Below are 72089 nucleotides of genomic sequence, written 5' to 3'. Positions count from 1 at the left end.
ATCCCAAGAGCAATATTGCCTAGACATAGGGATAGGAGGATTGGTTGCCTTTAAGCTTCTGTGCGAATGTAATGCATGAATAATTGCTAAGGAGACAAAACATTGTAAACTAGTGATTAGGATTAGGCTTTCTTCACCGAGACATCGGGTTTAAGGTAAATTAGAAAGTGGCATTAACATTAATGAAGAAGATGAATTCATATATGCATGAGAGTAAATTAGGTAAAATCTAAACCCAAAAACAATTTCATCAACTTCATCCATTCATTCTTGTGTTTATCCTCAATGGATCAAATTGCATTCATGTTTATTTTATTGCATTTGCATTTAAAAAACCCCATAATTTGTTCTTTAGAATCTTAATTAGTTGAGTGATCACATAACTGCTTAGTGTCGTGAGTCTTTTTGGAAACGATACTTAGTCTTACCATTTATTATTACTTGATATGATTTGGTACACTTGCCGAGGTCTGAACAAATTTTTAATCCCCGAAAACGGAGTCAAAAACTTGTTAAGACCTCAACAAGTATACCGAATCGTATCAAGTAATAATAAATGGTAAGACCAAGTATCGTTTCCCAAGAGACTCACGACACTAAACAGTTATGTGATTACTCAACTAATTAAGACTCTAAAGAACAAATTTTGGGGTTTTTGAATGCAAATGCAATAAAATAAACATGAATGCAATTTGATCAATTGAGGCTAAACACAAGAATAAATGGATGAAGTTGATGATATTTTTGTTGGGTTTAGATTTCACCTAATTTACTCTCACGCATTTATGAATTCATCTTCTTCATTAATGTTAATGCCACTTTCTAATTTACCTTAAACTCAATGTCTCGGTGAAGAAAGCCCAATCCTAATCACTAGTTCACAATGTCTTGTCTCCCTAGCAACTAATCATGCATTATATTTGCACAGAAGCTTAAAGGCAATTGATCCTCCTATTCCTATGTCTAGGTAATATTGCTTCCGGGAGAATTTCCCCAGTTCTAGATTTCACCGTATGTATCCATATCGACAAAATCAATGATCATGCAATTGAATGAGTTAAAAAAAGCATGCATAAAGTAAAGAGGAAAAAACTAACAATTAATGAATAAAACATATATAATCAAGAATCAATTAAATACATGAGAGTTTAAGAGGTTACATCTTTCATAACAATAAATAAGGTTTAGCTCTCCATTATCATGGAGAAACTAGATAAACAATGTAATGAAATAATGAAAGAGATAGAAAAACCCTAGAAAGAGAATAGGACACTCCCACATCCCTAAATCTACCCCCAAGGGGTGAAAAGTGTGTTTCTATGCTCAAGCCATCAAAAGATACAATCTCTAGGACGTGCAAGTCCTTAAATAGAATATAAAAATAACAGAAAATAGGTCCAAGCCCATAAAAATAACAGCAAAACAGGTCCAAGCCCACGTCGTCGGCGCTCAGCGATAGCTGTGGCACTGGCGCTTAGCGCAACTTTTTCTGCACTCTGGTTAACTGGTTGACTTTTTTGCATTCTGGTTGACTTTTCTACACTCTAGTTGACTTTTCTGCATTCTGGTTGACTTTTTTGCATTCCAACCATTTGGTACTTTAACTCTTCTTTAAAATCATTCTAATAGCCTACTAAATCAAGGGAATCTAGCACAAAACCATTAAATTCACCTTCAACTCTCTTATTCACAAAACTAAAGCAAAAACATGAGTTCACACAAGCTTCTAAGTCAATAAGGATGTTTTTAATATCAAAATTAAGTATAAAAATAACGGTTTTTCAACCGTTATCACCTGGGTGCCCTTCCAGAGGTGCTGAGCGCCAGTCGGCTACACCGTAGGATGCCTGGTTGCCCTTAACCAGGGCGTTGAGCGCCACTCTTTGCACAGTTTCGTCTGCTTGCCCCTAGTTCGGGCGCTGAGCGCTAGCGATGTTGGCCCATTATCCATGTTTGATCTATTTAAAGGCTTTGACACATTAGGGTTCGTATCTTTTGGGAGCTGAAGCACAAAAACACTATTTTTCGACCCTTTGGAGGAAGATTGGGCATGCGAGAGCTTTCTTTTTCTCTTTCTAGGGTTTCCATCTCAATTTCATTCTTCTATTGTAAGCCAAGATTCTCCATGACAATGGAGAACTAAATTCATCTATTGTTGGGGATGATGTAACTTCTAAACTTTCATGTATTTGAACATGTTTTAAATAATTTATGCTTCTTTCATTGAATGTTAGTGATTTTCTCCTATTCGTAATGCTTGTCTTGTTTTGGCCATTCATGACTTGATGTCTGATTTGTTTGAGTATTGAGAAATATCTTATGAATCATGACCTAGAGGATTTCATCCAAAGGGAATATTGCTTAGGGATAGAGATAGGACGTTTGGTTATTAGGGATTCAAGGGATTGAGGTCTAATAATTAAGGCTAGGCTTTTTACGCCGATGGATCGAGTTCTAAGTAATTTCGTAAGTCACATTATTCCAATGAAGAAGATGAGTTCTTATATGCATGAACATGATGTAGGTGAAATCTAACCCCAACAACATCATCATCTCAATATCATTCATTCATTCTTGTTTTAGCCTCAATAGATCAAGATTTTACATTCAAGTTTATGTTTACTTTTATTGCATTTTACTTTTAATCATTGAAATTGTTCATTAGTCTTAATTAGTTAAGGTATTACACGATTTTTTAGTAACACGAGTCTCTTGGGAATTGCTACTTGGTCTTACCATTTTATATTACTTGATACGATTTGGTACACTTGCCAATGACTTAAGAGTATGTCATTTTACTTTTTTGTGTCGAACACTGTAATGTTAGGCTTCTTTTGTACTCAGACACTAAAATGTCATGCTTCTCTTGTATTAGGTACATGCCAAATTTGTTTTTTTGTTAACATGCTTAACTTCTTTCGTACTTCATGCTCTTCTTGTACTCAGTTACACACTAAATTGATGCTCGAGAATTGGAATGCCAAGTTTATTTTTGCTCGGTCTAGTGCTTTGAGTTGTCTATTTTAGCTCGGTATCTCCTCCATTTTGTTAATGTCTTGTCTCATATGGAGGTCTTTTTGTTTTTTCACTTGGAGGGTTTTTCTTACTGTCTAAGTAACTCAGGTGCCACCTCCATTGTCTTTTATTGAATGTTGAGAAACATGAATATTATTAAAAAAAGAAGATTTTTATTAGGAATTCAGGTGTGCCTCATTAAAACCTTGCCCGACAAAACCCAACTTAGGGAAAAAGTATGTTTGAAGGAAAAAGAATACATATTAAAGTAGAGCAGAAAAAGAAAAAAATTGTTCATATAAACCGTGAAACATTTTAACTTTAATATGCCTTTAAGTGTGTGACATTTCATGTTCTTAGGACAAGATTCCCTCCGGGCTATTCTCAATTCGAGTAAGCTTGCCTCGAGGTCCTCGGGTGTCATTGTCTAGAACATCTTCGATGACCCGAAAGTATTGATTAAGTTGATTACATTGTTCTCCCAAGTTTGACTCTATTTGTAGCGGTTCAAGTTACTTGACAACTATTTGCTGGGATAGGTCACTAGTGCTGGCCAGGCTGGTCGGAGGTGCATATGATGACACCCTCAGGCTGAGGGCATAATAGGGCCTTGCCTCCTTTGGGTTTGTCTTGAGAGTGATAATGAGCGAATGGTCCTTGGCTGGCAATTTCTTTGCCATGTATGAGGTAGACACAACGACTCTGAGCTTGTTGAGCGTTTTGTGTCCGACCAGGACACTGTAAAACAAACTTACGTCGACTATGAGGTACGTATCGAGTTGTAGCTCTATTAGTGAAATTGTTCTTCTTATTCTCTCCTCATGTTGGGACACCAAACTTTTTTTGCTTTTTAACCTGTTTTCTTCAATGGTCATGTACTTGATCTCTCGGTCTCTCAGATTATTCATGTTGTCCGATTTCTTTATAAAGAAGAAGTTTGAGAAAGGTCTGGAACCATATATTAGTGACCGCATGATCATCAATGGAGTAAGGTCCGAGATTGTTGCCATTGTCACGGTGAACCTCTCCCTGAAATGTCTGAGGCTTTCGTTTTCCTTCTACTCTATGTATTTTATGGGTGGACATCGCCTTGTGATACGCAAACTAGACTCTTAAACATGGTGTTCAAGGTCTTAAAGGAATTCATCGAGTATAGAGGCACCAAGATCAATCCATCCAAAGTAGTTGGAAACAACCTACAAAAGGCTCCAACTTCTTCTGTTGTGAAAAAATCAAAGTTATTGACGTGGTCAATCCTAACTTAAAGGTTTCGATCGTACTTTTGGAGACCTGACATTCCTCTCAATCTATTGCCGGCTAAGTTGTGAAATATTAGAATTATTCTTCCATAAACATAAAATTGAAAAAAAATTAAAGAAAGAATGTTCACTTTTCTGTGATAAAATAAAAATTTATCATATAATTTTAAAGTTAATCATGTTAAAAAAATGTTTTATAATTATGTTGTTAAATATAAAAAAAAATATTTAGTGACTAACTGTTGTGTCATGTACCAACACGAACCATTGAACAAACCATAAAACTAAAATATCAAACTAATCCGATAAACAAATTTCATCATTGTTTATCATTCCTCTAAAACAAAATAAAATGTAAGTATTTATAACCAAAAATAAGATTTGAATTAACTTCCTAATATGAATTTAAAAAAAAAATAAAGGATTTATAACCAAAAAGTAAACTCGGTTTAATTATAAAATGTAAGTAAATCTTAAAATGTCAAGTGGAGGGAAAAAAAATGTGGCGCACTAAAATCTGAAAATCTTCTCAACCCTTCACTATGAGGCTTTAATTGCAAACTCATCAATCTGGAGCCATTCGATTCAGTTTTAATCAATCGTGTCCGTCAATGTTTTTGCTTGATACAGAAGATAGGATGTCCACGTCATCCATCCGTGCCAAACCCGCTTAACCAATAAGAACGCGAGAACCTTTCTATATATTAGTAATCTCTGCATTCTCTTTTTCATTCACAGCTTCAACCATAGTAGCTTTAACTGTTTCAATTCCCAATTTGAAACCCTAGTTTCCTTCGGATTGTCCTATTTTTAGTCGGCCATGGCACCAAAGGCAGACAAGAAGCCAGCGGAGAAGAAGCCTGCAGAGGAGAAGAAGTCCACGGTGGCAGATAAGGCTCCGGCGGAGAAGAAGCCAAAGGCAGGAAAGAAGCTTCCGAAAGAGGGAGGTGCCAGCGGTGACAAGAAGAAGAAGAGAAGCAAGAAGAGTGTGGAGACATACAAGATCTACATCTTTAAGGTTCTGAAGCAGGTTCACCCTGACATTGGTATCTCAAGCAAGGCCATGGGCATCATGAACAGTTTCATCAACGATATCTTCGAGAAACTTGCCCAAGAATCTTCTAGGCTTGCTCGTTACAACAAGAAGCCTACCATCACTTCAAGGGAAATTCAGACTGCGGTCAGGCTTGTGCTGCCCGGAGAATTGGCCAAACATGCCGTCTCAGAAGGAACTAAGGCTGTTACCAAATTCACTAGCTCTTGAACTAAGTAACCCCTTGCTTTCAGGATTTTCTATGTGTCTGTTAGGCCTATTGATAGATTGATTCGGTAGATATATTTTTAATTGAAGAAACAGTGTTGGGTTGATCTTATGTATGGAAGTGTTGTGGTTGAAATTGTAGGGTTTTATTTTGATGGGAAGGCACATGTAATTGGTGTTGTGGGTGATATTATATTTTCAAAATTCTGTAACTCCTGTGCTTATGTGTAAAGTAACCATTGGTAAATTGTTCTCCGGGTTTTCTAGTTGGTACTATGATAAATTTCCTTGTTAAACTTTTGGCGATATTTTATTTGTGATGTTATGTTAGTGGGGTGAAAAATATTGAATGGTATGATGAATGAAAGTGTTTGATATATATGTGTGTCTACATGTAATGCTGTTTAATAGCTTTGGGAAATTGTTGGATCATTTAAACTGTCTTATACCATGTTTATAATATGATTTCAATTAGTTTTTTTTATCATTGGTATAAGTTTGTACCCATTTGTGCAAAGATTGAAAATTGCTTTTATGTCTTCCATTATGGTAAGCTTGTTTTGGCTGAACTCTTGTTGGAATTTGAGATGTGAAACAATTTGTTTGAAACTAGAGAGGATTAGATGTGTTAATTTCAATTTTGTTAAAGATATTGATCTATCTGAATGTATGTTTTTAAGGGCATTTAAAAGATATTTTTCTCAAGCTTTAGGTATTTCATTGAAAGCTAGTTTTGGTCTTTATTTATATGGTTGTCATAACACCAAAGACTAGAAAGGTTAAGAAGAATAAGGAATAATTATTCTGCCTTATTCAATACACTCAGACAAAGGGAGAATGAGAAAAGTCCAATATAGTTATCCCATGCAATAGAACTTATCACATCATGAATATAAATGGGTTTGGTCCAATTTGTTCAAAGATCTTAATGACACACACTACATGATTTTTGTGATCGGAAAAGCCTTAGTTTTTATTTCTGCAAATTATTCCATTTACTAGTTAATTTAATAATTAATTTTGTGAAAGCAAATTTTTTTATTTTTCACTTTTTAATGTAATCATGCTTCATTTATGCCTAGATCATCATTTACTTATTTGCATTAATATTTTTTTGCATAAATAAAGTTAATCTTCCCTAAACAATTCATTTTTCGGTTTAAGAGATGTAACTAAACTTTTCAAAGTTAGGAAAAAAAATCAAAATTAACATTTTGTTAAATGATATCATTTTATGTATAGTATACAACAAAAATGGTGTTACAGAGTCCAATACTTGATCAAATTTTTCTATAAATTGTCCTAGAATAACTAAATTTATGTTACTAATATTCTTATTTTTAACATTAGTCATTACAATTTTTAATTTGTGTAATTTGTATTAATTGCAAAATGTTTATAAAAATTCAATTGATTAGTTGACCAGGATTTGATGGAAAATATTCAAAATTAGCTAGGAATTAGTATGTAATCATAAAAAATATATAAATAATGAAAATTTTACAAGGACTAATTTGTAATTGATGTATAATATTTATGTACTAATTTGTATTGATGTATATTATGGACTAATTTGAAAATTAAGAAATTTTATATGTTTGTATACTATTATAAAAAAGTTATAGAACCAGTAGAAAATACTTAATTTCTCATATTAGCAATTTGTTAGTTTCACAATTTCAAACAATTAACATACTTTTATATTATTACTTAGACATAAAAAGTGTAACATTCCAAACTTCTAGGATAATATTTTCTATACAATATTTTAATTATGTAATATAAATATTTAATTATTTTGACATACGATAAAATTTATTATATAAAATAAAGAATATTAAATAAATTATTTAATTTTATATGAAAAAAGTAAAAAATATAAATAAAGAGAACTAAAATAATTAGTAAAAAAGGAAGAAGAGACAAGCTTCTCAATGCTTATCATTTTCAAAAGTAAAATCCAAAATCAAAATATTATTGAAAACCAAGTTACAAATCAAATTAATAACCAAAGTCAATAAAAAGGCTTCACTTCTCCCTTCAATTCAGCAATACACAAAAGATAAATATTACAAAAAACAAACAATAAAATTTTGAATGACACTATATCAGATTTTTTTAATTTATTATTTTGTCCAAATATTGCATAGACATTTATCATTTTATATTCAATATTTATTTTATAACAATATTTTTTTGTGAGGTATTCCTAATATCATCTTATTTAATTATTTTTATATTTTATGGTTATCTTTGTTTTACTAAATGCCTCTTATCTCATCTCAACTAATTACTTTATGTTATTTCCAACTATGTTTTATTTGATGGGGTGTTGTTAACCTCCTCTAATTTAATTATTCTGTATTATTTATAATTATTTGATGAAGGTTCCCAAACCTCTTCTTATTTGATTATTTTATGTCACTTAATTAATTATGGCAAATTATTTATTTTTCTTAATTTATAATTTAGTATTTTTTAGTTTAATCGAGAATATAAAATTTTGATTGGTAATCTGTGATAATATAATTTATTATGATGGTAACTGTTAGTATGCTAAATAATGATAATGAAAATAATTATAAAGGTCAGCTTGTATGGGCATATAGTGACAACTCGACTCAAGGAGCTTGAAGAACTTGACTAAAAAAATCAGTCTCCATGTATGAGCATATCTTACACTTTCTAACTAAATTACCATAATATGTAAACTATTGTTGAAGTTAAAGAAAAAAAAAATGTTATTTTCATGCTCACCTTTTTTCTTTTTTTCTTTCCTTTGTCTTTGTCAGTATAAATTTAATGCTTAATATAATTTATTGAATGATTTTTTTTTTATATATAGTTAAGGAAACTATAATTTATTATAATAAAGATGAGTATGGGATGAGATAGTTTCGTTATCTTATTTTCATTTATGAAATAAAAATAGCGTGATATTATTAAATGTTTAATATTAATAAAAATTTTAGTGTTATATATTTAGAAAAAATAATAATTATATAAGTTTTAAACACCAAATAATGATAAAATAAAAGTGATATAATTATATAAAATATTATGCAGTTATACATGAGTAAAATTTCATATCAACCAAAACATTTATTAATTTTGAAAACATGAAACAAAGTTTTTAAAATTAAAAAATATTTTACAAAAATATAAAAAAATAAATATCCAAGTTAAAAAATATTTTAAACATTTATTTTTTTTCTAAATTATAATGAAATCTCTTTGTATATATTAATAAAAATTATAACACATTACTTAAATAAAATCACATACATAAAAATTATTTCCTAGTGGTAACCTCCCTATTGGACCTTCTCCCTTCTTTCAATTTTTAAATCGAGACTAGTTACAAGACAATATTGATTGATTTCCTTATCATATTGTCAATAACATAATGATGATTCTTTAATTTCTATCGGGATCATCGTGTCAATTCAATATACCAAATTGAAAGGGGTCTCCTTAGTAGTCGGCTGAGGTGTGCACCCGTATGCTCACAACATTTCTAACAACTCTTCTAACCATCTACCCTTAGAAAAATCCAACCTCTTCTTCAACTTTACAAGAATGACTTTGTTAGCGACCTCGACTTGCTTGTTGCATTAATGGTGCTCTACTAAACTTGTTGCATGCTTAATGTTGATCCCTGAGTAGAACTTCATAGGCCCTTAACGATAAACTACTGCCCATTATCTATAATTATAGTATGAGGAATCCCATAATGACAAATGATGTTCTTCCAGATAAAGCATTGGACTTGTTGTGCTATGATGGTGGCTAAAGGATCGATTCAATCCACTTGCTAAAATAATAGATACCTATCAAGAGAAACTTAACTTGCCCTTTACTCGAAGTGAAAGGATCTAAGATGTCCATTCCCTACTCCGCAAAAGGCCACAGGGAGAAGATGTTATGAAGCTCTTCCTGCCAGTTATGCTCCAATTTTCCATGCTTATAACAAGGTTTGCACCTTCTAACGTACGTCGCACAATCTATTTCCATGGTAAGCCAAAAGTATCCGACTCTAAAACTCTGGTCTGTCATTGTCTGTGCTCTTGAGTGGTAGCCACATATCCCTATGTGTGTCTCCCGGATAACGTAGTCGGCCTATTGTATAGTTACGCATTTCAACAAAACTCGATTATACCCTCTTCGATACAACTCCTCTCTTACCATAGTGTAGCGAGCTACCTTCTTGACCTATCCCTTATCCTCCCCCTTTAGAACGTCTATGATCTTTAGATACCGTATGTTTGGTGTCATCCACTCCGTCTTCCTTGAGTCGACGACCATATAATCATCAATTGCCTCTGTGGATGAGGATGACAACACTTACTACGATAAAGACTTGAATCTTCCTTTCTTCTTAGTGCTTGCCAGCTTGGAGGGCACGTTTGTTCTCATATTATCACCGATGCACGTCTGTTCTCCAACATCGATGGACGACTTGCTGAGATGATAGATAGTCAGGCAGGTGGCCTAGCCCTAAGGTGATTCCCGCTCTGACTTTTATTTTTGATTCGCTTAGTGATAAAATAATTTCTGATTGACTTTCTTTGTTTTCTTTCCGTTCCCTAAACTTAATCGTATCTTTCTGCCCCATAAGAGAAATTAACTTTTTATTGTCAAAACTTAGATGTTGAAGCATGGACAGTCGTTGATCGATGAATTGAGAAAGAGATCGGGGATTCCATTTCAAGAGAGAAAGCTATCGACGGTCGCATTGAGACGAGAACAAGAGCAATTCTTGGTCCCACCGAACCATGCCATGAATAGTCGACCTAAATAGGGGATATTGAAATTAACACTCATTCTGTCCATTGTTCTACCTTCCTTTAACAGATTGAATTGCATCGTTTATTGATTAGGTTAATTTCTTAATTGATTAAAACAAAGAGCGAATGTCTGGTGTGCCTATGACCTATTTTAATCGATTATATTATTACTTTAATCGATAAAAATTTGTTCATAACATTAATCGATTAAGGGATATACTTAATTGATTAAAAGAGTGGCATAACACCAAATTTATGCAATTTTGAACCTAATATTAGATTAACCATTCTATCCAACCAAGAACCTATCCTATATGAATTTTTCCTAGAATCTAACTTAATGTAATAGTCTAATCATTGAAGAAAGAAAATTGATATTTCATCATAAAAAAACACACATTTTACCATACTTTCTTCAAAAGTGAAAGAGCTTGAGAAACTCTCTCTCAACAAAAATAATATATATTATTTTTTAGAAGAAACACACTTTTATGTAAATTATATCAATAATCATTATATAATGGAACTCGAAAATTAATTTTTCGAGGATTTACACTTTTTACATCTTAAGAAGGTTTTAATAGGAGTAATAGTAAAAATTGGTGTCCGAAAAACCAATTCTAACCATTTTCATTTTTGTGGTCGTTATGACAATAATAATCATAATAAGTTGCATTTTTTTATGATTAATTTGATAATAATTATCATAGAAACTGGTGTCCTAAAATAAGTTTTTACATAAAAATTTTCACCTTAAGGACTTGTTTACAATTGAAAAATTAACTTAAAATTACTTTAACAATATTAGACCGATATAAAAAAACTTAAACTTTGTATATTATCTAAGTATATTTCAGTTTTACAATTAACAGTAAAAAAGTACTACAAAATCAACATAAACGGTGTAATGTGTTATTTAGTAAATAAAAATCCTTTCAAGAAAAGTATATATAAAATTTTGGTTATTACATTATTTAGTCCCTAGTTTGGAGCTTTTTGTTCAAAGTTCTTCTACCTTTTAAAAAAGTTCAGTAAGATCCCATATTTTGTTAAAAATGGTTCAAAATGGTACTTTTGGCTTACAGCTTTAAAAATATAACGGTGCAGTTGCCCATCTGGCCAAAACTAAATGATGTGTATAGGTTTTGCAATATATGACATTTATGATATATTTGAAGGTGTAAATTAAAAAAAATAGAATGACGTGAGCAATGTTTAATTGACCGTTAAATCAAATTACCTTTATCTAAGAATCTTATCGCGATTTCTGGGTTGAACAATCTGCTGAAAGTGGTCTTCAATTGAAAGTGGCTTGATAATTCCTTGAAAACGCAACATAGGTTAGGTCAGTGTTGTGAAAATCTCCAACTTGAAGATGTAACATAGGATTTCTCCTCCTTTTTTGTTCCGGTTCGAGAGTGTTTCACAAGAAGGGGATTTCAGATTGCAGCGTTTTGGGGTTTCCTTTTCATGTGTTTCAGATCTTGCAAATATTAAGGGTTTCAGATTAGGGTTTTGAATCAGGGTTGATTTTTACGTTTTGGGGTTCTTTTCTTTGTTTGAGAATTGGGTTTCCTTTTCTTGGGTTGATTTCGCATTTTAGGTTTTCGTGTTCATTATTTTGCAATTTGGGATTTCTCCTTACCTTGCTCCCTGTTTTTAATTGCTTTGTGTTGGGTGGTGGTGGGATGGTGACTCCTCTTTGTTTTTTATATTCTCTATGTGTGAATGGAAAGAGGAGAAAGGGAAAGAGAATGAAGAGTTTGGATGATGACCATGTGGGTTTCGAGAGTGTTATTGTATATGCGTTGAACTTGAAAAATGATCGTGCTGGAATGATGTGTTGATTATGTGTTCGGGATGAAGAAAAGGGTAATGGGTTGTTGTTTTTCTATTTGTACAGGTGAGATGTGATAATGTCTGTGTTAAAAGAATGGAGGTTTATGGTGATGATGAAGGTGAAGGAAAGGTAGATGATAGGCACACATTATTAAGTCATGGCACACAACAACAACACAATTTCATTTAACCCTATATTAAACTTTTTTCACATCATTAATTTTTATTTTTAAAATTTACATCTTAATTGATCTCAGTGTGCCACGTATTGCAAAAACTGTACACATCATTCAGTTTTGGCCAAATGGACAATTGCACCGTTATGTTTTTAACGCGATAAGCCAAAATAACCATTTTGAACCGTTTTTAACGAAATGTGGGGCCTTACTGAACCTTTTTAAAAGGTAGGACGACTTTGAACAAAAAGCCCAAAACTAGGGACCAAATGGTCCATTATGTTTTTAACGCCGTAAGCCAAAAGGACCATTTTGAACCGTTTTTAACGAAATATGGAGCCTTACTTAACTCTTTTAAAAGGTAGGACAACTTTGAACAAAAAGCTCAAAACTAGGGACCAAATGATGTATTAAACTTAATTTTAAGGTGACTTGAAAAGAAGTTACATGCGAATTTTTCATGCTTTAGAATTTTTTTTTATGAACTTTATGTTTTTTTTTGCATTTATTTGAATTAACTTTTCTGATTTCCAAGTCTTCAAGAGGTGGAGGACTTTCAATTTACTTTACTTTTTTCTTTCAATTGATATCCTCCTCCAAGTTAGGTTGTTCATTCTCCCTCCTTCTTGTTGAGGTCGTGCGGGTGTGTACCTGTCAAGGGCACTCTGACGCTCAAGTTAGTATATAATTGATCGGTTTGTTGAGCAAGTGATGCATATAATGTGCACCGTGATCTTAAAGTCATATCTGGGACCTTTATTTATACTAATTGTAATGGTATTTTACCTTTCACTAGCCTAATGACGACCCAATCACACCTTAATCTGCATTAGGGTTTCAATGAGTTATTATTATTTATAATCTAACCATGTGGTCGGCCTGGATAGTCGGCCTGAGTGGTTGGCTTGGTAGTTGGCCTGTGTGGTCAGCCTGGTGGCGCCCAGGAGGTCGTACGGTACACAAGCCCCTCAAGCCTATGCAAAGGGGGTAGATATAGATCCATATGCAAACCTTCATGATCAATAGCCTTTTTTTTTATGAATATGACCTTCATGCTAGAGAGGCGGATCCAAAGGCAGTTGCTTACCTAGGAGCATACTTCGATGTAGCATATATAGAGCCATACGGCTTTGACCTAGGTGGGAAAGAGATTTATTGAAACCTACCACAAGTAGTATCTAGGGAGACAACTGCGGATACTGATTTACCATAAGCAAAAGCAACCACTGAGGCTAAGGCAAATAAGGTTTCTATTCCGAAAAAGAAATGGAAATAAAAAAAAAGGTTTGATCCAATATTTTGCTTTCTTATTATCTAGAACTGTAATAGAGCGACTTTCTATTTATATAAGGTATAATTGGTAGGATGAAGTGGGATGTGAAGCCTTAGTGGATATAGCAAGTGTGCAAGGGATGCAACTCGAACGTAATAGGTCTAGACACCTAACATGATACAACCTTCTCTAGTAGCGACACTATACCTTAATATGGTATCTCTCTAGCTTCCAGTTTATATAAAATAAAAAAATGTAGTTGGTAGAGGTAAGTCTATCTGGCGTTCCCTAGCATAAAGGACAACTTTGGCATCGACTCTCTGGCCTCAAAACCACACCCAAAGGAAGGCCAGTCCAAAGCCCTTTGAGGAAAGTAAACTCTTGATTTGGCTAGCCATCGGGAAGACCTACAAAGGTAAGTTTTAAGTAAGAGGGTACTAGCCTGGTAGCCCGAACTCACTCAGAAATAAACACTTTAAAAAGGCTCTCAATCTAAAGAGTCTCTTTCCCGGAAAACTGTCATCTTGCTCCTTGATGTTGAACTTATATGGTCCATTGTCCTTGAAAATAATTCACAATAAGTGCTAATCAATGGTTAAGGCAATCCACTTCTTACTTTGTGGGACTGAGGTCATTTCCCCTGTTTGCCTTTTCTAAAGCTAAATCGTGGATGAGTCTTTCTACAAAAGGCCCGACAGATGGAATGACCTTCAGAAACTTGTGTTGGAGCCTCACTTTTAAGAAGGTGTTGATCATGTTGGTAACTAGATGATAATATTGGATCAAGAGCAAGTCCTTTATCTGATAATGACCCATTAGGTGGCCCACTATGAGCCAAGAGTTTGTCCTACACACCACACGATTCGCCCCTACCACGTTTTCCAAGTTGAGTCCAACTATAATGGCCTTGTAATTAACCTGATTGTTAGAGGTTTTGAATCCAAAATGCAAGGATTTCTCAATAAGCACATCGTTAGGCCCTTCCAGAACTATGTCGGCCCTGACACCCTTTAGGTTTTAAGATTCGTCCACATGCAAGGTTCACACTTATCCTTAAAAACCCCTTCTCCCTGCAAGTCGCTCGCGAATCCGCCAAAACACTATGCCTTTATTGGTCCCCTTGGTTCATAATTCAGATAACTCTACTGCCCATGATCACATTAGGTCTACAAGATCTGGTTTCTACAAAATCTTCTGGATGGGGTAGTTGGTTCTTACGATAACCTGATTACATTAAAATTCAGGCGTAACCGTCTTGTTGTGATGACAAGAGACAAAACAACCTTATCCATCATCTGGTACCGGATCTTGGCCTTTGCTCACTATCACAGTCTTACGAAACCGAACATACCATGTGAAGTTACCTTCTCTTCACACCTTCTTCATTACCCTGTATCCGTTATCCAAGCCTCATTGTCATATCACTGAATGGGGGGTGATTGCAAAAGATTCTCTAACGCTTAAGTTAGCACTTAGTTAGAGATTCTTGGTTAAATATGAATTAATTGCAAAAAAAGTGAAGTCAAACCTTCATTAAAATACTATTTATAGGTGTACGTTGTTGACCATGAACCCTCTTTCAAATGGGTCACAATTACGGCCCATTGGCCTTGAGACCCAATGGCTAGCTTACTTGTTGAGCTAAGGTCATATTTAGCTAAGTCTTATGATACTGGAATGCCTTCAGCAGGCAGGAGTAGATGTCGGTAGACGGTACCCGATACTCGACATTCAACTTGACGATCCCTCTTGAGGTACTCAGCACTACATATTTATGCCCACATTTATGTTTTAAAATTCAAAATTTTGATGAGACTCTTGTGCTTAAATGATTGATTTAAAATAAAATTTGTGATGATTGGCTTTATCGGGTTTAGAAATTAAAAAGGCCTAAAATGTGGTTTTAGTTGCATAAATTATTTTGAATAGTCTAATGTTTGTTGATGAAGCTCGAATTAAAGTTTGAATTGCAATTCTGAAGATAAAGAAAAAGCTAAAGTGCAATTAGAGGAAAGTTTTGAACTTTTGTGCAATTTTGAATAAAATAAAAAGGGTTGAAATGTAATTTTGGACAAGTTTATATTTTAAAAGATAATTTGGAGAAAATATATCTTAAGATGTTTTATTTGATGTTGTTAAATAATGACCTTATTTAACTATATCAAAAAATATCAAAAGATAATATTTGCCAAATCTTTTTGAATCTAGGAAAGATTTTATTAAATATTCTCAAAAAATGATTAAATCTGTTGAATATTTAAAAGATATTAGATATAAGATAAAAGATCTTATCAACAAAAGATTCAGAGTTCAGGCCCAATCAAGCCTATATAAAGAGACCCAGGGGAGGCATAACTTATTTATTCTCAGACTCCTCCACTGGAAGCCATCATCCACCACTCCTCTAACTTTTATTTCATAATGTATTCTACTCCATTCATGGAGGGCCAAACTCCTAGGGCTATTCCACTATAATTTCATTATGGATTTTGAGGTTAACTTGAATTAATGCAATATTTTCTTTTGATTATTGATTTAAGTTATTCTTCTTCTATGTATTTCATCTCCAAATCATATTAAAAGCAATGATTTGTTCATCATAAGGTGTTTGAATCTACATGCATATTAACCATATGAGTTCAAGGGTTTCTAGGTTTGGTTGAGAATCTACTTTGTTTAGATTTAGGAACTTTCATATGATTAAACGCGTTTTTGCTATCAATTGAGAATTACTTTGATTGGTGGTAATAATTTCAACTATAATTAATTGAGAGTTTACTTTGATTGATTAACTTTTAATTTGGTTAGGAGATTTAAGAATAGACATGATTAAACATAATAGAATTTGATTGATAATGTACTTTGGTTGAATTCATTGTGAATAATCTAGGAAGGTCTTGCATTTGATTGAGAATCTACTTTGGTTAACTGCATGATCGCCCTCAAATTAATTAAGAATGTACTTTAATTAATTTGAAACTTGAACAATAATCAATTGAACAATGATCTGTGGATAATCGATGATGAATCCATCTTGGAAAATCAGTGGAATTAGCCTATTTCATTATAATTATTTTTAAGTTTCCTCTTTGTTCTTCAAACATTCTTCAAACATTAATTCTATTAGCATAGTTTCTCACTTTAATTCTTGAGCATTGCATTGCATTCATAAGATTCAAATATTGAAAAACAATTTTGTATTCTTTGGGAGACGACTCATGGTTACTTTAACCCTATCTACTTTCTTGAATACTACTTGAAAATACTGAAGTTTTCTTAAAAAGTAGTATTAATTTGATAACTTCAACGACAGCGTATCACTCGACATTTAACTTGACGATCCCTCTTGAGGTACCTAAAGGTTGCCACGTTGGTCGCATGTTATCCCATACTAGATGTCCAATAACCAACATTAGTAGGTTATACCTGAGTTTGGAGGCCATAATTAGCAGGATCAAGAGGTCTTCTGCCATATAAAATGTAATGGATAACCTGCTTGAAATCAAATTTAGTGTTCCTTAAAAAAAATTCAAGTGTTTTGATGTTATTTTCAAAAGATTTTTTGACAATAAATAATACAATCAAGAATACAATATTCTTTCAATGTATTATCACCACACTCAAATACAAAAACAAATCAATCTAGAGAGGTTATACTCTCTCTCTCCCTCTCTCTTAGAGTCTTGCCTACCTAGCTAAGAAAACACAAAGATTACACAAGAATTATAAAACTTGGTGCACCAACAAGTGAAGATTTCACAATGACAAACACTACAAATTTCTTGGTTGATCACTCTTTGTTTCTTGAGGCCTTGAAGACCTTAAATTTCTTCAAAACTATGATGCCTCCAAGATTGTTAAGATAGTTCTGAACGTGTTCTTGCTTCAACTTGTTCAAAATCAGAATGTTCGTCTTTCTAAAAGTGAGTTAGAACACATATATATAGCCTAAACACAAAACTAATGCATTTAATGTTATTTTCACAATTGTTTAAACGTTTCAAACTGTTTTAATCGATTAGGTTAATTTCTTAATTGATTAAAACAAATAGCGAATGTCTGGTGTGCCTATGACCTATTTTAATCGATTATGTTATTATCTTAATCGATAAAAGTTTGTTCATAACATTAATCGATTAAGGGATATACTTAAACGATTAAAACAGTGGCACAACACCATATTTATGCAATTTTGAACCTAAGATCAGATTAACCATTCTACCCAACCAAGAATCTATCTTATATGAAATCATAAAAAAGCACACATTTTATTATACTCTCTTCAAGGTGGAAGAGCTTGTGAACCCTCTCTCAACAAAAATAATATATTTTTTAGAAAAAACACACTTTTTTTTATGTAAGTTATATCAATAATCATTATACAATGGACCTCAAAAAATTAATTTATCAAGGATTTACACTTTTTACATCTTAAGAAGGTTTTAATAGGAGTAATAGTAAAAATTGGTGTCCAAAAAATCCATTCTAACCATTTTAATTTTTATGGTAGTTATGACAATAATAATCATAATAAATTGCATTTTTTATGATTAATTTGATAATAATTATCATAGAAACTGGTGTCCTAAAATAAGTTTTTACATAAAAATTTTCACCTTTACAATTGAAAAATTAACTTAAAATTACTTTAACAATATTAAACCGATATAAAAAAAAAACTTAAACTTTGTATATTATCTAAGTATATTTCAGTTTTATAATTAATAAAAAAAAATACTATAAAATCAACATAAAAAGTGTAATGTGTTATTTAGCCAAATAAAAATCTTTTCAAGAAAAGTATACGTAAAATTTTAGAAGTTTACATGCGAATTTTTCATGCTTTAGAATTTTTTTATCAATTTTATGTTTTTTTTTTCATTTACTTCAATTAACTTTTCTAATTTCCAAGTCTTCAAGAGGTGGAGGACTTTCAATTTACTTTATATTTTTCTTTCAATTGATATCAACTCCAAGTTCCATTATTCTTTTCCCTGCCCATATCTTTTATTTAGGAATATTATTTTCTTCTTACTCTTTAACACACTTTAAATGCTTTTTTTATATTCTAGGACTTCTTGTTAGTTTTTTTCCCCTCAGACAAGTATAGTTTCTTCCTATAAAAGGCCTTTTAATGGTAGAAAAGAAAACCAGATAATCATACAATCGGAAGTTGAGAAATATCATGTACTACATTTGATCTCATTGATTTCTCTTATATAAACATATTATATAATTGAAATATCAAGATATTTACTTCTTATTACAAAACTTAGTTTTACTTAAATGTTTTACCATATTGTTTGTCATTACATTACATTTTTATTGTATTCGTAAAATCTTATTGAATACATGTGTTTTTTTTTACAGTTGTGATGGATAAAACTATATTATTTAATGAAAGTAGAACTCTAGTTTTAGTTGGACGTACAGGTAATGGTAAGAGTGCAACAGGAAATAGTATTATTGGAAAAAGAGCTTTCAAATCAAGATTGAGTTCTTCTGGTGTGACACGTGTTTGTGACTTACAAAAAACTAAAGATGAACCAATTATTAATGTTATCGATACTCCAGGTACAATACTATAACTTGTTATACATTACATGATTATGCATTTAATTTGAGTTAAAAAGAGTGTCATTTTTCATCATTGTTATCATTGTCTCTCAAAAGTTTAACATGTATATATTAAGGCTTAAATGTGTTTTAAATCTAGCAATTATGTATTTAATTCCAATTATATTTCATTTTGTTAAATTTTCTTACCCCCTATTAAATTTAGTTTTTACTTTAAATTTGTCATGGTCAAAATTTTGTTTTACATCCCTAGAGCTATAAATTAAATATAATTTAGTGTACTTGAAAATATATTTATTTTTTAAAATATTGAATTCTTAAAAATAATTGTATCTTTGAATATAAAGAAAATTATTTTTCTGTAATTAAAAAATACTATGGTTTTTATTTTTAATCTTGATAAATTTTTAATCTATTATTTGTTGATATAATAATTTTTATTTCGTTGGGAGTAAAGAAAGAAGTAATGACATTATATACGTATCAAAATCTAAAACATTTTAAAAATAAAATAAATTATATTTTCATGAATAGTAAATATAAAACCCAATGTATTTTTGCAGGACTTTTTGATGGAACTCATTCGGTTGGAAGGGAAATAGTTAAATGTATTGATATGGCTAAAGATGGAATTCATGCTATTCTTATGGTATTTTCTGTTAAGACTCGTTTTTCAGAAGAGGAACAAGCTACTTTCCTTGCTTTGCAAGCACTGTTTGGACATAAAATTGTTGATTATATGATTGTTGTTTTTACCGGAGGAGATGAACTAGAAGAAAATGATCTAACATTTGAGGATTACATAGGCAACCAGTGTCCACAACCTCTTAAGGTTTTTTTATTGTTATTATTAATATCTATTATTTTTATTTCACAATTCTCAAAAATGAAAAATAGAAAACATTAAATTTTACGAAAAATGTTTTCAAAATTTCTTATAATTTTGTTTGCTCTCAAAAAATTTCTTTCCCTTTGACTATTATCTATTTTATGATTTTTCCAAATAAATTCTTAAATAAAGTTATAATTATTAAAATTATTTAAAAAATAGTAAAATATTTCTTATCTTATGTCTTAATATTTTAATTGTATTTTCATATTTAACAAAACTTAGGTTGTTTAATCTCATTTTTCATCACTCATATACTACTTGAAGTATTATGAAAGTATTTTATCTTATGTCTTAATATTTTAGAATTTTATTAACTTTGAAAGGATTGTAACTTATGTATAGGATATTTTGGTTCTATGCGGCAATCGAAAAGTGCTTTTTGATAATAAGACTAAAGATAAAGAAAAACAATCTGGACAAGTTCAAGAACTTCTTCATCTTGTGAACATGGTTATATCTCATAATGGTGGACAACCTTTTACAAATGAATTGTTTATGCAATTGAAGGTGAAGTTATAAACTTGAAAATTGTTATTGAATTGATGATGTATACATATAATGAAAATTAACTCATTGTTTCATTCTATAGGAGAAAGCAAAAATAAGAGATGACCAACAAAAAGCTCTTGACTCTCTTAAAGGATATTCAAAAGCAGAAATGATGGATATTAAAATGCAAATGGAACAACAATATGTGGATGTGCTAAAACGAATGACTAATGTGGTATATATTATCTTTATGTTTTATATTTATTTCAGAGCATTTGGTTTTTATATTACTATTTTAAATCTAAACATGTTAACTCTTACATTTCATATATTTAATTCTTATAAGTAGAATTATAAGATAATCAAGGATGCGTAATTTGTGTATATAATAGAATCACAAGCATACATATTAAACAATGGATTTATCTTTTCTTAAGATATAAAAAGTGACATAAGTATTTTTTTTATTTATTCTGGTTTTGGAATAATAAATGAATAATTTGTAGAAAACAGCATTTAAGTTGTTTAACTTGTTATGGTAAGTTGTTCAGATAATCTTAGTCACTTGTTGAAATAATATATTTTACAGGAATTGCCAATTGATTTAAGTTATTTTTGAATGAATTTTTTTGATTAAAAACTTCTAAAAGAAATACGAGAAGCAAAGTTTTTCAATAAAATTAAATTCATTGGTTAAAAATCAAAATTTAAACAAATTAGATGAAAGAGATTATATAATAAGTATATAGAGTAATTAAACTCATAAATAAATTAATTTTATTTTTTTAATTTGATTCATAAGTTTTACAGATAAGTTAGTCTAAATAGGTTTTACAAACTATATTAGAGCACCTAGAATAAATCAAGATCAATTTGATATACTATGACAATTGATGAATCCAATCTGTATTATGTTTAATTGAGAATGTTATTTTATAATTTGAATCTTGTTGATAAAAAATAAATTTCATTAAAATTGGATATTTGTTATTATTTTGTTTATTAAAAGTTCATATGTTAGGTATTATGAATGTTGACATTTTATAGGTAAACATTTCAAAGTTTAACGTTATATGTTATTATTATTATGTGTTTTTTTAAAATAATTTTGTTTTAATATATAGGTGGAATCAAAGCTTAAGGAAGAAATTGCAAATCTTGGGAAGAAATTGGAAGAAGAGAGAGTTGCTAGAGTTAGAGCAGAAGAACATCATAAGTTAATTCAAATTCAATCAAATAATGAAATTGAGAGACTCAAAAGACAATTAATATTGGATAGACCACCACCTCCTGCTCTTCCTTTTCCTTTTAACTTGCTTCCTTTTCCTTTTGTGCGACCAAAGCCTCCACCTCCTTCTCCTTGTGGCATTCTTTGATTCTACCATCTTTTTAAATCTTTCTATTGTGATTAATATTTCTATTCTATAACACTTCTATAAGTGTTACAAACATTACCAAACATTGCTATGTAATTATATTGTATTTGAATTAAATGTAAATATTAAATTATATTTTCTGTACAAATTGATGGACTATTTTATATTATTTGAAAAAAATTTTATTCATTTCTTTTATTTTTCTCTCCTCTTACCCTTATATTGTAAAAAGATGATAATAATTTGTTGGTTTAATACATCATTTGGTCCCTACTTTTGGGGGTTTTGTTCAAAATGGTCCCACCTTTTGAAAAAGTTCAGTAAAGTCCCATATTTTGGTTTAAAATGTTCAATTCGGTCCTTTTCGTGGACGGCGTTAGAAACTTAACAGTGGTGGTGCTACTGTGGCGAAATTTGAGTGAGCTGTTATGTTTTGATGGTTACGTGGCACTGTAAATTGGGGAAATATCCTAAATTGGGGAAAACCCTAAAGTTTTAATAACCCTAAACCCTAAATTAGAATCAGAAACCCTAAATTGGGGAAAAATCCCCAATATCAAAACCCCGACCCTCAACCGGTTAGTCTTTCTCATATTTCCCTCCAACAGCACCGCAGGGGATTGAGGGATAGGAGAATGAGACTTTCCCTTAATGTTGCAAGGAGGTTTTTTGGTTTGCAAGATATGTTGGGCTTTGACAAAGCTAGCAATACCGTGGAGTGGCTGCTGAACCAAGCAAAAGCTGAAATCAATCGTCTAGCGAAGGAGAAAAAGAAGTAGAAGAAGAGTGTTCACCGCAGTTGCTGCAGTGCTGGTTCGGAATGTGAAGAAGGTGTGTCTAGTCTGGATGAGGTTGCAGGGAGTAGAGATGAAGAAGAAGCAGGAGAAGATTGGGGATTCTAATTTCCACTTAAGGTCCCCAATTTAGGATATTTCCTCAATTTACAGTGCCACGTAACCATCAAAACATAACAGGTCACTCAAATTTCGCCACAGTGGCACCACCACCGTTAAGTTTCTAACGTCGTCCACGAAAAGGACCGAATTGAACATTTTAAACCAAAATATGGGACCTTACTGAACTTTTTCAAAAGGTGGGACCATTTTGAACAAAACTCTCAAAAGTAGGGACCAAATGATGTATTAAACCTAATTTGTTTTTATGAATTCGGTTTTTAGTAGGATGCATTTTTCTTCTTATTCCTCTCCTTATATAATGAGTGTTTATAAATATATTGTAAACTAGTTCAATTCAACACTTGAAATTTGGATTTGACTCGTAAAAATTTGAGTTTAGTATATTAAATTACACATCCTCTTACGATAAAGAATCACATTAATAAGTGGCATATCATAAAGAAGTGACGTGAAAAGAAGAATGTATTTCTCACTTCATCAAACGAAATACATTAAGTAGCTTATTTATAAAATTATTATTTCAATATTTTTAATCAAACTGTATTCGCAACAAAATGTTAAAAAGTTTTAAAAACTGTTTTGGTAAAAAGGGGTCGAGTGTATGTTTAATGTGTTTCGTATTTTGATCGTTCAGTTTCTCTATCTCTAATAAAGTAATCCTCATTAATAGATGATTAACCTATAAAAGACACTTTGATACTTAAGTTAGATATATTTCACAAGAAGATCTGGATTAAATTTAGAAAAATATGTTTTTACCTCAACATCTTATATCTATGGGTTAAATATGTTTTTAGTCCCTCAACTATTAAGCGATTTTGTTTTTCGTCCCTATTTCAAACTTTGCACGATTAGATCCCTGTCCTTAAGGAAACCATTATTTTTGGTCCTCACAAACTAATGCCGTTAAATTTAGTCTCACGTGGCTAACGATATGCCACATATGATACCAGCTTTCACATTAATCTCGTGCCACGTGTGGTGTGCCACTATTCACCACCCTCTTCTCCTTCTCTCCTCTTTCACCACCACCTTCCCCTTCAACTTCGTCCTCACACAAGCCCGCCACCACCAACCCCTCGCGCAAGCCGCCGTCGCCAACCGTGAATCACATGCTGCTGCTGGTTGGGGGAAGGCGACACCGGCGGCGCATGGGTGAGACTCGCGAGGTTGAGCGCGTTGGTAGCGTTGGGATTGACGAGAAGTGTCGGGTGGTGCGGTGCGTCAGGTACGTAAGATGGGTCCATAAGGTAAAGCGTTTGTAAGCCATTTCAATTCATCATATCCTGTTCCAGGATCTCTATATATAGACACACATATTCTTTTCACTTCGATCTTGATTAGCCCATTATGCATGTATATTGCAAAGCTATTTTGGATTAACACACAAGCTTCCTCCACCAATGTTGGGGCTTTAATTAATTTAAATTAAATTAAGCTTCTTGCTTGTTTGTTACAGATCCTGAAAAACAAAAGATAAACAGACAGTCTCGGAAGTTGTGCCAGTGAATCCTAGTAACTGAGTACCTTAAATTTCGCAAATCAATCTGGACAAGTAAACAACAATTTAACATACGTGTGATGGAGGAGATGAAAAGGAAGTTGTATCCTTCAATTGAAAGTGAAAAGTGCTGATGAAATGAATAAAAAAGATATACAACTATAGAAATGGAAACAGATCCCGTGGGAGAGGAATCACATGAATATAGGTGAGAAGAAATTAACGAAGGAGTTGGGTGTGTTGTGTTCGTACCATTTGGTGAATTAATAAATGGATTGAGGAAGAAAAGAGAAGAGAAGAAGGTAGAAAGGTGCTATCGAGATAGAGAAAGTGTCCCTCATGGCGGGGTAGAGGATTCAGATAAAAGGGTTGTTCGATGGATCCGTTTTGGTTTCAGTTCTGAGAGCTTCAGCTTCGTTCATGGCTTCTTGCTTGCTCCTGTCATCAGTATTCTTTGCAACTCTCTGTCTCTCTTCTCCAAACGGAAATATTTATATATATATATATATATATATATATATATATATATATATATATATATATATATATATATATATATATAACACCACCAACCCCTCACGGTGGCGTTTCGGGTCTCGAGCGTGGCCGCTCTGAAGCCTCTTCCATGCTCTCGGAAGTACCCGATTACCTCTTCGGATTAGACAACTCCGACGACACACACCAACGCGACCCACGACCCAAGGACCAACCCGTTCTCCAAGACAACGTTTCCGTTTCAGATCTGGGTTCTCCCTCCCCGATTGTTTTCCACCCCGGTTGTTTCCTTATCTGTGAAAAAAAACAAGACAGAAGAACACAAGAACAAAACGGAAACGTGAAAGCTGGTATCATATGTGGCATACCGTTAGCCACGTGAGACTAAATTTAACGGCGTTAGTTTGTGAGGACCAAAAATAATGGTTTCCTTAAGGACAGGGATCTAATCGTGCAAAGTTTGAAATAAGGACGAAAAACAAAATCGCTTGATAGTTGAGGGACTAAAAACATATTTAACCCTATATCTATAGAACCTATAGTAATCAAACCTATTAATTATTCATTAACATTCATTAATATCTGTTACTGTTAACTCTCTATTAATATCAATTACATTATTAATTAATCTTAACCACCTAAAATGACTCCGTGGACCGATCTACTATCATCAGTTGAGCCAACCTATATATTCCGTATAGTAAAAAAAAATTATTCATTTTTTTTTATGTTTTCTCCTATTTTTATAAATAATAATTTTGTAGATAATGAATAATATGGTCTAATTATAAATGAATTGGATTGTCTGGAAAGTGTATAATATTATGTGTAGGTGGATGACATGGGGAACATTAAAATAATATATATATATATATATATATATATATATATATATATATATATATATATATATATATATATATATATATATATATAAAAGTTATGAATAATCATTATATAATGGACCTAATTTTTCCATAAATTTGCACTCTCTAGATCTTATGACGGTTTTAGTAGGAGTTATAATAGAAAGTGGTGTGGAAGAAACCAATTCTAACAAGTTTCATTGTTATGGTAGTTATGACAATAATAATCATAATAAATTGCACATGATTATTTTGAAAACAATTATCATAGAGTAAAATAAGTTTTTATATAAACTTTTTCACATTCTTAAAGACCTGTTTACAATTGAAAAATTAACTTAAAATTACTTTAAAAAACTTAAACTTTGTATATTATCCACTACAAGAAATTGACGTAGGATTTTTATGGATGGCCTCTCGGCCGTTGGTAAAAATGCGTTACCGACGGTCAAAAAGATAATTATCGAAGACCATGGTGAAATAACATTACGGACGATCAAGAAGAGCTTAGCAAGGGGTGTGTGGCCTTCGGTAAGAGGCTCAACCCATTAAACTAAGTGTTGGGGGTATTCGTTGAGGTCGTCCCCAATTTCGTCAAACAGAAAACCCTACCCTACCTCTCTCTCGTCCCATCGAGCTTCCCATTCTCTCCTTCTGCCTTTTGTTTCACTTGCTCTAGTTCGATTGTGCTTCCATTATGTCCCTCTCCTTGTCTGTTCTGTCTGGTGGCATTGGGTTCTTCGTGTCGTTGTCGGTGTTGCGGCTGGGGTGGTGGTTTGTGGCTATACGCGTGAGGCTTGTGCGACGATGGTGATCCGTGGTCATTAGCTTTAGGAGGTCGTTGCGTTGAGACTGTGAGCACAAGGGGAGACCAGACAGGTTAGTACCTTCCATGTTTTATGTTGAATTCCTATATGTCATTCTGTGTATTAGAACTTGTTCTGGTATGGTTGGCCTTTTAGTTTTGATTCCTCTTCATTTTGTTTTGAGCTTGGAATAAGTTTTGGGGGCTGTTTTGGTATTGCTGTAAGCATAAGGGAAATTGGTAAATAAAGAGTATAAGGAAAATATTTCCTGAGTAGGTTAAGGCTTTGTCAGTTTTTTTTTTCAGTTGCTATAAGGTCTATATCATATGTTCCAATTGTTATAAGGTCTATGCCAATTATTTGGTTCATTAAATTTAACCATTGTCTTCATTGGTATCTGCCTCATCTTTCCCCTTAGAATTGTTTCCCATTACATCTCCTTCTTCCCCTTCGACCAACAATAAAACATGAGGTGTTTGTTGGCACACACATGGCCTGAACTGAACTTTTCATCACACCTAAAACACAACCCCTTTTGAGACTTCTCTAAAACTGAATGTAAATTGTCAATGAGATTGTGTTCTGAATGAGGCTGTTGAATGATTTTGATAAGATTAGAAGCTTGTAAGTTGATAACAATTGAAAAATTGTTACTTTCATGCTTAAAATTGACACAAAAAGCAACCTTTACACTTAGAAACTAGCTTGAAATCATGTTTTTATCCATATTTTCAGAAATAAGAGAGCTGGACAGATTTATGCTTGATTTCAGTGTTTTTGTGCAGGTTTTAAGGTGAATTTAGTGAAAGAAGTGAAGAAGGAGAGAGATGGAATCAGAAAAGTCAACCAGAAACCAGAAAAGTCAACCAGTCAACCAGAAAAGTCAACCAGTCAACCAAAAAGTCAACCAGTCAACCAGAATACCGAAAAAGTCAACCATACGAGTTTTGGGCCAGTTTTCTGCGATTTTATGATCTGTTTGGGCTTGGACCCGTTTTCTATTATTTTTATGTCCTATTTAAAGACCTAGATGTCTTAGGGTTTGGTATCTTTGGCAGAAACAAAGCAAACACTCTCTCTTCCACCCCTTTGAAGGAGGATCTTGGATGCTCAGGCTACCTCTTCACCTTTCTAGGGTTTTATCTTTCATTCTTTCATTATTGTTCATCTAGGTTCACCATGAATATGGTGAACTAAACCTTGTATGTTTGTTGGGGAATCAATGTAATCTTTTGAAGCTCTCATATATGGAATTTGTGCTTGCATCTTAATCTAAGATTTATGCTTTCTTTCATCATTAGTTAGGGTTTTTCCTCTTTGCTTAATGCTTGCTTTGTTTAACTCATTCAATGCATGATTATTGATTTTGTCGATAGGGAACGTACGGAGAAGTCTAGATCCGGGGAATCTCTCCCAATAGTATATTGGTTGTCGTTAAGCTCCTGTGCTAAGAGAACTAATTATTAGGAATGCTAGGAATCGTATGAACTCGTAATTAGGGATAGACCTTCTTGACAAGGTAATTTAGAGAGTGACATTAACAATGATGATTTGAATGTTGAATTCCTAAAATATATGAGAGTGGATAAGATGAAATTGACCCCCAACAACATATTCATATATATATTTCATTGAAAGTGCTTGTCTTTTGCTTTTGCCATTGATCAAAACCTCATGCATACATGTTTATTTTCTGCTTTGCATATTAAACTCCAATTATTTCGTCCTTAAGTCTTAGCTAATCAATGAATCACATAACTAAACTAGGTCGTGAGTCCTTTGGGAGAACGATACTTGGTCTTACCGAGTTTATTACTTGAAACGATTCGGTCATACTTGCCGATTGTTCAACAAGTTTGTGACATCATATTTTGGTGATCATAAATTTGTCCATCATAAGTACATTGTCCAAAGTCTGAATTGGTTTTGTTGATGTCCCTCACTTACTTTGTTCTTGTCTGTAGCTGCACAAGTATTTACACAAGTAGTTACACTTTCTTAAGTCAATTTGTTTGTTGTTCCCGCCTTTATTTCTTTGAAACTTGATTTTGGTGGTATGATGGTGTATTTTTACTGCATAATTGGCAATAACAAGGGTTGATTTTCGGTTTATGCTTTTTCTGTGCTATTGGAAAGCTTGAAAAGTTTAAATTGGTGTTTGAAAGTTGCTATTACTGTTCATTTGATAATAGTTTGGCTTATATGAAGATTTTCTTTCTAAACCATCACTTTTTGAGTTAAAATGGAAGGGGAGTAGTGATTTTGAGTTGTAGACTGTTTATAACTCGTTTTAGAGTTTAAACACAATTAAAACCATCAAACAAAGTTGCTTGAACATTTAGTTGTGTGTTTAAATCACTTCCATACGTTTTTTAGTATTAAACCACCCAACTAGGGACTTTCTCTAGTGCATAATTTTTTTCCAGCTACTGTTTGATTCTTTTCTTTGGCCAAAAGTTGTCAAAATTCAAAGAAATTGGTTTGTTGAATTCTGGTGTAGTATGATAAATTTGTTTGGTGATGTTTGAGTTGGTTATTGTTATTCCTTTTTGGATATACTATTAGCTAATGCTTAAACTGTTGCTATGCTTATTAAATTAATGGAACGAAATGTAATGAATAAACCTAAATACACTTCTATTTGATGTCTTAGGGTGAGTTTTTAAAGGAGTTATAATTGTGGCCAGAAGGGGAGGAAGAGAGTCTATAGAGAAGACTTGATCAGGAAAGGAAAACAAAGGCGAAGGTATGGTCATCTAAACTGAAATTGCATGATTGTATGTGCTATGTTCTATTATTTTCATTCTTGTTTCATGAATTTTATCTTGTTCTAAAATGTTGTGAATGTCTAGTTTGAATGTTATGTTGATTGGAGTTTTATGATATTGTATACATTGAGTTCTGTCAAACTTTGTTGTGAATGGTTTGATATTGATTGTCAAATATGTAAGAGGTTTTAGACTTAGAACTTAGTATGCAAACCTCAAAACCTCAAAAGGTCTACTATAAATTCACTAGAATGGTCAAAATTTGCAAACTGCACTAAACTAGCCTAAGAAACAACAAAGAAATTGTCCTAACAAGTTTAGAATGGTAAAACCTAGCTAATTAGAAACTCACACTACAAAAATAACCTAGAACTCAAAAATTGGCTATAGGAGTTGCCAATTTTCACATTTTTGCTTGCTAGACAACCCCTTTGAATTGGCTATAGGACTGCACCACAAAGTCTTCACAACACCACAATTTCACACAAAAATTAGCACCAAACCAGATAAAAAACTACACCAGAAATGGTCACTGGACAACACCAAAATATGACTTGAATTGAACAATTTTAAGATGCCAAAAAACTTAAAAGCAATACAAATAGGTTACAATAGAAGTAGGCACTCAAATGGATTATAGGAAAGGTTGTAGAATAGATGAAGAAAACAAGAAAAACTCAAAATGCAGGTTGAAAAATGTGTGGCACGAAACTGTTTGATAAAATCAGAAAGTGTTTGATGAAATGCCTTAAAGAAACCCAGATTTTGTGTTTTTGGGTTTTGAATGGGCTATACGGTTCAGAATCCCCTTTTAACAATTTCCTTTGCTTCTTTTAACCATTTGATTCTATTTTAAATGACTGAACCAGGTTTTGCTCCAAGCCAAATGGAATTTTATACCCACTTCATCAAAACATCACTTACCTTTTTCAACTCTGCACCAAAAAATTGACCCAAGATTGGTGGTTTTAAAAGTGAATTCGTGCACAAGTGATTCTTACTCTTTCATAATACTTTCAGCAACTTTAATTCACCAAATTAAACTTCTTTGAACACTAATTTGGTTCAAAATCAAATTGTATAACAGATTCACCCTTCTACTTCCCCATTTCACTAAAAAAATAAGGTGTGAACATGTTATTTTGCACACAGATGAATCTATCTTCAATTTGAATGTTCTTACAAGTTTAAATCAACATTTAGGACTTGTTTAAACTGTCAAATATCACAGAAACTGCATAAGTCGAAATCACACCTTCCTATGGCTAATTATGCAGTAAAACACTTCAATTCACCACCAAAATCAGATTTAATAGCATCAAATGTTGGAACAGTGATAAAATTGATTCAAGAAATTGCAATTTCACAAAACTAAGGTAGAACTAAAAGGCTTAGAACGACCAAACTGGAATAAACCAATCAAGGAGTGGTAGCACGGTGAAAAGCTGGAATAACAAATTGTAATTACCGAAGACTTTAGCCCTTGGTAATTACCGAAAGTCTTCGCTTTTCGGTGAAGGACAAAGGTCGTTGGTAACTGTTAGTGACAAGGAATTTACCGACGGTAATCTAGTCGTCCATAAGTCGTCAGTAATAAGTCATTACTGACAGCTTCAGACTATTTCCGAGGGATTGTGGCCTTCGATAATGTCCGTCCTTTTTGTAGTATATTTCAGTTTTACATGTAAAGTATTATAAAATCAACATAAAAATGTGATATTTTAGCGAAATAAAAATCCTTTCAAAAAAAAGTATATATAAAATTTTACAGTGACTTGAAAAGAAGTTACATGTGAATTTTTCATTCTTTAGAATTTTTTTATGAATTTTATGTTTTTTTTTCATTTATTTCAATTAACTTCTCTAGTGTCGAAGTCTTTCAAGAGATGGAGGACTTTCAATTTACTTTTTTTTTTTCTTTCATTCGATCTCAACTCCAAGGTCCATTATTCTTTTCTATGCCCATATCTTTTATTTGGTAATATTATTTTCTTCCAACTCTTTAACACACTTTAAATGCTTTTTTTATATTCTAGGATTTCTTGTTAGTTTTTTTTCCTCAAACAAGTATTTCCTATAAAAGGCCTTTCAATGGTAGAAAAGAAAACCAAATAATCATATAAGTGAAAGTTGAGAAATACATGTACTACATTTAATCTCATTGTTTTTTCTTATGTATGTCGTAAACATATTATATAATTGAAATATTAAGATATTTACTTCTTATCTCAAAACTTAGTTTTACTTAAATGTTTTATAATATCCTTTTTCATTACATTACATTTTTATTATATTCATAAAACTTAAATTTTCTAAAATTTTATTGAATATATCTTTTTCTTACCATTGTGATGGATAAAACTTTATCATTTAGCGAAGGGACACTACAAAAATTTAGATTTTTACTTGAGGTTATTTTTTTTGTTTCTAGCACTTTTAACCCCCAAAAAGTATGTTATCCCTGGTTAGAAAAATCTCTGGAAAAAGCTGCTGGAAAAGCTACGTCACTATTATCGAGAGTTTTGCTAGAACCGCCAAAATTAACAAAAGTTTTGCTAAAACTGCCAGAATTAGCGAGAGTTTTACTGAAACCACTAACGGAATTTTGCTTAAACCACCGAAAATGTGTACAAATTATTTTTTTTTAGTTTTTTATTGTAATAAAATAAGATTATAATAAAATCAGTTTTATTAACCAAATAGACAATAAAATAATATGAAATAAAACTGAATATTATATATAAAATAAAGGGTTAAATATGTTTTTAGTCCCTAAACTATTAGCCGTTTCTGGTTTTCGTCCCTCTTTCAAAGTAGGGTACGATTTGGTCCTCAATCTTTTCGAAACTTTGGTTTTAGTCCTCGAAAACTAACACCGTTAAATATGTACTGACGTGGCTAACGGTAGACTGACACACGATTTTTTTTAAGTGTTTCTCACTCTTTCTCCCCTTCTCTCTCTTCCTTCCATCTTCCACCCAACTTCATCCCTGGTTTCGTTTTTCTGATATTTATTAGCAGTTATGTTAATTTCTTTGGAAAGTTACTGTTTTTAAAAGTATCCTTCTGTTAAAAATCTTTGGATTCCTCTCCCTTCAACTTGAGTGAGTTACATTTCTTCTACCAACCAACATATCCTAACCAATTGTGTTTACAAATTTCCAAATATCTGCAGGTTCCCTTGAGTGTTACATTAACATGGATATATGTGTCGTTTCTAACAGCTGGGGAAGCATATAACTACAAAGGATGCAATGGGGTTTCCCGATTTTCCATTTCAGGACTTGCATAATCATGGTCGTAGTATCTCTGGTTGCTTCTGTGGATTCAGTAAGTAAATTATTCAAATGCTTGTAAATACAAATATTAGCTGAATGGTACTATGAATCCCACGATTATAAAACTAATGTAATATCCTGTATTTTCCATGAGAACATGATCAGAAACTAAAATTGTGAGTAAGTGAATGACAAGTTGGTTTTGCAGGTTGGAACTTATCACTCCAACTCCAGGAGTGGTGAGTCGAGGAATTGCATTGGAGGGTTTGTGTAGTATATTGGCTGGTCTTTGGGGTTCGAGAACTGGCTCGACCACCTTGACAGAAAACATTCACACAATTGACACAACAAAAGTGGCAAGTCGGAGGGTGGTGGAACTTGGAGCAGCTTTCATGATTCTCTTTTCCTTTATGGGTAAAGCAACAAAGCATTGATATGCAGACTCAAAGATGTAACCAGGGATGAAGTTGGGTGGAAGATGGAAGGAAGAGAGAGAAGGGGAGAAAGAGTGAGAAACACTTAAAAAAAATCGTGTGTCAGTCTACCGTTAGCCACGTCAGTACATATTTAACGGTGTTAGTTTTCGAGGACTAAAATCAAAGTTTCGAAAAGATTGAGGACCAAATCGTACCTTACTTTGAAAGAGGGACGAAAACTAGAAACGGCCAATAGTTTAGGGACTAAAAACATATTTAACCCTAAAATAAACTACATTGTTCAACATATTAATAAATTTATACAACTAATTATTCATATATTAAAAAGAAAGATGTTCAATACTAAATTAACATACTAAAAATATATTCGTTACATTACTAAAAAAGAAACTAATAGACAATGTCTAATTTTGTTTGAGCTCCGCTAGCTGCCCATGAAAATCAAATTTTGCAACTTTTCCTTGTACATCTTTTGGTATAGCAAATCTCTGAAATCAAAGACTATATTATAATCAAAACACATTAACCAAAAATAAACCAAAATTTGGAAGTAAATATACCTAACCAAGCATTGCTGCCTCTACTTCAATACCCCCAACACCCCATCCAGCAACTCCAAGTCAATCAATCATTGTTGTATGTGAATCAGTCCCAACAACACTGTCAGGATAAAGCAGGCCTTCATTGTTGAAAACAACACGTCCAAGATATTCAAGATTGATCTACAACAAGACATAAACAAGTCCCCGAAATTAACAATAAATAACCATAAAATTAGTAAACCCATGATTTGTCCTTTGTTCATGCTAAGACGATTGGAAGGATAAATGATCATATTCAATGAAATACACTACATAAGATAAGATGAATTTACTAAACTAATTATAAATGTTTCTTCGGTAGAATGCAATTTAAATGTACTCATCAAAAGAAATTTTTAGATTACTTTATCTTTGAATCTATACTTTCAATTTAATCAACGTGAGATGCACACTATTCTTAAAATTTCAATATAATTACACACACCCTACTATTATACACAATATGCAAAACATAAAAACAAATGAAACTTCTTGATACTAGAAATCTACCTCACCAAATTTAAGTATGAAGACCCATTCAACTAATAAAAGGTGCTATAGGAAGACGTTACCTTTATGGGTATGGAGCACAGAGCATCTGTCAAAAAAGGATAAGAAAAAAAATTGTATAAGATCAAGGTTTTGTTAAACATGATTTAGAATCTGTTATGTATTTTTAGGTCCAAGTTTGTATGCTTGCGATACATGAAACCAGTCACTAGAATATTAACAGTGATAGTTTCAGCATAATGTAACAAGAATGGCCAAACCTTAACTTGTTTATGAAGAAATCCTATGTATTGATTTGACTACTTTAGAAGAACAGAAGATGTATCTATCAGCAGTGAGAAGCAGAGAATCTCTAAGACTTCTCTACATGTAGCATTTATATTGTATTTTGAAACTTCAGTAGTTTTTCTTAAGTGAAGCCCCTTCCCCTTCCTTCCCCATAAGTGACACTTAAATTTATATCGACATAGTGTACATTGTAGAATGACCTTGATTTCCAACTGAAGAATCCACATTGTTGATTTCCACACCAAGTTGAACAAGGGAGAGAGAAGAATTGTTAGCATCAGGTATAAAATATTATAGGTATTAAGTGTGAGCTCATTATACTAACAAGAACAGAGAAAATAAACCAACCTTGTAGGAAAAAGTCTTTAAGGATGATGTGACAAAGACCACAAATATCAACAGTAATTTTTATCTTTTTAATTTCATTGCCAAAGTTTTAGCACAATCCAAAGCTTGCAAGTTCGTGATTAAGCTCTGCTTTTGCAAGTGAGACACATAACTTTCCATAGTATTGCAAGTGAGACACATAACTTATCCCATCCCCACAACCTCTGGCAACTTGCATTGTGTCAGGGAAAACCAGGGGACAAGCTGATGTTCTAGTTGTGGAATTAATCTACTACAACTTTTCTAATACAAGATAAGACTGTCCGCTACAGTGGGTTCACCCCTTTCAAGAACACCATGCACATAAGAAGCTTTATAGAACCCCTTACATATCTTCCTGAGAGTTAAGAAAAACACAAAGTTCTATTTCAAGTCATATAGTTGAAAAATAAAAGTACCTCGTCAAATGGATGAGAACCGGCATTGGCCAGTAAATCCTTTTGCAAATTCTGCAATATTAAGGCGTTGTAAGCAGAAAGTATTGCAACAATTGTCCATAGAAAATTCTGAAGTGATCAATTTTAAGCTATATTCCAGGAAAAGCCATGCTAATAATTTCATGTCAGAGGAGAACTTAGTTTATAAGTTATCAACTTATTTTGTCAAGGCTAAGGTATAAAATGTATCCATCTTGGAATAAACCAAGGCAAAAATACTTTTTCCATTAATGACCTAATTTGAATATGTACAGTCAAATCACAGTACATGAGCAAGTGTGACAACCTCTCCTCTAACGGCGTACTCACATTTCAGAACCTAGACAACAAAAATGCATAGTTTCAAATTACCAAATAAAATATGAAAATTGGTGACATAACCAACTTATCTGAAAGAACAAGAAACAAGTGGGAAAATATTCTACAACACGATCGCACTTTGTAAATAAATAAAACATTTCAAAATCCATTAAAACAGCCTACATCATAAAACAAAGATATATTCTCAATTGGAAGTACGGTGAAAATAAAAAAGAATCTCTTTTTGCTACTACTCTTTTCACCAATTCCAGGGTTGAACACAATTAGAAAGTAATTCAGGAATTATCATCAAGTGATTAAAAGGTACTCAATAGAATCAATTATAACCAACTAGATTCGTCATGCAATTATAATCAAATTCGAAGAATGAATTGAACATATCTGTTTCAGATTTTATATAAATAACAAACATTTTATACATGAATATTAGAAGGAGTTTCTTAAAAGGATTTTTCTTCTAATGTGGGCAGCAGAAGGAGGTGCAGGCTTAATTCTTTTCCAAAATCTTACTGCAATAATGGGTCTAACATCATCCACATCAACCAGTTTCTCCAGAAATGGCAGCAAATTTCTCAGAGCATGATCTCTGCAGTCCCAATACCAACTTTTTGTAGGAATTCCATTGTTTAACATGAAGTCTAAGCACCTATCATAAACACAGGTTTCAAATTTCAGCATCATAAATCATTGAAACAAACCAGTAAGTACACTTGAATTCTAAATAAGATTGCATGTTAGATATTATATTAAAAAGAATGTTACTGACTAAGAAATACAATTTCATGATAGAAAAAATGTAAAGAAAAAAAAAGCTGCATCAGAGACTAAAAGGAAGAAAGAAATAATATATATACCCGTGGAGTGTTGTCAATTATGAAGACTTTGGCCATGTCAATTCCAAGAAGTCTGAGATCCTTGAGACATTGACCATCTTCCCATTTGCATGAATCACTGCATAATCTTCGAGAAAAAAGCTTATTATGAGGATCAAGAATATCAAGCAATTTTGCAGAATATGACCTTCTACTAGCTGTGAAAATTACGACTTCAAACATCTCTGGTACTTTTTTCTAAAAACTCTTCAAGATAAGGTCTCTTTTTAACATATATAGTTCTGGACTTCATTTTGAACGTGAAGTCGGCATAGCATGGAAACTCACTAGAATAAACCAAAGTTTTTGCGTACAACAATACAACTTTTAAGAATTCACAATCAAACACCACTTATCATAAATTGTATAAATGGCAATAATTGTGTGCAGATGAAGAACTGCATAAAACCTATCCAGATTCTTTGCTGAATTTTTTATACTATTTCTAAACTTTCAAAATACATTATTAGTGTGTTAAAAAAATGTAACATATTTTGAAACATCAAAATTACTGTATGTGTATTAAAAAAAGAAACAATATTAAAAGCTCAATAGAATTTTAAAACCTGACAAATTTTCATAAAACCTGAAATTCAGATCTTTTGCTGAATTTTTTATAAAGCATTCAAAGTACGTTATTGATATATTAAAAAGTTTTAATGTATTTTAAACCATTAGTTTATGCTTTCTGCTCAAACAATCAAAAGAAATACATATGAATTTCCTCCAGTACCATTAGAAAAATCCCTAATTCTGTGACTCTGTAGAAAAAATCTCCAGTTAGGGCACAAATTGAGTTATAAGAGTTTCGGTGGCATACCTGAAGCAATGCCTCGATGTCAGCGTCAACGAAGGCATAGAGTCTGGCAAACGCATCGTCACCAAAGACATTATAATCACAGTGCTTCTTGATGTCGTATTTGTCATACTTATTGCAAATGGAATCGACTCAGTGAGAATGTCAATGGCACTCGGCGGTTTCAAAATAAACAACAACGTTCATAGAATTGGGGATTAAAAATAGAATATGAAAACAAAACCTGATTGTTGGTGTACTCTTTGAGATGACTGCAAGGAGAGCCAACGGAGACCATGGCGAGAAAAGCCAACGGAGACAACGGCGAGGAGAGCCAACAGAGACCACGGCTAGGGGAAGCTGATGAAAACCTGAGAAGCGGAAAAGAAAGGATTGTCAAGCTGTGGCAGTGGAAAAAAAATGGAAAACGAGAAATGAAACACGATCATAAAAATTAGGGTTTGTGAAAAAATAGAAAAACTAAAATGGAAAAGATGAGGTGTTACGCGGTATGCTAAAACAAGTGCCAGAAATTAAATTAGAAAAAGAAAACTTTCTGCGGTTTGGTTTATTAACCGCCAAAACATTTATTTAAAAAATTAAATCAAAACTTAACTACGGTTTTTAACGAAAACCGCAAAAAATTAGTGGAGACTTTTAAAACCCAAAAAAAAAACCTCTCCTATATTACATTACTTTTGTAGTGGTAGAACTCTATAGTTGGACGTACAAGTAATAGTAATATACAGAAAATATTATTCTTGGAAATCAAGGATGAGTTCTTCTGAAGTGACACATGTTTGTGAATTGCAAATAACTAAAAATGAATCAATTATTAATGTTATATATAAGTAGCGTAGTTTTTCTTCAATTGCATGTAATATAGTTCTTTTAGTAAGCAATGCAGATTTTCCTTCAATCGCATGTCATCTATTTCTTTTAATTAGCGGTGCAATTTTGTTTCATTGCATGCCATCTACATTTTTTTTTATATATTTTGTGGTGTAGTCTTTTTATGCTACTGCCATGCGATGCAATTTTCCCTTTTCAAATGCCTTGCAATGTAGTTGTCATGAAGCTCCATGTGTTATTTTCTGCTTGTAGTACTAGTTACCATTCCACGTTGCATTGTTGTGATTCTTAGCAGTCCAGGCTTTTGCAGATTATCTTTTCTCTGTTTAAAATAGAATAAGAATATTCTTCGTGTAAAACATGCTTGTGATTTTCTAATGCTCGAATTTTAGTTTGGAATAGAGTAGATATAGTAGTTCTGACTTGTGGGATGACTTGGTTAATCATGGGTGATGATAATGATGATATTGGGGTGATGTTTGGCTTGATTTTTGCTAGATATGATTCTGTTTCTAAACTGATATGTTGTTGGGTGTGTTTTTGGACTATTGTTGTGTTATTTGGACTATTGTTGTGTTATTTGGATGTGTTTTCAAACTGTTGTTATGTTGTTGAATGTGTTTCAGACTATTGTTGTGTTTTTTGAGTGTGTTTTCAAACTATTTCTATGTTGTTGGGTGTGTTGTCATGCTTTTTTTTTTGTGGCTGAGTTGTTTGGTTATCTTACTAACTTGTTTGTTTGATTGTTGGTTGATGTGTTTTATCTCGTTATTCAATTAGTATTAGGAGATGCGTTTGGTTGTTATGTCTTCTTTCCATAACTTGTAAAGTCGTGGTTTGTTGCTTTTTGCTTGAGGTTGTGAGGGTTGGGAAAGAGAGGTTTGAGTGTTGTACCTTCTGTTGAGACTTTGACAAGGGTACCAAATCGTTTCAAGTAATAAATCGGTAAGATCGGATATCGTTTCCCAAGAGACTTGTGTAAAGCCAAACAATCGTATAATTGTCAACTAATATAGATTAAAGAATGATTTCATAAATTGAGTTTTAATGCAATTAAAGTAAATATGAAGCATGAATAATAAAGTGAACTTTGGTAACTCAAACACTTGGAAATGGAAATAGACTAGAAATGATATGAATTGGTATTGTTCGGTTATGATTTTACCTACTTCACTCTTATGCATGTAAATTTACGTCTTCTTCATTAATATGTTAATGTCAATATTCTAATCTAATCAAACTCAATCCCTTGGTCGAGAGAGACTAGACTTTCTTATTAAACTTCAATCTCTTAGGAAAACCTAACAAGTTAATCTGCTTTAAGAATTGAGATCTAAGTTAGCCAAAGGTCGAAGTTCTATTCCTAGATACAATTTTCTTTGGGTAATTTGTTCCAGATCTAGATACACACAATATTTTCCAATATCAAACAAACCAATTATCAAGCTATGAGTAGTTAATTCACACCCAACATTAAGAGAAGAAACAAAATACTAGCGATCAATGAAAGAAGCATATAATCATTCAAAACAATTATAATTACATAAGAGTTTAGTAGCTACATCCACCCCCAACAAGAATAAAACTTATTAAATGTTTTAGTGTTTCTGTTTTATTTCTGGTAGTTTGTTAGGAAAGGAGCCTCTTTGGGCTTACCGGAACCCTATATAAGGGATTCCAGCTTCTGTATTAATAACTGATATCCATTCAAAAGGAATAATACACAATTTCATTTTCTCTTCTCTGTAAACATTGATCAAGAAAGAAGTACTTACCTTTGTCACGCGTGACCCATTCCGATCTCCTCTTTTCGATCCATCATCATCGCCGCTGGTGGCCTTGCCGGAGCTGGTCGAAGATCGCTCTCCCTCTCGCCCTTGCAGCTGAACGTACTCAACAAGCTTCTAAAAACCAGAAGCTTCTTTCGAGACTTTTGTCTCAGGCGCATGTGGGTCAGGGAGCTTTTGGGCCAACTGTTTTTCTTTATGGTATCAGAGCAGGTCTTGTGCCTGTTCTGCCACTCATTCCGCTGCAAACTCTTCCTCTTCTTTACTCTTTTCTTGTTTCTTTAATTTCTTTCTTGCCATTATGGAGAAAGTGGATCAAACCAACAACCCTGCTAGTCCTTACTACTTGCACCCAGGGGAGAATCCTGGTGCCTCCCTTATATCTCAAGTTCTAAATGAGTCAAACTATACTTCATGGAGCAGAAACATGAGGAGAGCCCTTCTCTCCAAAAATAAACTGAAATTCATAGATGGAGGAATCACAAGGCCAAAAAATGACGACAGCCTATTTGATGCTTGGGAAAGAAGCAATATGATGGTACTATCTTGGATTACTAAGACACTCTCACCTCAAATAGTAGAGAGCGTAATATATGTAGAAAATGCACAAGAACTATGGGAAGAATTGAAAGAAAGATTTTCTAAGGGTGATCACTTCAAGTTTTCAGATTTACTCCAAGAAATCCATTCCATTAGACAGGGTGAAAGAAGTGTGAACCAATATTTTACAGATTTGAAAATTTTGTGGGAAGAATTAGAATTTTTAAGACCCATTCCTAGCTGCAGTTGTAAAGTTCCTTGCAGCTGTGATTTATCCAAAGTCTCACACAAGTACAGAGACATGGAGCATGTTATATGTTTCTTGAAGGGCTTGAATGAATGCTACAGCACTGTCAAAACCCAGATATTGCTTATGGAGCCCCTACCCAATATTAATCGTGTTTTCTCACTCATCATACAACAAGAAAGACAAGAGAAACATGATTTCAGTCAAAGCCACAGCAAAATTCTTGCAAACACCACTGAGAGACAAAACCAGTGGAAGAATAATCAGGGATGGAAGGCCTATGGGCACGGAAACCCTCCCAGAAATCAAGGAAGAGGGAGAGGGAGAAACCCCAATTACGGGAAACAGTGTTCCCACTGTCATAAGATGAACCATACCATTGATGAGTGCTATTCCAAGCATGGATACCCACCTTGGTACAAAAGAAATGACAGCAATAGTGAGAACAGCACCGGACAGAATGAATTGGGATCAGCCAATACTTGTTCGACCTCTACAGGAACACAGAACAATCCACAAAGTGCCATTCAAAGTTCTTTCACCCATGAGCAGATGCAGAGGATACTACAGATGCTGGAAAAGGCTGACAGCCCATCCCACAGTATCAGTCAAATTCAAAAGGACAGTCCAGAGGACACACAAGGTATGTTCTCATGGATCATAGATACAGGGGCAACAGACCACGTGACTCATGATAAAAACCAGTTTACAACTTTCTATAAAATAAAACCCATATCTGTCAAACTACCCAATAGCTCTGTTGTTACTGCTCAGTATGCTAGAACCATACATTTTTCCAAAGAATTTGTGATTTTCAATGTTTTATATATACCTGAATTCACCTTTAACCTCATATCTGTTCAGAGTCTTACTAGGGATATTAATTGTACACTAACTTTTTCTTCTAAGATGTGTGAAATTCAGGACAACTCCACATTGAAGATGATTGGATATGCTAGTGTGTGCAAGGGCCTATATCATGTGCAAGGGCCTATATCATTTTTTTTCATGGTGATATTACCAGCAGTTCCGAAGAGGACTCTGCCGGGAATGAAAGGGAAACCTTGGATCTTCCTCATGACAATCATGTTGGTGAAGGACCTGTTGAGGGAAACACTACCACTGGAAACATTAATCCTAATGAACAGGGACCAGGTAATGCACATAGGAGATCCAGTAGAATTAGAAAAACCCCTGAATACTTGAAAAATTACATACAACAGGGTGATGAATCTCCATCCACCCAGTTGTGTGCCAAGAATAATTTGATTACACCTTATCCGATTGAAAGTGTCTTATCTTACAAGTCTCTTTCTGAGAAACACTTGAAATATACTCTTGCTATAACTGTCAATAAGGAACCCAAGTCCTATGAAGAAGCTAAGACCAGCCCCGAATGGATTGATGCAATGAAGAGGGAAATACAAGCCCTCCAAATGAACAAGACCTGGTATTTGACTCAACTTCCTCCAGGAAAGAGGTCCATTGGATGCAGATGGGTCTATAAGATAAAGCATAAGGCTGATGGCACTATTGAGAGACACAAAGCTAGGCTTGTTGCCAAGGGATATACCCAACAAGAAGAGATAGATTTTCTAGACACTTTCTCCCCCGTTGCTAAACTCACCTCTGTTAGATTATTGCTTGCTCTTGCAGCCTCTAAAAACTGGTTTTTACATCAGCTGGATGTGGACAATGCTTTTCTTCATGGGGATTTAAATGAGGATGTTTATATGGATCTCCCTCCAGGACTAAATGTTGACAATAAGGGGCTGGTTTGTAAGCTGACTAAGTCTCTGTATGGACTGAAACAAGCCAGCAGGCAGTGGTTTGAAAAACTCTCCACGTTTCTTATCTCTTCAGGATATACCCAATCTAAATCAGATCATTCCCTATTTGTTAAAAGAACCTCTTATAATTTTACAGCTATGCTTGTATATGTTGATGATGTCATTCTAACAGGAGACTCTATGAAGGAAATCAATCTCATTAAGACATTGTTGGATAATCAGTTTCGGATTAAAGACTTAGGAGAACTCAAGTACTTTCTTGGTTTTGAGGTAGCTAGATCTAAGAGAGGAATACATTTGTGCCAAAGAAAATATGCTCTAGATATTTTGGAAGAAACAGGAATGTTAGGAAGCAAACCTAGCTCTACACCCTACTTAAGCAACACAAGCTGTCTATACAAGACAGAGGATTATATGAACAATCCCAGTGATTATAGGAGATTAATAGGCAAACTATTCTATCTTACTAACACCAGACCTGATCTGTGTTTTACAGTCAACCTTTTAAGTCAGTTCATGCAGGAACCAACTAAGTACCACTATCAAGCACTACAACATATTCTCCGATATGTCAAGTTAAGTCCTGCTGAGGGACTCTTTTTTGCTGCTGACTCTAACACTCAAATAAAGGGTTTCAGTGATTCAGACTGGGCCACATGCCCAAATACCAGGAGATCAACTACTGGCTATTGTATCTTCTTAGGTAGCTCTCTTATCTCTTGGAGGTCAAAGAAGCAGAGTACGGTTTCAAGGTCTTCTACAGAAGCAGAATACAGAGCTCTTGCAGCTACTGTATGTGAAATGCAGTGGTTGCACTATCTACTCCAAGATTTGCATGTTGAACCAATAACAACTGCTGTCCTCTACTGTGACAACAACTCTGCAAGGCACATTGCCCATAATCAGAGTTATCATGAACGCACCAAACACATTGAGCTGGATTGTCACGTCGTTCGTGAGAAAATCCAAGCTAAGTTTCTACACTTACTCCCCATCCGGTCAGAAGAGCAACTCGCAGATATTTTTACTAAGTTTCCTCCTCGGAATCGATTCAAGACTATCATTCCCAAGCTTGGCATGGTGAGTATCCACCATCCAGCTTGAGGGGAGGATATTAAATGTTTTAGTGTTTCTGTTTTATTTCTGGTAGTTTGTTAGGAAAGGAGCCTCTTTGGGCTTACCGGAACCCTATATAAGGGATTCCAGCTTCTGTATTAATAACTGATATCCATTCAAAAGGAATAATACACAATTTCATTTTCTCTTCTCTGTAAACATTGATCAAGAAAGAAGTACTTACCTTTGTCACGCGTGACCCATTCCGATCTCCTCTTTTCGATCCATCATCATCGCCGCTGGTGGCCTTGCCGGAGCTGGTCGAAGATCGCTCTCCCTCTCGCCCTTGCAGCTGAACGTACTCAACAAGCTTCTAAAAACCAGAAGCTTCTTTCGAGACTTTTGTCTCAGGCGCATGTGGGCCAGGGAGCTTTTGGGCCAGCTGTTTTTCTTTAAAACTAGTTATCCATTTTCATGGACAACTCAAGCTTACAACAATGGTGGAAATAAAAGAAAGGAAAGAGCCAAGGAAGAAGAATGAGTGTTCCCGCAGCTCTTAGCCAACCTCCAAATATAACACCCCAATTGTTTATATTTGGGATGTCATGGTTACAAGTAAAATTTTAAATAAAATTTAAAACATGATATCATTGGGGAAAATCCATATTAAATAAATTTCTACAATTAACCAAAAAAAAACCATAACTGTAATTGATCACAAAACAAAATTCCCATTAAAATAATTTATTTAAAATATATAACCCATAAATTCCCAAACTCTTTCTCAATTTGCTCGCTGAATCGGTCATCGTAGTGAAAACCACAACCACAAACATATGAGTGAGCTAACTAAGAATCAATCATAAACGAATAACATAACACACACACATGCTAGATATTCATCACAAATATAAAACAACAACAACACGCCTACAATTTCAACCTGGTTAACCATCATCATCACAAATCAGTTTTCTGTTCCCTTATACCCTACCATACTCCCCGTTCATCAAAACTAACCAGTTCGAGTCATCCTTTCATTTGTCACCGGACCCATCCTCTTCCCGCATCCACGGCCAAAAATAATCTTTTTCCCGTATCCATCGCCGAAAGAGTCATCAACTTGAACTCATCCTCTCCCCACATTGACAATCAAAGAGAATTTCTTTCCGATATCCACAGCCAAAAAAGTCATTCTAGATTTACTGGATACGGTGCGACAACCCACAATACCCTGTCATATTTTCACCCGCACCACATACCACCACACGTCAAGTCTCATGTAATCAACTTCATATCCGAAACTATACTGTCTCACAACCCCTCCAAAAAATTCACATGCCAATAATAAAACAATTATTATAACTATTTCAAATCAACCAAAAACATGAAATAATGAAACATATATTTCTTAAATGCAAATATCATGTCAAGATTAAATTAATGGAAACACTTAATCAAATCTTTACTGAACACACACCCCTTGTTTAATTAATCTCATTCCTAGTTAACCACACCACAGGTCCCACACTATTTCAAAAGTTTCTTCACATTTTATTTATTTATTTTCTTTAACGTAACTCATTTATCTCTCTCCCTGTGCTACTTATTTAATTTAATATTATTCCATCTTCTTTTATCCTAAGTGGCCCCACCAATATACTATCAAATTGCATCAACACCACTTTCATGTAGACTAATCTTATTCCTTGGAATTCCTTATTATTTTAATATAATAAAACCATCTATGCATTCATTCTTTCGCCAATATAAGAAAACAGAGGACAAACATATTACCTTTAATGCCATTTGCAATGCGATTTTCAAAACTACTCTTACCTTTATTTTTATTTTTTTTAAGTTACGAATCTCTCTCCTGATGCCACTAACATGGCATAGATTCACACATAATTTTGCTCGCGTTATTCTTACAAACATAATGCACAATACTCTAATATCCAACACAAGGTAAGTCAACTCAATGGAAATCCATCACTCCTGCACTCAATTTCACTCCTTGCCCATCTACAACATGAATTAGACAACTTCTCATCTTCCTAGGGGTCCTACAAGGTCTTTAAATTCTCATAGCTTCCTTTTTTTTTATATATACATAAGCATTTAATGATTGCAGGATATATATATATATATATATATATATATATATATATATATATATATATATATATATATATATATATATATATATATATATATATATATATATATATATATATATACTCATAAAAATCGAAACAAACAGTGGGATTGCACCATGACAACACTCGTACAGAAAACAATGTATTCATGATTACCAACATCTCAATGAACCAAAACAATGGTATACAAACTCATAAATAGCAACCCATATACTATAAAGAAACTTGAACTAACTCCTCCTACCTCAAAAGATCCAAGCTTTTCTTTTTGTCTCACGTTGCAGTCCAAAAATTTCTTCCAATTAATTTAAGCACATAAAAGGAGGGATTAGTGATCAAATTAACCTATTACAGCATAGGATGTAACCACTTAGGAAAATAAAGGAAAACTAGGATATGGAAGGTAAAAAGCTATGGTAAAATTGATCTTTGTTCATAATTCAATACTGAAATGATAATAAAATCTGCATTATCACCTTCTTGCCTGTGTGAGACTGTGAGGAAGGGAATGATGTTTCACCCGTAGGTTTTTGACTTGTTGTTGAGTATAGTGCTCAGTGTGCGATGTATCAAAGTTTTTACCTGTAATTCCTTGAGGAGTAGGGGAGACATGTCTTCACTAGGACAATTCAAACCGTCCTGTTTTGGTAGGCAGGTTGTGTGACGGTTGATTAAGGGAGAATGACGTATTGTTGGTATCACTTGGAGGTGATGTGGTTTTGTGTGATGTTGTCGAGTATCACTTGGTGGTGATGTGTTGTTGTTGTGATTCATGAATGTGATGTGATTTCATAGATTGGAATGAATGATTTGAGTGGTGTGGGTGAGTACGGGTATTGCTTATTATCTTTTATTGTTTTCTAGTTAGCTCCTCATTTCTTATTTGTGTTTGTGCGATGATTGTATAACTCATCTCGTCGTACGGGAACAAATAATGCTAAAGTAAGACACATGAGGGAATCTTACTGGGGATTTTCAAAAGTTTTTGAGACAATAATATAATTTATTTTTTGAAGTTTTTGAACATGATTATAAATTGTAATTAGATTAATTATTATTTTTCATATGATTTAAATATTTTCATGATAATAAAATAAAGTTTTAATTTTCCACCTTGATAATATCAAAGGTTGTTTTTTTCTTAAATTAATTAATTATTCTAAAATGATGTTACTCTTTTATTTCAATCAAATTCTTTCACTCCACACATGCATTTAAAGTTATCATCAACTATAGAATAACATCTTTCACAAATTAAGAAATACTAACACTAGAGCGATTTGTTCTGGTTTGAGTATCCTAACTTCCTTAAACAAAGAAATACATTCTCATTTAATGTCGTTTGAGTATCATTTTAACACTTATCTTACGAATTATAAAACCTAATAAGTTTGAGAAAATCACTCAAATTGCCTCATGGAAATATATTGGTGCTTGGGTTTACACATACAGGTATAATCTTACATATTTCATTTATGCACCATCACATATTAATGTTTAAGTAATCTTTCATCATTTGATACTTAATCACTCTAAAGGATAGATAATAATTTCAAATGGCTCTTACTCCCGTCATAACTTGAACATTCATGTTAATTTATGAAAGGATCACTAAGTATTTGAACTTAGAAACATTATTTCTCAAACAACAAAACAATATAACAATTTATAACACTTTACTTTCCAAACAATCATTCCATACATCTAAAGTAAATCCCAACTACTTTCAAAATTCATATTTATCTAAAGTAAATCTCAACTACTTTCAAAATTCATATTTAGAACTTTTCCTGGTTATACACAAACATGTATAAACATATTTCTAAGTATGAATACTTATGCAAGAACAATATATATCCCTTTAATAAAAAATAAAATCACAAAAATAACTACTTTTTGAATTATATAACTTTTAATGAAACAAAAAATGAGTTTTTAATATATATATACACACACACCTTTTCAAGTTTTTAATATTTTGAAATTTAACTATAAATTTTGTAAGTCTTATATGAAAAATATAACTTACTCTAGACATATTTAAAAATGTTAGATAAATCTTAAATACATGAACATTAGATATAAGGAATGATACTTGATCCTAGAGTTAATTAATTGACTCAAATATACCAATGAACATTTTGATTGTTTTAAGTAAAAGAAATATTTTTCCTAATTATTTAAAACTTTCTATAAATATAAATGAGAGTTTTAATTATTTCAAATTATAGAAAGTTTGAAAATTTTATTTTAAAGTTTACAAAATAATATTTTTCAATAATAATTTTTTCTTATGTAAAACTATGTAGCTTACATGATATGGAAAAATAACATTACTTATTAGTAAGTTGTACTTAATAGATTATGTTATTAGTTTATTTTATTGTTATTTAATTTTAACCATGATCTTATTCAATTTTAGTCCTTATAAAAAAAAATTCACTTTATCAATGTACAATCTTGTTCTTTACAGAAACCTATAGCAGCATTTAGCCATAAATTTCCAAAATTTATAAGAATTTATTTAATTATTAAAATCAATTTTAACATAATTGATATGGTAGTAATAATATTATTTCCATAATTTATAAGAACTTATTTAATCATTAAAATCAATGTTAACATAATTTATATATTATTATTATTATTATTAAAGTTATAATTAAATATTATCATTCATCAATAATTTTTATGAAAAACTTAAAAAGATCTTAGTAATACACCATAATAGGTACTGCAATGCTCTTTCTATCTATGCATGGCCATGTATTGAATAAAATGACTCATCTACCCTTTGCAACCTGTTGAATTCTCATTCCTCTATCAGGTGTCGTGTAATCTTTCCTTTGACGTGGCAACATCATAAGAAGACATGCAAACACAAATCCTCGGTGACAGTCATGTAAATAAATATAATCACAAGGACACGCTTGGTATACACAAAATTCAGAATTCTTTGGCGAATCAAAACTCGAATAGCCAGCGGGATACTTACAGTTTCCTGAAACACCACTTATCTCACGCCTTCTGCATTGCAATGCATCTTTTCATTTCCAAAATCTCTCACGAGAGAAACCTCTCACTAGAGTCTAGGGTTTGATAGCTTCGGCGAGAATGGGAAGGGAGAGAAGAGAGAACCATCGCGACCAAGAACAAGGTGAAAATCAATAACAACACCTATTAACTCTCTTATCTTCTACTTTATTTCACTCACATTCATTTGCTGAAACTGAGATGATGTTAAGTTTTTTTTTCACTCATTTACATTTTGTTTTCTTGGCTGTGGTTCTTCTTTCTGATTTCTGTTTTCCAGAGAAAATCCAAAGGAAAGGAAAAAGTTCAGAACCTGATCCTGATTATGAAGAAGACGGTAAGAACTGTTTATGAACTCTCAAAACTCAATCATCTTATTCCTGAGTTGTTCTCTTTATTGTTTATGTCTCCCACACAAAAAAGTGTAGTTAGTAGTGAACAGTGCAGTGAGTAGTTCCTATTATTGTTGGTAATATTAGATGCTGGTGGATTTTTTTCTTTTGAAAAATATCAATAGAGCTATGTGCATTAGGCATTGAACTCTCCTGTTTAATGCCAAATCTATTTAAAAAATATAGCAATATATTTATGGAGTTTAATGATGCAATTTGATGGAAAAATATCCTAACTTACACTTCTCTCCTTGTTTATAAAAGGGATAATTTAGAAAAACTTTGATGGTTTCTTTTGCATTTTATGGTTTCTATGAAACATTAATTTTTTTGGGTTAAATATGTTTTATGTGAAAAAATTTTCTTTTTGAAATTTGATCTAATTAATCTATCAATTTTAAAAATTTAGTCAAATATAGAATAACATTTGAATTGTTTATATAATTTATAAATTTTTGTTGTTTATATAATTTATGAATTATTTTTTCAATAGTAGTGGAAAATGCGTTTAAAACCTCAATCAAATTTAACAAAATTTGGTTTGGAAAGACTAAATTCAAACAGTTCTAATAATTAAGAATTAAATTAATCCAAAATTTTAAAGAGACTAATTCTAATTTTGATAAAAACATATTTAATCTTAATTTTTTTAATATCTTTATTAATTAAGTACTATGAATAATATGTGTTTATACTAATAAATAATAAAAAATTAAAAGTCATTAATAATGATAAATTTAGTACATTAGTAATATTATTTTAAAAATTTACCAAAGATAAACTAAATTTGTTATTTTATTATTAACCTGCTTGATTTTTATGTTACAGTGTTCTATGTTAATAATTGGAAAGAGTAATTTCTTACTTCTTACTAGAGTAGAATTTATATTCTTTCAATAACTTTGTTTAGGGATTTAATTGGTGATTTTCCTAGAATGAAAGTGTAAAAAAAGTTGATAACATGATTTTTGTGTGTTAAATATATGAAATATTGTAGCAAATTGTTAAACTAAACTCTTAAATGTGGTAATATCAATGATAAAGAATGTTATAGCTGAAATTTCCTAGATAACTGCAACTTTAAGTTGCTAAGAGTTATATAGAACCTATGAATTCTTAACATTTATCATACATTTCATTAAGAATTTAAATAAAAAAATTTGCAGTTCAACCTAAAAATTTAATAAGAATTGGATTCTCATGAATCACTAGAAAACATTGATTTTTTTAAGAATTTCAATATAGTTATGAAAACATCCCTCTCTTGAGAATATAGTTCCTCGAAACTAGACTGAGTTGTTAAGAACCAAGATAGAGATTCTATTCTATATTATCCTTAGCATAGTTTTTAAAAGAAAGAGTTATAATATAATTTTTAATATAGTACTTTATTCATCTTTTACAATTTTTAATTTAAGATAGGAATATCCTAATATGGATTTTGGATGAAATGCCCATCTCAGTTACCTCCTCTAGTGATATTCGTGTTAGAAATTATTTTTTTTCTTTTGTCCTTTTTGTTCCTTATGTATAAATTCTACATATCCTTTGTTCAAAAACATAAGTATCTTAAAATAATTACTTATTTAAGAAGTAAATTAAATTTATTTATTAAAAAGAAAGAAAGGTTTTTTATCTTTACAGTAAACAAATTAGAAGATACATAAAAATAAATTGTATTTTTTAAATTAATACTTATTTTTAAAAAAAATAAACGCAAATAAGCTAGTCCATTGTATAACAAAACGTGAACGTGAATGAAAAATAAAACAACTGCAACGTTCAAAAAATAAAATCTAATATTAAATTATTTTCGAAAAACTCACTGTTTGGTCTAATTTCTGTTATGAGAGTCCTTGCCTCTTATTGTATTCAAACATTGGATATAATGCATAACTTTTATGTTTTTGAAAATGTGTAAACTATCAATTAATTTAAAATATATTTTCAAAATGAACTTTTAAAAAAATTCTTTAGGACAAAAGTTTACAATGATATTCATACTGATTAAACTCACTATATCAGCTTTGTAGTTGTTTATTATAGTTAATTAATTTAATTCTATAGCATACTTAGTCAAATCTTTGGTAGAACTAGACATTGTCTGTCCTGTTGTGTTTTTCATAGGAATTCAAATCAGGTATATACAAGAGCATTTGTACTTTTGTTTCGTTGCTCTATTTCGCGAAAAATTCATAACTTTTTTTTTTCAGTTTTAGGTTTTGTTAAATTCTATCAACTATATTTGTGGTTCATTTTTTAGCTTTATCATGTTGCTATCATCATGTTGAATCTTTCATGGTTACTTGAAGACTTGTACATTGGTGCCAGACATACATTATCATTGATGATAGTGGTCTTTTGAATGAACAAATCGTAATTTATTTGTTTACTGGCTTCACATGGAAAAGCAGAGGAAGATTTGGATGCTTTTGATACTGATGGGTTTATTGTTGACGACCCCGAATATGAAGAAGATGGTGAAGAAGAAAGTCGAAAACAAGCCCAAAAGAAGAAAAAGAGGTTGTATAATCCTGTTATGCAATTTCATACATCTGCATTGTTTATTCAACCGAGTCCTTTTGCTACCCATTTTCAGGAAATCATTGGGAACCATTGTTCTTGATGACGAGGATCTTGAGTTGATTCGCGAAAACAGGCGCATCAATCAAGAAGCATCGGTTAGTTTCTGCCTCTACTCTACAAATAGTTTTTCTGTGTGAATATTTCTAAGCACAAGAGAGTCTTATTTTCGTCATATATCATGCTTCTTCCATCTTCATTCGGTTTTCTAGAGAGATGGAAAATTGAAGAGACTTAGAAAGGCTGGTGTAGACTCTGCACTGATGGAATACTCTTCTAATGACGGAGGTGAGCTGTATTTGCTTATGATTTTATTATCTTCATTTTCTTTTTCGTTTGGCTACTAAAATGACGTTTGGTAGCTCGCAGTGTGATCCGATAATCATCTAGTGTACTATTGTTTGTAATTGAGTAAGTCCTTTATGTACAGGATCACTCTTTGATAATATTGCTGAAGCTGACATGGCAGATTTCATAGTGGATGAAGACGTTGTCATCCTCAAGAAGCCAGATTTTCTCAGGTATTTAGCGGTTAACAAACATGAAAACTTATGAAATTATATACCGGTAGTTCTTTTAATGGCTCGCTACTCTGATCTCATTACCTATGTCAGATAAGTTATTACCTCTTTAATATGTGATTTTTTTTGTCAACTTTTACTATAGAGAACAAAAGTTGAAAGGCATAAAACATTCACCTTCACTTTCAAAAGGAGCCAAACTTAGTTTTGGCAAGGAAGGTCGGCTGGAAAAGCACATTGAGAATGATCAAATTCAGTCTGTTGATCCTAACAAGTATAAATCGTTCATCCCTGCTGACACGTATGTACCTGGAGAGGATCATGATATAGATATACCTGAGAGGATGCAGGTCATAATTTCAAAATATTTGTTGATTAGTAATTACTCATAAAAATTTCAATAAAAACATTTTGATTTCAATTATAATCTGTTTCAATTCTTTACAGATAATTCAGGACATTGTAGGATCTCCAATTGACGGAATGAGTCTAGAAGAAGAAAGTTCTTGGATACTAGGTCAACTAGCATCTAACATAAATCCATTATTTAGTGAGGCTAACTCGTGCAGACTAGTCGATACAGCCAAAAGGGGAGATATTATTAGTTTCTTAGAATTACATCATAAAATGAAATATGATGTAAGGATTATATGGTTTTACTTACATTTTTGGGTTATACAGCAATTAAGACTCCCTTTTAGATTTTCTTAAAATTGTCTTTTCTTTACTCTTTTAGATTCCTTTTATTGCGATGTACCGGAAGGAACAATGCCTTAGTCTTCTGGAAGATCCAAAATTGAATGATGAATCAGAAAATATATCGCTCAAAATGCACAAGGTAATTTCCAATTTGCTGTTTGTGTAGCATAAAGAAGGTTGATGGTTAAATTAGAAAATTTACTGATTGAAAGAAATTAATGCATTAGAGCTTGATGGAATACAATAACAGTAGACGGAATACCTTCGTTCTTGTGTAGATGCTCTGGATAATCCAAGAATTAGATAAAAAGTGGTGGCTTCTTCAGAAGCGGAAGAACCTGCTCATGGAATACTATAACAAACATTTTGAGGAAAAACTTCAACTGTCTTTCCTTGTTGAAGAATCCAGTTTTCATGCGCAGATGTTTGATTCAATCACCAATATGCTAAAAATTGCTGAAACAGAGACTGAGATTGATGATATCGATAGGAGGTTTAATTTGTATTTCCCCCCAGTCGAGGAGCCTTTTGACTGCGGTTTTAGAAGACCTATGACGAAATCATACTATTCCAATTGCTATAAGGCAGGTCTTGGGTCACTTTCAAGCAAATTTGGCGATCCTGAGAAATTCAGTTCTTTAGTTACTCTTTCTCAAGTGGTAAACTTTGACTATGTTTAATGTGCATGAATATTTTCTTAATTACATTTTCTTTTTTGGGTGACAATTGACTTGAGAAATTCTTGGACTCTAGGGAACAAACAAAGAAGAAGATTCAGAGGAATCTCCAGAGCAAATAGCTTCAATATACAAGTGTGAAACCTTTCAAACTTCAGAAGCTGTACTTAAAGGGGCTAGGCACATGGTGTACTGTTGAATTCATTAATTTGTGTTTCATAACCCAATGTCTATTGATAAATTTATCTTACTGATGTAAAATTTTCTTTTTCAGGCAGCAGTGATGCTAAGCAGTGAGATTCCTTTCAGGAAATATGTCCGCACCATATTTATGGACAAGGCTTTAGTTTCAACTAACCCTACACTGGAAGGAAATATAGCTATAGATTCCTTTCATGAATTTGCTGGTGTTAAGTGGTTGAGGGACAAACCTCTCCCGAAGTTTGAGGATTCCCAGTGGCTATTAATTCAGAAGGCTGAAGAAGAGAAGCTTCTTCAAGTTAAAATACATTTGCCTGATCATACCATAAATGAATTGACAATGACCTGTAATGATTCCTATCTCAAAGATAGTGAAGGGATATCTACTAGACTTTGGAATGAACAGCGTAAATTAATCCTGAAGGATGTCATTTCCAATTTCATTTTGCCTTCTATGGAGAAGGAAGCACGGGTATTGTTAAATGCCAAGGCTAAAAACTATGTATTAATGAAGTATGCAATGCAATTATGGAACAGGGTCTCTGTGGCACCGTATTTGAAAGATGTGAGTGACACTGTACAGCAGAAGGGAGTAATGGCTTGCTGTTGGGGAAATGGAAAGCCAGGTACAACGTTTGTCATGTTGGACTCTGGAGGAGAATTGGTTGATGTGATGCATGCTCGGTCGCTTACACTACGATCTCAACAAATCATTGACCAGCAGAGCAGGAAAAATGATCAACAGTGTATCCTCAGGTTCCTAACGACATATCAACCAGACGTTATCGTAATAGGAGCAAGTAATGCGTCTTGTTTGAAGTTGAGGGAGGACATTAACGAGGTAAGTTAAATCCTTAAGCAGACCTGGGTTCCTTGATGGGACTAATTATTCGAATATACATTTTTAACCCTTCCTCCCCCTTAAGACTGATCATGCATTTTACTAGGAAGAAACTGTCATAGCATCCTTGATTGATGTGAATGCATCTCAATTAAAGAAAATAGTATATATGTTGGGCTGGAATGAGACATCAAAGCTCAACAAAGCTTGCCCGCTTTGTTGCTTTACATTCTATAAGAAGGTTTGGGTTGCAAGGCAGATGCAAATGCCGCAGGATACTATTTTGGATTTTCTTCTTCCTTATTGTGTAAAAAAGTAGTTAAAACCAAGTTATTTCATAGTTTGGGATGAAATATTTAGCACAGTGCCCGGCGCCATGTCAGAGACACTTTTTTCTGTACAGTTTGCTTTGTAATGTGAAACGTATGAATATATTATTCCATTTCCAGGTAAAAATAATTAATTTTAAAAAGGATTTTTCACAATATAATCACATTAGTATGAAAAGTAGATTGGTGCCTTGAATTTTTTCCATAGGTTTTTTCTACCAATATGAATTGCGGTTCCTGTATTTCAAAACCTTGTCTCTTAATTTTGCAACAACAACTCGGATCTATCAATTTTCCTTTGTATTCGATTTATCCATTTTCCTTTTTATTTATTTTATATTACTGTTACCAATATATCGCAACCGCTTCCTTAGCTTCTTTAGCTTTAGTTCGTGGTTTTGTTCCTTTTGTTAATAGACACCATGAGTTGAATGGATTATTTGTACTGTCAATCAGATTATTTCCATGATCTCAGAGCACAATTTTCGAAACTTCAATCAAGGAACGAACGTACTACCTACAGTTGTATTAGGGGAGACAGTCTTGCCTCGTCTTTACGAAGATTCAGAAATTTCCACGAGGCAGCTTCCTAGACAAGACGGTAATCCATAGGAGATTAGAAGCTAAGAAAGCAGTTGCCATGCATTTTCTCTCTCCCTTTTATTTTCTGACATTTTTATATACTTTTTGACAATCTCATTTTTGAAAATTTGCAGGCATTGTCAGGAGAGCTGTGGCTCTTGGACGTTACCTTCTAAACCCACTGGCTATGGTGGCAACACTATGTGGAGAGGAAAATGAGATTGTCTGTTGGAAGGTGACCCCCCTGGAGAAATTCCTAACAAGTGATGAGAAGTTGAAGATGATTGAATGGGTCATGACAGATGTTACAAATCAAGTAGGCATAGACATAAATTTGGCAGTCAGACATGAGTGGCTGTTGGCCTCTTTGCAGTTTGTTTCTGGTCTTGGACCCAAGAAAGCCAATATTTTGTGTAGACAATTGCTTGGAGGGGCCGATGTGAGAAATAGAAGGGATTTTGCTAAATTTGGGCTGAACACAAACAAGATTTTTTGCAATGCTGTTGGCTTTTTACGTGTTTCTTGCGATGTAGCAGACAATACTCTTGACCGTACCAGAATTCATCCAGAGTCGTACAATCTTTCAGAGGAATTAGCAAGGGCTGTTTACAGGAAACTTGTTCAGGAAAATCCAGAAGCTGATGTTTCCGAAGAGAGTGCAATTGAATGCATTCAAAATGATCCAAACCTGCTAAAAAAATTTGATTTAAATGAATATGCTGATAGATTGGAAATAGAAAATGGTGAAAACAGAAGGGTTACCCTTTTTGACATAAAGATGGAATTACTCCACGGTTTTAAAGATCCTAGGAGGCCTTATACGGAGCCAACTGAAGATGAGGAATTTTGCATGATAACTGGAGAAACTGGGGATGTGCTAGTAGAAGGAAAAAGAGTTGAGGCAACAGTTCGTAAGGTGCTTCCTAAACAAGCATTTTGTGTCCTACACTCCGGAATGGCTGCAGTACTTTTTAAGGATGACTTTTCAGATGGAACTGAGAATATCTCTTTAACAGAAAAATTGCGTGAAGGTGTTGTGCTTGCATGCAAGATCAAATTAGTTGATAAGAGCAGATGCCAGGTAAATCTGACTTGTAAGGTGAGTGAGTTGAAGAATGATGGCGACCAAAGTTTCCATGACATGGATCCTTATTACCATGAAGGAAAGACCATTTCAATCAATCAATTGGAGGGAACAGAAGAGGTGGAGCTTGGAAATAAACATTTCTTGCCCAGGATGATTTCTCACCCTAATTTTCAAAATATAAATGCAGATCAAGCAAAACAGGTTAATTTATTTATTGTTTGATATTTGAGTTAATATAATTTTCCAGACACTTTGTGATGATGTCATTTCATATATTCTTTATTGATCAGTTCCTTGCAGATCACGAAGTTGGGGAATATATCTTTCACCCAAGTTCAAGGGGTCTATATTATTTGACCCTCTCTCTTAAAATTTGTAATAGTGTTTATGTACACAAAGACATCGTGGAAGGTGGAAAGGGTAATAAATTAAAAAACTTGGCAGAACTTGGAGAGACATTAAAAATAGGAGAGGAAACATTTGAGAACATAAATCAGGTCAGCATCCTTAACTCAGATTTCAGAGGCTTCAATTCCTACGTATACCATCCACGTGCTTTTTGTCCCTGCTTTTAATCATACCAATTTATTACACACTTGAAATTTCTTTTATTTTTCCTGTAGCAATGAATCATGATATGAAAATCAAGGCTTCTGATTTTGTGTCACGATTAGGCTCCTATTTTAAATTCAGTCAATTTATGCAAAAAAAAAATGCCTATACATTAAGACATTAGCAGGCAATGCTAGAATATTTTTCTTAGTTAGTTGTATATTGGTCCATGGATAATTACTTCGAAAAGCAATTTAATTTGAATTTGTTTATCTTCTGTTTGCGCTGTCGTTTCTTGATGCTTTTGAGATTTACTTCTTTCCTTCAGCTAATTATTTCCTCTATCGTGAAAATAGGTTATTGAACTATATGTCAATCCACTAGTAGTTCATCTGAAAGCTATGCTTAATTTTAGAAAATTTAAGAATGGCACAAAAGTTGAGGTTGATGAACGGTTAAAGCATGAGAAGGACGAATATCCAAACAGGATAGTATATGGCTTTGGCGTTTCGTATGAACATCCTGGCACTTTCATCTTGTCTTACATTAGAAGTACAAATCCACATCATGAGTTTGTGGCTATCCATCCAAAAGGATTCAAGTTCAGGAAGCAAATTTTCGAAAACATTGAGCTGCTGGTGGCATATTTTCAAAATCATATCAATGATAATGTTGCGCTAGCAAAATCCAGCATAAAAGTTGGTTCAGTTAGTGATTCCTTGTCTGGAGGGTGGAGAAACAGTGTCGGTCAACACTCTGAATCAAAAGGTATAAGTAGGACTCTTAAAGTTTTATATCTTGATGCTTTTAATTTATTTAATGTGTCCATAGATGTTTTGAAATTTGGGGTAAATGTGCTTATTCGTTTTGGGAATGGAGTTATCTGATATTAACCACCTGAAATATTGTATTTCATGATTTCCATCATCATGTTTTATTCATACGCAAGCTTAGTTCAACCAATTGCTTCACATGCCCCCATCTTTCTTATAAAGCAGTATGAAACTGTTTACAGCCAATGATTATCTTGAACTTATATTCCCTTCTCACTAACATAAACCTAGTCTTTTGTGGGTTCTTTGGAGACATTTGAGATATTTAACATCAAAACAAATTCTTATAGAAGACTAAAATATTAAGATACTAAGTTTCTTTCTGAGTCTTTCCCCTTGTAAGTTGTTGATCTTTCTCATGACTAACATCTTTCACAACTTTCCAGTAAACTAGTAGTATCGGAAACGGAAAATTTCTTCTGTTTTTGTTTTACTTGATTAACTCGCATCTGTAGTTGATGAGTTTGAATAACGTGTAAAAGGAATAAACTTCGAGATGACTTTCTTTTTTGTTTTAGAAACATGAAATACATTTTATTTCTTCCAGAAGCATTGTTCTCATGTGATCAACTTAAAAGTTTATTTTTCTTGCGGTCTTCCTCTGAAAAGAACATCGTGATCATGGATTATTTGTTCAACTTCCAATATAATAAAGCAATTATGTTGATACCATCTGTGTGTACAAAAGATTGCATCATAAAGAGATAAAAAGAAAGAAAATGCTGTTGCAATATAACACACCCCTAGATACTATTGTCTAACATGCATGCTATCATTACAAATTTACGGTGGTAATAATTCCTGGAAGAAATTTACTAAGATTATTGAATTTAGATTGAATTAGACTTTGAGTTTCTATGCACACTTTAATATTCTTGAAGATTTTTTTATTCTTTATCTCCTTTTTTCTAGTTTGTATCTTCTGACCTGATTCGTTTGAATCTCTGCCTTCTTTAGCTTACAATGATCATCGGGGTGGTCGTGGTCCTCAACGTGGCCGTAGAGGCCGTGGACGAGGGTTTGGCCCTAGGTCTGGCTCTCGTGATGATAGTGCCGATGATTCCTTTGCAGGCAAGAGTTGGGAAGTTAGGGGTTCTGGCGAAGGCGATGGTGGGAGACAAGGTAGGGGTAGGGGTAGGGGTAGGGGAAGAGGAGGTAGAGGAAGCCAAGGTGATACAAATGATGGTGGTTTTGAACCTGGTCAGAATGAAGGGAGAGAGAGAGGAAGAGGGAGAGGACGGGGGAGAGGAAGGAGGGGAAGCCAAGGTAGTGATGACCAAGGACGTGGTGGTTGGGGTAGAAATAACCATGGGAGTAGGAACCGTGCAGATGGTGACTACAGTGATGCTTACAAGGGTGGTGATTGGGGACAAGGTTCTGATCAGGGAAGAGGATGGAGAGGAAGTCAAGGCAATGACCAAGGATGTAGTGATTGGGGAGAAGGTCCTGATCAAGGAAGAGGATGGAGAGGAAGCCAAGGCAATGGCCAAGGATGTAGTGGTTGGGGTGGGAATAACTCGAATGAAGAGAGGTGAGTGAGCTTGTTTTGAAGTTCATTAGAATTGAGCTTGAACTCTGGAACATAAGAGAATATGTGCTGAAATTAACCTAAATTACAAACAAATTTACATTGAATAGTGTCAGTTTTATTGAACATTGTGAAAAATGATTTTGGTAACAGGAACGAAGGCAACAAAGATTGGGGACAAGGTAATGGTGGATCCGGAAGTGAGAACAAAGGATGGGGGAAGAATGCAAGTCCTTCTGGTGGTGGAGGTGGATGGGGATGGACGGGGTAAAAGTTGGTAAGAAATACTGACCCGAGTACTTGCTAATTTCCCATTATTGAAAAATAGGATTTCTTGTTTAGACTACATTTCTTTTATATTTCACCTTCGTAATAGTTACTCCAGTAAGTAAAAGATTCAATGGAACCTGAAACAATTCATAACTGAATCAAGTCTGATTGGATTGAATTTTTATCCTAAATTCGTAGTTGGTGTTTTTACCGATGGCTTCCCTTTCTGCGGCCACACAATTTCCCTACGCTCCCAAACTTTCAAAATATTATTTTATTTTTCATTAAAGTAAATTTCGGATTATCTACATCTATATATAAATAACGAGAATTTTCATTTTGGTATTAAGTTTGTTTTTCAATTTTATTCTTTTAATAAATGTTTTATTTTTAAATTAAAATGATTATTTCATCAATTTTATTTTTTGAGTGATTATTTTTTTAAACTTAACCATGATTCTTTTCTTAAACTTAATCATTTTATTACAAAATAAATAAAAAATTGTTTATAATAAAATTACAAAATTCTTTTTTATTTTTTGGTAATAATAATAATAGTTTTATAATCATAAAAAGTAACCACATCACACCTACGGAAATAAATGTTTTATTTTTAAATTAAAGTGATTATTTTATCAATTTTATTTTTTAAGTGATTTTTTTTAATTTTTTTCTTCAACTTAATCATTTTATTACAAAATAAATAAAAAAATTATTTATAATAAAATTAAAAAATTATTTTTATTTTGAGTATAATAATAATAATAATTTTATTATCATAAAAAAGTAACCACATCACACCTACAGAAATAAATTTTTATTTTTAAATTAAAGTGATTATTTTATCAATTTTATTTTTTAAGTGATTTTTTTTAAAAAAAATTTCTTCAACTTAATCATTTTATTACAAAATAAATAAAAATTTATTTATAATAAAATTTAAAAAATATTTTGATTTTGAGTATAATAATAATAATAATTTTATTATTTTTATTATCGTAAAAAAGAAGAAGTAAACAAGTGTTTTTAGCGATATTTTTAGAATATAATTTTTGAAATAAAATTTCTAAAACAATTTCAGATATCAGGGAAATGTATTTTGGAACAAACTTTTTGTTGTAGGATTTTTGGAATAAACTGTGTAATGAATTAGCGAAAACACATGCTTGTGATGGTGTATTCTCAGTTTTTAAATATTTATTATAAACAAAGTATAATATTTATTTGTACACATATTTTGAAAAAAAAATATTAACTTTTTTAAAAAGATGTAATATACTTTTTAATAAGTTTTCTTAATTCTGTAAAAATACATCATACATAATTTTTTTTAAATTTTAAAGAACTGAAAAAATTAATAATGTAATGTATGTATGACATATTAATGATATATAATGTAGAATAAAAGATTGAATAAATAATCATAAAAATATTTGTTTCTAAAATTATTTGATTTTGTTATTTTATTTATTATTATTATTATGGTAACAAATATGAATTACTAATATTAAAATTGTGTCGTATTTTTATATTTTTATCATATTTCACATTTTCTTGATATCAAATCTCTATTTTATAGAATTGTGTAGTGATTTTATCCTATCAAGAGAAATTATATTTAAAGCTTTTATTAATAAAATTTTATTACGGTTTTGATATGTTTATTCAAACAATTCAAGAAATAGGTTCCGAAACTCTTATTCTTTTTGTGGGTGTCTCTGTAACTATTTTGGAGTTTGTCGGTCTGTTCTTTAACACCATAGTGAACTTTCAAAATCTAAAAAAAATAGACAATGTTATTATCATTATTAGGTTTAAATATTAATTTAGGAATTGAAAGTATAATTGAATATTATGATGGTATAATTTGTATATTAAATCTCTATTCTTAATATTTATTAGACATCTTTTCAATATTAAAAGAGATAAATGTTTTACTTTACCTCATATTTAATAATATTTATTATTAAAAGAGTGAAATTATTAAATAAAATTATATACAAAATCATATTAAAATAGTTTATTATTATGAAAAAATCTATTTATAAATTTTATAAATTATGGTGTTTATTATTTAAATTACTTTATTATTAAACTCTATTATCAATATTAATGTTGTTATAAATAATATTACAAGTATTATTAATAATAAAATTATTAAAAAAATTTACTTATTAATTAATATTTAATAAAAAAAATAAAATTTTTAAATTAATTAGTAATTGTACGTGGACAGAAACTGTTTTTCAATTTATGATACTGTCTATATAACTGTTGTCAAGACTAAAAAAAAAAGAAAAAAGTGTGCTAGTGGAGTCCACGTGGCGATTGCAGAACGAGCCACCTCAGCAGCGTACGTGGCGACAGCGCTCCACCAGCGGACGCCAGGTGTCGCACGTGAAGGTGGGTCAGCAACGTTAGTGGAAATTTAGAAGTAAATTTTGATATGAACGAATGGAAATTTATGAGATTTGAATGAGAAATGAACTGGAATATATATGAATTTGAAAATGAACTTCCCTTGATAGCATGCGCTCGTTGCTGAACGGTCATTGACCGTTCGGTTTTCTTTACAAACATAATAGAAATGGTCCACTAACGTTGCTGACCCACCTTCACGTGCGACACCTGGCGTCCGCTGGTGGAGCGCTGTCGCCACGTACGCTGCTGAGGTGGCTCGTTCTGCGATCGCCACGTGGACTCCACTAGCACACTTTTTTTTTTTTTTTTGAGTCCTGACATTCCCCCCAACTACAAAAATTTTCGTCCTCGAAAATTAGGACTGAGATTCGAACAGATGGGGATACAAATCCTTCATGGCATCCTCCACTTCCCATGTAGAGTCGCCCGTCTTCTCGTCCCAAACGACTTTCACCAATCGAATTGCCTTCTTCTTGTAGTACTTAGTGCAGCTATCTTCCACATGTACCGGTCGCATTTCTAGTGTTCGGTCTTCACGAAGACGAACATCTTCCAACTCCAGTATGTGTGAAGGGTCGGCTACGTACTTCCGGAGTTGAGAAACGTGGAAGACTGGATGCAGGTTGGATAGCTGAGGCGGCAAGGACAACTCGTACGCGACTGGCCCGATCTTTCTCAAGATTTGATAAGGTCCGATGAACTTGGGAGACAACTTTTTAGGTCGAACGGCTCTCCCAACTCCCGTGGTCGGATGTAGTCTGAGGAAGACGTGATCTCCGGCATTGAACTCTAACGACCTTCTTCTTTTATCGGCGTAAGACTTTTGTCTGCTCCGAGATGCCTTCAGCCTTTCTTGAATCAACTTCACCTTCTCGGTCGTCTGCTGAATGAGTTCTGGTCCAGTTAAGACTTTTTCTCCTTCTTGAAACCAACACAAGGGTGTTCGACACTTCCTTTCGTACAAAGCTTCGAAAGGAGCCATTCCTATGTTGGCTTGAAAGCTGTTGTTGTAGGTGAACTCCACTAAAGGCAAGACTTCGTCCCAGACGCCCATGTGATCTAGGACGCACGTCCTAAGTAAGTCTTCGAGCGTCTGAATGGTTCTCTCGGACTGACCGTCCGTCTGAGGATGATACGCCGAACTCATTTGGAGTTTGCTACCGAGCTCGTGTTGTAATGATTGCCAAAACCGAGAGGTAAACCTTGTGTCCTAGTCTGAAACAATGCTGGATGGAACTCCATGTAGACGAACGATTTCCTTGATGTAGAGCTTAGCCAGGTTCGTCATTGACATTTTCAGATTGACCGCTAGGAAATGAGCGCTCTTCGTCAGTCGATCCACTATCACCCATATGGAATCGTGATTCCTGATCGTTCGTGGTAAATGAGTCACAAAGTCCATCGCAATACCGTCCCACTTCCATTCTGGAATCTCTAACTGTTGAAGTAGACCGCCAGGTCTCTGATATTCAGCCTTGGCTCGTTGACACGTTAAGCAGGATGTCACAAAACGTGCGACATCACTCTTCATTCCTGGCCACCAGAACGACTTCCTAAGGTCTTGATACATCTTAGTCATACCAGGGTGTATGCTAAGACGACTGTGATGTCCTTCCTCAAGAATAATCCTCTTCAGCTCGCCATCATTCGGAACGCACGTCCTATCCATGTAGCGTAGAAGACCGTCCGTTCCGGTGTTGAAATGTTTAGCTTGATCTGTACCGAGCGTGTTTAAGATCTTCACCAACTCTTCATCCTCTCGCTGCTTCATTCTGATCCGGTCAACAAGGACACTGGATATCTTAAGGTTGCAACATCTGATACCATTCGTACCTAGGTCGAACGTCAACCTTAGATCTCTAAAACTTTCCACCAAACTCAATTCTCGGACCATCATGGACGAGACATGAACAACCTTTCTGCTTAAAGCGTCTGCTACAACGTTCGCTTTTCCCGGATGGTAGAGTAGTTCGAAGTCATAGTCTTTCAAGAACTCTAACCAACGCCTCTGCCTCATGTTTAATTCCTTCTGGTCAAAAAGGTACTTGAGGCTTTTGTGATCACTGAACACTTGGAATGTTGATCCATACAAGTAGTGCCTCCAAATCTTCAACGCGAAGACGACCGCTGCTAATTCCAGGTCGTGTGTTGGATAGTTCTTCTCGTGAACTTTCAATTGTCGAGAAGCGTACGCTACCGCCCGCTTCTCTTGCATGAGCACACAACCCAAACCCTGATGAGAAGCGTCGCAATATACTTCGAACGGTTTGGACGTGTCAGGAATGACCAACACTGGGGCGCTTGTTAACTTCTCCTTCAAAGCTTGGAAACTCACTTCACACCGATCGGTCCAAGCGAACGGTTGATCCTTTCTGGTCAGTTGAGTCAGCGGGGCTACTATCTTGGAAAATCCTTCAATGAATCGTCTATAGTAACCCGCGAGTCCCACAAAACTGCGAATTTCGGTAACCGAGCGTGGACTCTCCCATTCTAATACCGCTTGTACTTTGGTCGGATCTACTGAGATTCCTTCAGCTGAAACCACGTGCCCCAAGAATTTCACTTCTTTCATCCAAAACTCGCATTTGGACAACTTAGCGTACAACTCTTTGTCTCTCAAAACTCCAAGTACCAGTCTCAAGTGCTGTTCATGTTCTACACAGCTCTTGGAGTAGATAAGGATATCATTAATGAACACCACCACGAACTTATCCAAATACGGCCTGAAAATGCGGTTCATGTAATCCATGAAAACAGCTGGGGCGTTCGTCACACCAAACGGCATCACTACATACTCGTAGTGTCCGTAACGAGATCTAAATGTCGTCTTTTGAATGTCTTCTTCTTTCACTCGAATCTGGTGGTAACCTGATCTCAAATCTATCTTTGAAAATACGCTCGCACTATGTAACTGATCCAACAGGTCGTCGATTCTAGGCAGAGGATATTTGTTCTTGATGGTCAGCTTATTCAATTGTCTATAATCAATGTAGAGCCGAGAGCTGCCATCTTTCTTCTTCACTAACAGTACAGGCGCTCCCCACGGTGATACGCTCGGTCGTATGAACTTTTTGTCCATTAAATCTTCAATTTGCTTCTTAAGTTCAGCTAATTCCGCTGGCGCCATTCGGTATGGTTGAACAGAGATGGGTGCTGCAGTTGTCACCAGATCAATGGTAAACTCAACCTCTCGAACGGGAGGTAGTCCGGGCACTTCATCCGGAAAGACGTCTAGAAACTCACTCACAACCAATCGTCCTCCACTGTGTTCGTCGTTGGACGATCGTTCCAAATTCACACCTCCAACTTCCTTGTCTTCGTGCGTCATTATCAAAAAGCAGCTAGCGCCCTCCATGATATCTTCTTTCAACTGACCAAGCGTCACACTCAAGTCTTCTTCATCTTCTTCAGGAAAAATTAATTCCTTAGCACCACAGTCTATGAGAATGTGATTGGTAGTTAGCCAATCCATTCCCAAAATCACTTCTAACTCCTTGAGAGGCAAACATATGAGGTTTACCTTATATCTACGCCCTTCTATCTCAATAGGACATCTCACACACATAGTAGACGTCCTAACCTCACCAGCTGCTGGGGTTGACACCACCAAGTCAAACTGCATTTCACTTTCTGCTAATCCCAATTTCTCAACACACGCCTTCGAGATGAAGGAGTGTGTCGCCCCCGAATCATACAATACACAACAAGGATTTCCAAATAATAAACATGTGCTGGTAACGAGCGTACCTGAACTGGCAGTTTCAACGCCCGTGATCGCATAGACTCGACCAATAGCCTGCGCTCGTCCACCTCTCCCTTGTTGCATTCTTCCAGTGTTTGGCGGCCTCATTGCCGCTCGTCCGCCCATATTACACTCGCGCTCTAGATGTCCGTTCTTCCCACAACGAGTGCATAACTTCACCCCTAATAACTGAGGACACGATGATCGGTAGTGTGGTCCTCCACATTGAAAACATCTGATCGTCCCCTGTTGTCCTGATTGTCCGGCAACAACCAAAGCTCGAGACCCACTTGAATTTGACGGCGGTGTTGGACGGGCGTACGGTATCCTATTCCGATTCAGGTTCGCCCTTGACAGAATTGGTCCTCTGGTTGCTTGTTGTTTCTTCTGTTGTTCTGCCTCAGCCATATTTTTCTCCAATACCTTGGCCCTCTCAACCATTGCAGGAAATGACGGAATACATAAGCTGGAAATTAACACCTTCAAATCACTCTTCAGCCCATTTTCAAACTTTCTACACTGCCACTCCTCACTGGTCGCCATGGTGTTGAAACGAACCAAGTGCTTGAACTTGTTCGTATACTCAGAAACAGACATTCCCCCCTGTACTAACTGTAGGAACTCCACCTCCTTGGCAAAATGAACACTGTCTGAAAAATACTCTTCATAGAATTTGTTTCTGAACACTTCCCAAGTAATAGGACTGTGAGCGTCCGTCAATATAGCTCTCACGCTAGCCCACCAGTGGCTCGCTTCTCCAGTCAGAAGATATTCTGTGAAAGCCAAACGATTTTCATCTGGGCACCTTTTCGCATTATAAATCCTCTCCATGTCACGCAGCCATTGATCTGCTTCATCAGGAAGGCACTTCCCATCGAACTTGGTCGGGCGATGCTGAAGGAAATTCTCCAAGCTCCACTCAGCAGGTTGGGTAGTGTTAGAAGAGGACGCTCCTGGTGTGCCTCTGGTGGCGGCAATGATCTCCATCAATTGCCTCTGCATCGATTCAGAATTTGCGCGAGCGGCCTCCAGACTCTGTAGGACAGCTGCATTCTGCTCCATTAGTATAATGTTCTGTTGTTGCAGCCTCTCAATCATGTTTCCAACAGTCTAGTGTTGTTGGGTGCATCATGTTCATTGGGCTGTGGTGGAGGAGGAAGTCTAGGTGCCATTTGTTCTCTAGAAACAGAGAAAAATGAGCGTTAGTCATGTTCAAAGAGTTGAAGGAATAACTCATTAGACACACATTAAGCGCACAGCAAAATTTAGTGCACTCATAACCTACAGTGTCCTTAAGAGATCAAAACTGCTCTGATACCACTAGTGTGACATCCCAAAAATACAGTCATAAACTATATAATTGAAAAATCACTTCAATAATAATTCAAAACAGTTTTCACTAAAAGAACGAACGCTCAAGGACGAACGTCCTTGAGTACAGTCTTACAATTATAACGAACGCACAAAGCCGCACGTCCATACATAAGGTTACAAATTTTAAAAATCGAACGTACATGAAATCTTGACCGAACGGTTTACAAGGGAAATACCGAACGGTCAAACTTAGCCAAAATAAAAGATAAGGTGGTCGAACGACCACTACATCCAACATCTGAAATATTAGCCGAACGTACTACTGTTCGGTCTTCACTTCGACTTCTACCAGATTCTCTTCATTCAGCGCCTCTTCCAAACGCTCATCTCCTTCTGCTCACATCCACACGGATGATCATTGCAATGACAAGACGGAGGTACAAAACGAGACAACACAAGGAAAACGCAGGGTAAGCTTATGTAATTTAACTGATGCATCAATATATAAATCACGTAAATAGTTCATCACACATATACATATCAACGCATGCATCTCATAAAACTCAACACACGACTGACCGTCCGGACTGTATGAATTCTGCGTAGTTACAGGCGTTCATGCACCCGGGTGGTGTGGTAACTGGCACACTCATCAGCTGCCACCCGAGGCTAGTCCGTTCCGTCCTAAGTACAGTCTAGGACTGGGACCTCCTGCCATTCCCACGCATGACGTGCCCCCTCTATGTGAGGACGAACACTCACGGAATATCAGGATCGAACAGCCAGCTTAACTTCCCACAGTCATACTATACCAATTCATTCATGAGTCGTTCCTGCCTGGAACGCTCGTTCAACATTCATAATTTTCATTTCCTTTCATATTCATTTCATCATTCACTATTCATCATTCCATATACATTTTCATCATTAAGAGGGAGACCATAGAAAAACGAACGTTCTGTCGACTGAGGACGAACGCTACTGGCTGAACCAAAAGAGACGCTCGTTCGGATCAGAGTACGAACGGCAGAATTACAATTACGTTCGAAAATAACCAAATAATGTCCGATTTCATTGGACGAACGTTATTTACATCAAGGAATTAAAATTCTCAAGATTTCAAGGAAACGCTTTTATAAAAATTCTCATACTGAACCCACTGCTAGTCAATGACCGAGCGTGGAAATCTAACGTTGGACGTACGTTATTTTATAAGACTAATTTACGAGAAAGAGTACGAGCGCTCAGTGTAAGACCGAGCACCATTTTGAGCGAGCGCTCAGTATAAGACCGAGCACCATTTAGAGCGAGCGCTCAGTATAAGACCGAGCACCATTTATTGCGAGCGCTATGTACTAGACCGAACGCTACTCAGTACGAACGTTTGGTAGGAGACCGAACGTTAATAAACTTCAATTAACAGACTTTGATAAATATACTAAGGGACTTTCAAAGCGGTATTTACGAACGGGAAATATACTATTCCAAATATACAAGAACGGAGTTTATCAAAAATATACCAAATACCACAGGGCTTGGCCGAACGCTCAAACAAAGTCTTTTGACATGAGGACGCTCGTCCTCGACCAGAATTCTACCCAGATGACAGAATCCCATTTCTATTATGTTTGTAAAGAAAACCGAACGGTCAATGACCGTTCAGCAACGAGCGCATGCTATCAAGGGAAGTTCATTTTCAAATTCATATATATTCCAGTTCATTTCTCATTCAAATCTCATAAATTTCCATTCGTTCATATCAAAATTTACTTCTACATTTCATACGACCCATAACATCAAAATTCATGTATTTCATACATCACATCAATGAACGTCCATGCATATCAGTCACAGTAAACATCATACATTATACCCATCCAGTCAAATAACGAACGTTCATACGATTCATACATATCATACATCACGCATTACTTTCATGCAGTAAAATAACAAACGTTCAAATAGCATACATCAAACCAGTTAAATTAAATAAGCTTCCTTTACCTCTTAGATGATCGAACGTTCACAGATGCCCAAATACCCTTCTCTACTAGACTCTCCTACCGTCAACGCTCGTTAAATCAATCTACAACGAGTGACACCCAACACTTTCAGATCTCCTATTTTTAAGAATGGTGAATCAACGTACGTACTCAGAACCGGGTTTGCATGCCAGTAAAACGAACGACAGAGAGCGGGGAAGGACTTACCCGTCAAGCTTCACAAACCGAACGGTTCTTCTGAAAATCCTGGACGTCGTGCATCCTTCTATGGCACCGGAATACTGATCGGAGGAGATGAAACGGTGTACTCTTAGAGAGAAGGTGGAGAAGACGTAGAGAGAAGGTGCAGAGAAATGAAGAGAGAAGAAGAGAAAGATTTTTCAGAAATGAAACAGAGAGGTGCGTGTAGAGGGAGTGGAGAATAAGTTCAGAATCTCAGAGTGTTTCCACTCCCGTCCAGCGCACGTCCAATCTGGCAGCCACCTTCCCAATCTGACAACGCACGTCCCCACTCTACCAGCGCACTCCACTATGCTCCTGTCGGCCATGCCGGACGGTCGTCCACTCTGAGCCGGACACATGTAATCCACTACCGCCGAAAGCACGTTTACACTCTGGCAGCCGCTCTCCACTAACGTTGCTGACCCACCTTCACGTGCGACACCTGGCGTCCGCTGGTGGAGCGCTGTCGCCACGTACGCTGCTGAGGTGGCTCGTTCTGCGATCGCCATGTGGACTCCACTAGCACACTTTTTTTTTTTTTTAGTCCTGACACAATTCATTAGATACCACTAAACAAGCATCAAAGTACCAAATACAACTCAAAACCCAACAAGAATAAGAGAACATAGAACACAAACCAATACTGCACACATGGCACTTAGCGTCAACTTTTCGGCACTTAGCATTATCCTCACTAGAAAAGCAGCGCTCAGTGCTACTTTCCTAGTGCTCAGCCCCACACCATTGGAAGAGTGTCGCTCAGCCCCAACACCACTGGAAAAGTGGCGCTCAGCCCTACTATCTTGGCACTTAGCCCCATACCAAAAAATTAATAGGCTTAAATGTTTACTTCGTCCTCATGTTAAGAGGTGAATTTCTGTTTAGTACTCAGTTTTAAAAATGAAGACATTGGGTCCCTATGTTAAGAAAAATGTATGAATAAGGTCATGTCCGTTAAGTTGACAACAACGACGTTAAGTCCATGCTGATGTGGCCGCCTTTTTTTTCTTCTCTCTTCTACTGTCCAGCTTTTTCTATCTCTTGTTCAGTTTTTTCTTTGATGATTTGTTGAAATTGTTCTTTCTTTATCGACCTTATTCATATATTTTTCATAACATAGGGACCCAATGTCTTTATTTTTAAAACCGGGTACTAAATATAAATTTACCTCTTAACATGGGGACGAAGTAAACATTTAAGCCAAATTAATAACTCTAAAACTAGTCTTGGTTGACCCAAATGCTTATCCAAATGATCAAAATGACTTCTTAGACATTAGGAATGATAAAAAAAAAGGGCTTGTAAATTAGATATCAATTTAATAATTTAGTCAATAATCAAGATTTAACCAATCAACTTACAACTAAAACTCATAAATCATAATTTAAATGCTTTAAACCAGATTTTCCAATACACTAACTAGCCAACTTTGTCCTAAATGACTTCATAGTAAATACCAAACAACAACTTCACTCATAAAACCATTCCTTCAATATTTCACCTCTTATAATCCTTAAAATTATATAAAAAACAACCTAAACTCAACCTATTAACTACTTACCAATTCAATATTAGCTTTTTGATTAACTAAAGGTATAGATAAATTTTAAATGATCTAAAAGCACACCACAAATATCAATTTCTCCCATTCGACTATTACCTCAAAATCTCACTTATTAAAACCCACTTTTAGACTAAAAGCAACCTACAAATTAGCCTATTTTCTACTTCATAATACTACATCAGTTTTCTGTCTAATCATACTCCAAAATAGCCACCTTAAGTACACAACCAATACCAATTCACAAGCATATGCATAATATATCTTAAATTACCAACTATTAATTCAACGTGTCATACAACATATTGTCACATAAATTAAACACAGATTCCATCATAATTTCATATAATTACAACATACCAAAACAATTTAACAAATTACATAAACTTTTGAAATAAGACATTTAGTTTCCCTTACCTTTTAGAAGATCCAACTGTTCTAGAAGACCCTATATCACTTTCATAGCTCAAAAAGCTCTATATGTACATACAAACAATATAATCATGATCAGAGTACGCCGTTAGAACCACTGATCAATAAATAACCTAAAAGAAGACTCAAAGCATACATAAAGTCATACATCACATGCATTGGAAAACGTGAAACTAGAGACAATAGTAGAAATCTAACTTACTCTTTTTGAGGAACTGATCAGGTAGACTTGAAGATTTAGCCGCGAGGATCATACAAGCGACCTCCGAACTTTGAACATATGAATAAGGATACAAGAACCCTTAGAGAGAAGACAAATGACTCTAGAAAAGTCGTTTCTAGAGATATAATGTGTTTTAAAATAATGAAACTCTTATAACAAAATTATTTATAATAAAATCATTTAATATTAAAATAATTGAGCCTCACTAGTTTTAAACTACTACAATTTCTAAAATATCATTTTCTAGAGTTTTACACTTTACATATAAATTATTATTAGGTTTAAATACTAATTTATTAATTGCAAGATTAATTGAATAGTAGAATTATATAATTTTTATATTAAATTTCTATTTTTAATATTGGTCAGATATCTTCTCAATATTAAAAATGACAAATATCTCATTTC

At 33.9% G+C, this 72089-nt stretch overlaps 5 protein-coding genes across 5 annotated transcripts; 4 read left to right on the top strand and 1 right to left on the bottom strand.

The window, feature by feature from the left end:
- Positions 1–4997: 4997 nt before the first annotated feature.
- Positions 4998–5790, top strand: LOC124820966 (putative histone H2B.1). Its single transcript, XM_047292758.2, has one exon. The coding sequence runs from the start codon at positions 5095–5097 to the stop codon at positions 5536–5538; it is 444 nt and encodes a 147-aa protein (XP_047148714.2). The 5' UTR covers positions 4998–5094; the 3' UTR covers positions 5539–5790.
- A 12981-nt stretch (positions 5791–18771) lies between these two features.
- On the top strand, positions 18772–22096 carry LOC124820965 (immune-associated nucleotide-binding protein 9-like). Its single transcript, XM_047292757.2, has 6 exons — positions 18772–18797; positions 18981–19184; positions 19751–20019; positions 20422–20586; positions 20669–20803; positions 21693–22096. Exons 2-6 carry the CDS (start codon positions 18986–18988, stop codon positions 21942–21944), a joined length of 1020 nt encoding a protein of 339 aa, XP_047148713.1. The 5' UTR covers positions 18772–18797; positions 18981–18985; the 3' UTR covers positions 21945–22096.
- An 11170-nt stretch (positions 22097–33266) lies between these two features.
- Positions 33267–37716, bottom strand: LOC124820964 (aconitate hydratase, cytoplasmic-like). The gene is made up of 7 exons (XM_088108320.1): positions 37449–37716; positions 37229–37336; positions 36391–36496; positions 35484–35534; positions 35177–35227; positions 33573–33734; positions 33267–33500 (listed from the first exon to the last, which is right to left on the bottom strand). Exons 2-6 carry the CDS (start codon positions 37333–37335, stop codon positions 33633–33635), a joined length of 417 nt encoding a protein of 138 aa, XP_087964446.1. The 5' UTR covers position 37336; positions 37449–37716; the 3' UTR covers positions 33267–33500; positions 33573–33632.
- Positions 37717–40144: 2428 nt separating this feature from the next.
- LOC148201600 (uncharacterized) lies at positions 40145–43524 on the top strand. Its single transcript, XM_088109442.1, has 2 exons — positions 40145–41403; positions 41655–43524. Exons 1-2 carry the CDS (start codon positions 40145–40147, stop codon positions 43522–43524), a joined length of 3129 nt encoding a protein of 1042 aa, XP_087965568.1.
- A 5121-nt stretch (positions 43525–48645) lies between these two features.
- Positions 48646–59960, top strand: LOC124835755 (transcription elongation factor SPT6-like). The gene is made up of 18 exons (XM_047310780.2): positions 48646–48792; positions 48949–49005; positions 51475–51583; positions 51660–51741; positions 51856–51931; positions 52074–52164; positions 52310–52514; positions 52612–52803; positions 52901–53002; positions 53142–53522; positions 53617–53727; positions 53815–54582; positions 55368–55512; positions 55628–56781; positions 56871–57077; positions 57489–57900; positions 58923–59496; positions 59647–59960. The coding sequence occupies exons 1-18, from the start codon at positions 48750–48752 to the stop codon at positions 59762–59764; spliced, it is 4827 nt and encodes a 1608-aa protein (XP_047166736.2). The 5' UTR covers positions 48646–48749; the 3' UTR covers positions 59765–59960.
- The last annotated feature ends 12129 nt before the right edge of the window (positions 59961–72089 follow it).

The sequence above is a fragment of the Vigna umbellata genome, chromosome 3 (genome assembly GCF_029865625.1).
Source record: "Vigna umbellata cultivar VRB3 chromosome 3, Vumbellata_1.0, whole genome shotgun sequence".
NCBI lineage: Eukaryota > Viridiplantae > Streptophyta > Magnoliopsida > Fabales > Fabaceae > Vigna > Vigna umbellata.
This window is presented reverse-complemented; position numbering and strand designations above follow the sequence as displayed.

Bases quoted from the DNA above. Each gene is read 5' to 3' on its own strand.
- LOC124820965 (XM_047292757.2), top strand. From the start codon at position 18,986: ATGGATAAAACTATATTATTTAATGAAAGTAGAACTCTAGTTTTAGTT. The intron at 19,185-19,750 runs GTACAATACTAT...GTATTTTTGCAG, and splicing joins TAATGTTATCGATACTCCAG to GACTTTTTGATGGAACTCAT. The intron at 20,587-20,668 runs GTGAAGTTATAA...TTCATTCTATAG, and splicing joins AATTGTTTATGCAATTGAAG to GAGAAAGCAAAAATAAGAGA.
- LOC124820966 (XM_047292758.2), top strand. From the start codon at position 5,095: ATGGCACCAAAGGCAGACAAGAAGCCAGCGGAGAAGAAGCCTGCAGAG.
- LOC124820964 (XM_088108320.1), bottom strand. From the start codon at position 37,335: ATGACAAATACGACATCAAGAAGCACTGTGATTATAATGTCTTTGGTG. The intron at 36,497-37,228 runs GTATGCCACCGA...TTTTTCTCGAAG, and splicing joins ACATCGAGGCATTGCTTCAG to ATTATGCAGTGATTCATGCA. The intron at 35,535-36,390 runs GTATATATATTA...TTTGTTGTCTAG, and splicing joins TAATTGACAACACTCCACGG to GTTCTGAAATGTGAGTACGC.
- LOC148201600 (XM_088109442.1), top strand. From the start codon at position 40,145: ATGGAGAAAGTGGATCAAACCAACAACCCTGCTAGTCCTTACTACTTG. The intron at 41,404-41,654 runs GTATGCTAGAAC...TGATATTACCAG, and splicing joins AGCTCTGTTGTTACTGCTCA to CAGTTCCGAAGAGGACTCTG.
- LOC124835755 (XM_047310780.2), top strand. From the start codon at position 48,750: ATGGGAAGGGAGAGAAGAGAGAACCATCGCGACCAAGAACAAG. The intron at 52,804-52,900 runs GTAAGGATTATA...TTACTCTTTTAG, and splicing joins ATCATAAAATGAAATATGAT to ATTCCTTTTATTGCGATGTA. The intron at 59,497-59,646 runs GTGAGTGAGCTT...TTTTGGTAACAG, and splicing joins AATAACTCGAATGAAGAGAG to GAACGAAGGCAACAAAGATT.